Source organism: Phalacrocorax carbo, chromosome 6 (genome assembly GCF_963921805.1).
Source record: "Phalacrocorax carbo chromosome 6, bPhaCar2.1, whole genome shotgun sequence".
NCBI lineage: Eukaryota > Metazoa > Chordata > Aves > Suliformes > Phalacrocoracidae > Phalacrocorax > Phalacrocorax carbo.
The window spans coordinates 49,419,749-49,480,696 of NC_087518.1; the positions used below are offsets into that span (position 1 = coordinate 49,419,749).

Below are 60,948 nucleotides of genomic sequence, written 5' to 3' on the forward strand. Positions count from 1 at the left end.
ATGCGTGAGCTTCTTGAAGCAGCACCTTTGGGGTGCTGGGGGACCTCCAGCTGCTGCAAGGGTGATGCCCCAGCTTATCTAAGAATCCCCTCATGAAACACCAAAAGGCACCCTGCTCTCTGGTGGGGTATTGCTGTTGTTTGTTAATAAGCATTAAAAAAAATATGAAATTGAGAGAACTGGGTGTTTCTTCATAGAAAGTGCTATATGGATCCAGCTCAAAACCCAGAGACCTCAGAAAGGTTATTTTTGACTCTGTGGAGTATCTCCTTTTGCAAGTTACTGAGACCTCAATATCCTGCATCTGTCTATTGCTACACCATGGGAACCACAGAGATTTGGGCCCAGCTTGGGTTTGAGGTGCACTGGGTATTTACCCCTAAACAAGGGAGCCTAGTTCTCAATGAAGGCAAAAGAAAATATAAATATCTCCACAAATTCTCAAGAAAAGTAGATGAAACTCTACAGTGACCACAGGGCTTGGGGCGTGGGAAATGCTGTGGAGCTGATGGAGCATGGTGGAGATCCCTGTTATGGAAGCCTGCTTGAGTTGGCCAAGCCAACTTGGCTCATGGGTGTTGAGGGAGGATGAGTTTCAGCAGCTTGGCTCTGACCTAGGTCTCCCATGCAAGGCAGCCTACGGGGAAGGAGAGGGACGAAGAATCTCCCACCTGGATCCAGCAGAAAAAGGCAGGAAAGCGTGGGAGTGCCTCTGTGCTGAGTTCTCTGGAGAAAACCTCAGGGGATCATACACCTGTGGGAGCACCAAAGGCCATTTGGTCAGTGTTTGTTCTGACACAAGCAGCACCAGCTTTCCCCCAAGTCCTCAAGGTAGGGCATGGATGTGGCCTCTGTTGCTGCAGGGGAGCTGCAGCTGACATCTCCTTCTGCAAAGCCAGCCAGGTAGATGAGAATCCAGGCAGATGATGAGAAGAGGGCACTGATGGCCATGTGGATTTTCCCCTTGGAGATATCCAGATCACCCACTACATCACCCAAGATGCCTGCAGGCATTTTCTCATCCATGGCAGTAATGATTGTTAGACTCTTTCCTGTTCAGAGATGCCCAATCCTGCCTCTCCAGGGAGCCACTGGAGATAGGCAGCTGTGGACCCTCCTTCAGGTTTCTCAGCTATTTTTTTCCTTGAAGCCTCTAAGACATCAGCTTTGAATCACACAGTGCTCGGAGGGCTTGGGACTTCTCATACCACTCTGGGACCTATGTCTACCCAGGGCAGCTGAAAGCATTCTGAGTATCTCTGTGTCACCATGCAAGAAGATAGACTATTCAACACCCTTTCCCAGCACTTCTACATATTCAAAGCCTTTGTGGTGTTTGGTAACTTCAATGAACTTTGCATTTAGAGTGGGACTGTTGAAATAAGAGGGGAAAAAAAACATGGCAGGGAGGCACAGGCTGCCATATTCAAGGGGAGTACATGTCTGGGCTCAGAGATCATCCTCCCTTTCTTGTTATAAAGGTAAAATACCTCAGGGTCTTCCCACACATCCTGATTCCTGTGGATAGCAAATATATTCAGTCCAACCTGGCAGCCTGGAAAAGAAAAGTGAGAAAAAGCTGGTGACATCTCAGAGTAAAGAACCAGAAGAGGTGTTTGTGGGATGCTCTCCCGTCCTGTGTTCTGCAGGGGCTGCTGCAGGAGATCTGGCAGGGACGATATGCAGCCTGTCTAGGCAGGTCACCTCCTGAAGCCCTCAGAGCTGGGCCCCATTTTGGTACCAGTGAATAAACTTTTAGTCTTGGCCAGGATCAATACTCTGCAAGTCCCCTTTGATCTCTGTGAACACCCCAGTGCCCTGGAACATGTCCTTGGACTCTCTCCAGCCACCCTCTGGGAGGGTTGAGATGGTGAGCTGTGGTGGCCCTGTACAGCCCTTTGCGAGAGAAAAGAGGCTAGAAACCCCACCAGCCTGTCCACAGAGCATCTCTTATGAGGATGCCCCACGTGTCACAGACAGCAACATGAAATATCAACAAACTCAACAGACCTGCTGGCAAGCTGCGTCCGTCGGAAAATGTGACAGATTTAGAGAGGTATCGGGACACAGAAGGAACTGGTGGGAACAGGCGCAAGCTCTCTTTGATACACATTGTGGTGTAAGTCATCTTTCCAAGGTCCTCCCTGAAAGCAAACAGGGGGGTCAGGTTGTGTTTGAGTGGCAGCAATGAGGACACCAGCAACGGGGACTGGGTGGGCTGGCCCACTGTGTCTCCCATCTGCTGTTGGGCTTTCTCCTTCTAGTCCTCCCTTTGCTGCCAGTATTGCTATGTGAAAAGCAGAGTGACCCAGTGCATGTGCAGTATAAGGTGGATGAAGTTTCCTTCTCAGGATAAATGAAAAAGTTCAAAGTAAAGGAATAAGAAATCCTAGCTCACCACTCAATGGTATCTCGGTTTCCCAAGATCCCCTGGATCTCCTCCCTGCACCGCTGCTGGTGCTTTGGATATAATGACAGGCAGTACAGGAGCCAGGAGATCCCGCTGGCCGTGGTATCATGACCCGCAAACATGAAGGTGTCCACCTCGGCACGCAGGTCCTCATCAGATAGCCCAACTCCATTTGCATCCTAACGAAGAGGAGAGTATATATTTCTCAAGCGCACATTAATTGGACTTGATCCTTTGGGTATAAAAATAACCCCAGATGATGATGGATTTGGTGTCTCTTGTATCTCCCTGTACATCAGGAAGTAAGCCAGTAGAAAATATATCCAATACATATGAAAACAGTCAGACCCACTGATTGCTGACACTGCAGTCAACAGAGCTACAGAGTTGGGCTTTGGTGGGATACCAGATCCAGCCCTTCAGAAGGACTTTTTGATCCCCTACCAAGGGGCCTTGTTACGTTTTTCAGTAGTTTGGTTTGGACAACTTTTCTTTTAGACTGAGACACAAAAGAAAGCAGTGGCTCTAGAAAAACAGAGTGAGCACAGAGTGTATCTCCTTCCTGAACATGAAGTGGCAGCTTCTGTCCAGAGTATCTGAAGGTGTATGTGAAGTTAAAACTACAGATGGTAAGAAACAAAACCTCTTAAGAGGGTTACAGCCAAGCTGGCCTCCTTGTAACCTTTCCAAAGATCTCATTCTTCTCTGGTTTCTGACAGGTCACTTATTTTAAATTATTAATGAGCTCAGTGAAAATTAACATGGAAGATGAAAGTCTGTCTGAGCTATTTATGTTCAATCACTGCATCTCACACATTTCTGTTTCCTTCCCTTTCAATCTACCTTGCCCCGAGCTAGGAAATTTGGAGTGTGGAAGCTGTTTCCAGCAACTCCAGCAAGGGGTGGTCATCTCCCTTCTGATACATCTCCAGTGCCATGCGGGTATGTTCTTAGGCATTTGATACTGTTATTTCATTCACCTTGGTACAGAGAAGAATGTCCAGAAAATCCAGGTTTCTCTTCTTCTGGATCTTGTCAAGTTCCTTCTCACTGGAAAGCAACATCTTTCTCTCTTTTATTACCTTATCTGCACAGAAGAATGACCAGTTAGATGCATCCTGCCCCTCCAGAAACCTCATGTACTTGTCCACTCAGTAAGCAGCTTGGACTCCATTTAATGTGTAACCTTCTGGCCAGTGCATGCTGCAACCCCCCTCTGAGATACAAGTGTGGGAGAGGTTCAGCTGGGAGACAGGGCTGGGGAGAAAGCAGGAGAAATACCTGTGTGGCTATGGGCCAGCTTGCAGGCATCCCGAAAGTCACAGCCTTTGCGAGTCAAGTTATAGAAGACATCCTTGTAAGAAAAATTTTGGACTCTATTGCTCACAAGGTAGCTCAGGTCATAAACAGCTCTGATATAATAGTCTGAGTTGCTGTAAGGCGACCAAGGTTAAAGTTGGTGTTAGCGACATGAGTGGGGAAACAGGAGCACTTGCTTCCTCAGAATTTGAAAGTTCAGGCACTGACCTCTGAGTCTGACAGTTGGTATTACAGCTGAAGGCGCATTTCATGATGCTGTCTAGTGTCATCAAGCTGACATCTTGAAAGAGCTCCACTGACTTCCTCTCTGTGTTCTTCTTTTCCCATTTATCCTAGTGGTGAAGACAGGGGTAAGGAAGGACAGACTGCCATGTATGATCAGGACATGTTTTCCTGTCTCTCTTCCCAGACCCACGCTACTAATGACTTCCTTCTCTTTTCAATCAGAGGCCTTAGTTCACTATATATTCTGTGAATCTAATCAAACTCTTCTGTCCATTTCTTTTTCCAGGTTTACCATTACTGGGCTAGGAAAGGATATTCTAGCAGTTGTTGATTTTATTGGAAAGCGGATGGAAGAGAGAATAAGTGAAATGGCCAGAGGAAGGTTGGGGGAGCAGTTTCAGAACTTCAGAACTACCCCAATATTTCAATGAAACTCTAGGAACAATCTATGTCCAGTCTTTTTCCCTCAGTCATCCCCAGACCTGATTATTTTTGCTGGTGCACAGCTGAAAGATAAAAGTAGCAGGAGTGGTGATTCTTACCAGCATCACTTTGACTGAGTCTGACATCAGGGCCACGTAAGATTTCAACACGTTGTAATGAAAGGCTGGGGTGAGCAGCTTCCGATGCTGGAACCATTTGGTTCCATCCAAGATCAACAGCCCGTGCCCTGGAGACACAATCAGCAAAGGCGCAATCAGCTGCTCCAGACTCTGATCACGGCTCTGACAGCCTCACTACTGCTTTTGGCCAAGTGCAGACTAACGTGCGTGGTCTGGGGGGAGGAAGGGTAGTTGGTGGAACCTTTTCTCCAGCCTCTCTAAGGCCATTCACAGTGGCGCTCTTCGGATGGAGGAGAAGCATGCCTGCCTTTCCTTCACTGCAACCAGCTGTGCGTGCCTAACCTACCCTGAAACCCAAACCTTGATGGCAGAGGCACAGGAATTGCCCTCTCAGGTGGGTCTTTCTTCCCTAAATGAAATACCTGGGTGCCTTTTGCAGCACACACTGACAGTTGCTAGCAGGACCCTGGAGGGTTACCTCAAAGCTGTGTGCAAGCCATGAACCTCCCTGCCCTTGGTGTGTATCACCCCAGTTATCTGTGGTAGCATTCAGTCCCTGAGGAAACTGAACATTGCTTTGTGGAGGCCAGGGTGTGTAATTCAAGGCAAAGCCACCTGATGTGCTCCACGACTTGGTGGGCACCACTGGTACTAATGCTTACACCTAGACACACCCTCCCATTACAGAAGCTCTGGTTTTAGAATGGAAGAAAGGAAAAATAAAGGAAGACAAGAGAGAAGCCAATGAAATGTGCAACACAGCAGAAAGGGTTAATGGAAGAAAATGACTTACCAATCCAGGGAACTAAGAATTTGTAGGGTACCTTGGGCTTGCGATCTGTAAAACAAAGTAGATACCAGAACAGTATGAATGGCTAATAAATTCAATATAACAAAAGAGAAAATTCAGACTAAATTGGCATTAGAGTTCATCCTCTAAATCACAATGTAGAATTAGTCTTATTTTAGTATGTAAAATACCCTAATAGTAGAGGTAGAGTTTAAAAGTGATCTTCTACAAATATGACCTCAGTGGACTTAGGAAAACCAGAGAAAGGTTTAACGAAAATTGTGTGTGGAAAAGAAATGGCCGTGGCAAACCTCAAAGCTGAGAAAATGGATGGGAGTTACTAGAGATGCCCATGTATGTACCACTCACAGGCACCATGCTCCACGGAAAAGAGCAGAGGAGAAGACTTGAAATGTCTTCTGAGACCCATTGCCATGCCAGCTCACCTATATTATGGGGTTTACTGGGTTTACTGTGGTGGTAGATGCCATAGAAGACAGTAAGATCAATGATAATGTCAACAGTGGACTGGGAGGAACAAGCACGTGGTCACTATTTTGCATGAGAATACAAACTGTTCCATGAAACCTGGGGTGGGCTGGGAGTTCACAAAGGGCAACAAAGGAGGAATTGCAATAGCTGTGAAGCAAGCCGGTAGAGGGGATGACTCCAGGCAAGGTTCCCATGATTTTCTCAGTAGGTAAGTGTCAAGGACGTGATGTCCCAAAACCAGATGTAGAGACTTACCTGTTCGACCAAGTATGCTTTTGGCATATTCAGGATGGTGGATTACAAGAGAAGGCAGGACTGGTCCGAGCCATCTGGGAAAAGCATAAGGGTATTCTTCTCCCCATGACACCATCTGATTTAATATTTTATCTGTAGTTATCTGCAATGACAGTTAAGCAGGGACTGAATTCAGGCAAAAAAAGAGGGGTGTGCCAGGGAGCACAGAGGCTAAACTTGCCCTGTCACAGAAAGCACATGCAAGACATCTTCTCCTGGGAAATGGGGAGATTGTGGGCGGACTTGCCACTGGGGGGACTTTCCATGCTGCAGGTGGAGGAGATGCTGGGACCATGCACAGGTGGTTAAGCTGCCTGAGCCGCCACATCCCTGCAGCACAAGGCAGCTCCATGGAGAGTCCCTAGCTGGGGCCTGGCTGTGGTTGAGCTGCGTTAGGACAGCCTGGGCTCCAAGCAGCTTGGAGTTGCACTTGGGAGCTACAGCTGCCGTGGGCAATGCCAGGACACCTGGTAAACAGGCCAGGTGGACCAAGGCTGTTACACCCCTGTTCTCTAAATTCAGCAGTGCAAGGCGGGCATGCGATGTGAAAGCAAAAATATCTTCACTAAAGAAGGATGAAAATGGCTTCAATAAGATGCCCTGCTTTTGTGGCCATGTCTTCTTAAGTGGCTGTAGCAGGAGAGACTCTTATTGGTAGAAGGTTTAATGCAGAAAAGAGGCATTTTATGGTTGCTCATATTTAAGTAACTTCACAAAAGTCCCAGAAAACACTTACCTCCGTGTTTAAGCACATGATCAAAAAAGACATGGCTCTGTTTATTACCAAAAGATGCCCATCTCATATCCAGGCACCCTTTCTGCCTGCCCTGCAAAAGTTGTGGAATTCCCTGTGCAGAGGTCCTCTCCTGCAGGAAAGGACACAAGCAGGGGACATGCACACAGCACCTGGTGCACCCTCTCATCCTGTCTGATATCTTCAACAGTTGTGGGGACAAACCCACCCTGACTGAGTCCAGCTCCCTCCTTACCAGATGATTGTGGCCATAGAGCCAGTGTTTCGGTGGACCAGGGAATGCCTCCAGAGCTTTGATGAGTTTCTTCCTCTCCCAGTAGAACTGGGCCACCTTCAGCAGCACGAAGATGACACCAAGCACCACAGACAGCTGCAGAAAGACAGCAGAAGGTCTGGCTATGCTGTCCAGCAGAGACACCATGCTGGCCCTGCAACCAGGATGCCTGACACTGCCTTCTCCTGCCTGCTTCTCTTCTCCTCCTCCTGTGCTCGTGCCTGATGGGGTGCTAGATGCAGGTAAACATCCTGTCTCCCCTGCTCTACTGGAGCTGAGCCTGGTGCAGCACTGCTGGCAGCAATTTATAGCAGCAGGAACATCACAGTAAGCAATACATCAGCTTGGCCAGCAGCCTGATTGCCTGCTGCTCCTACTCACCCTTTGACCTGCTTCCAGCAACCTGTGGATGGAGTCAGCTTGTTAACAAACAACCTGTACATATTTGCTACTTTCTTTGAAATCCCATACATCCCAGCAGCAACAGAAAGCACTTACATTCATCCGTGCCCAGGTGGACGAAGCCATAGGAGGGAGCAAGTAAGAGGTACTCAGGCTTGGGCTCCAGCTGAGCTCTGTGTTGTCCTCAGCCAAATTCAGGTCTGGAAGCCATTCATCCACCTGTGTGAAGTGAGGAACAAATGGGCCACCTCTGCCAAACACATGGGCTGGTAAGATCCAGCCACCACCAGCTGTAAAAACAGTGCTCTGAGTGACTGAAATATCATACAGCATTGCTGGACTATAACCAAGAGAACAGACATAACCCAATCAGTACACAAGGGACTGTGGCCCTGTTCTCCAAGAGGTTCTATGAGACAGCCAAGCCAGGAGACAAAACTACTGCCCAGGAGAATTACCATGGTGCATAGGTAAGACAAGGAGAGGGGGAGCAGCAGAGCACTAAAATGAGCTGCAGCAAGATGGAAAGCATGCCTAACCTGATAGGGAGGCATGATGGTGAGGTCATGTTCCTTCTACAGCCCTGGTGAGTCCTTCCCCTGTCTGCATGGCATCTCACCATCCTCCAAAAAAGGCTCTACATCACCACAATTGTCTCCAGCACAGTGCCTGATTGGGCCCCAGGTAGGACCCTGCCTAGCAATCCCTGAGCAGATCCTGCTGGTTTCCTGGGCTCACATCCTATAGGCACAGAAGCCTGGAATGGCCTGGAGGGAACTGCAGGTTTGCTGGAGGGCTTGGGCTGTAAGCCTGCTGTGCGTGGGTGACTTCCAGGCATATTGCAAAGAGGAGGATCCCCAGATGGGCTGAAATAATTTCTCATTTGGGTGTTGGGATATTACGAGGATCAAATGGGTCATTAGCTGCTAAACCTGGTAGTCTGATGTGCTACTACAGAGGGGCTGCTGGTTTTTGTGGGTGTTTCTCTTCAGCTTAACATATCTCTGAGATGAGGGTCTTCTGATATTTGGACACTTTCCTTTAGTTTTTAGTCTAAATTATGCCATGGCCAATTGAAACCCATGTTTTCTGCTAGTAGAGTCATTTTACTGAAAAACTACTGTTTATCTAGTATTCATTGTCCAGATGTATCCTTTTTATAATGACAGAGACATGGAGATCACTGGCTGAAGTGAATCTGCACAGACCCAATGAAAATATTTAAACTTTTTAGACAGAAAGAATGTATGAAAAAATCCTACAAGATCCACTGTTTGGGAAGTACCTGACTCCACAAAAATGTCTGAAAGTTAGTGAAGTGGGTTAACTTTTCCCTCAGCTGGCTTGTGGCCTATTCATTAATTAATGATTGCAAAGGAAAAGCCCTAGGTACAGAGGGTACCATTTGTATTTCAGTCTCAGGGACATTTAAAGTGTCTGGCTGCTACAAACCCGTGCAAAGGATTGTAGATATATTGCTCATCCACTGTGGTATCTTGCTCACTGCAAACAGGCTGAAGGTTATGGCGTGTGCCAGTTTGAATGTAGCATGGGAAGGTGCCCAGCTGTGAAAGAGCATCCTACGCTCTTTGAGATAAAAATCAACAGACTACAGAAATGCTTAGGTGTGGTGCAGGTGCACGGCATTTCTCAACGATAAGTCTTCCTAAAGTAACTCCCTTTTCACTTGAAATCTTTGCATGCAACTTCTCTGAGCTTTCAACCCTCTTGGCAGCTCACAGTAGAAAGCAGCATATTTGAGGGCATCTGGGACTGTTTTACTCTGGATTTGTGCAGATTCTCTTGCCAAAATGCACAACGTAATTCAGCATGGCTTTTTTTTTCCTCTTTATGGGTGGGTACACTAGTGCACAAAGCAGGGAGACTCATCCTGACCCTCTTTCCAACACAGGCACTGCAATATTACCTGTGGGTCCTTTTGAGGGAGAGGATTTGTCCTCCCTGCCACACAGCTAGAGGATGCTGAGTGCTGCACAAAGGCTCGACCTTGCAGCTGAATGGTTCACAGAGGGTTCAGGTGGCTCCATCTTTACGTCTCTTGGTGGGATGTTTGACTGTGCATCCCACTGTTTCTGTCTCCTCATGGAAGTTCAGCTGTCGATTTTCTGGGTGAACATCAATCCCTCTGCTGACGTTAGCTAGTGTGGTACGTAGTCTCTGTCATGTGCATCATCACCTGGTTCTCAGGGATATTTTGCAAATGCTCAGGCATGATGTGTTGGAATTGGCAGTTTCTAATGTTGGTCTCCAGCTCCAGCAATGATGGTGTTTCAGGAGCTCCTGACACGCTTCTGGGTTTGCATCCTGAGGCTGGCAACCTGGACATTTCCACAAAAGATGGGACTAGAATGCTGACATTGAGATACCTGCCATCGAGGGTACCCAGGGCACAAAAGGCACTGGGCATGTCAGCTGGCTAACAGCCAGCTCCTACCATGCATGTTCAGATGTCTGTTAAAGTTTGGGCTGAAGAGGGGGTCTGTGCATTGCAGAGTAGACGACTGCTCTAGAAATAGTGTTATCTCTTGAAAGACATCAACTCTATGATCTACTCTCACACTGTTCCTGCGCTGCAAATACCCATTTGCTCATCTGCCAACATTGTCTATCACACTAAGTTTCTTTGGCATTTCCCCAGAAATAATGATTGCTTAAGTTCCTCAGCTGGGGTAAGGTGTCCACTACAGCTGTCTGCATGGCGCTGGGCTTTCGTTAACATGGCAGGAAGGTGTATTGCAAAAAGACAATGACAACAGTTGAAAATCTCTTACAGCTCCTCAGACTCAGGTGCTTTGGCTGCATAAGCCCTGTCCTAGCACATTTCTTCAGCTCCCCAGCGTGACTGTGCCCTGAAAAGGACCCCTGTAACCTATTTTAAGATGGAGCCTTTGGTTTTTCAGACTGGGAAGAAGGAGTTATGTCCTCTGGCTGGCATTTGTTATCCCGCTTTCTCCCCATCACCATTGTTGACATGCCTCATCCTGTGGGCCAGAGCCTGGTAAGTCATTAGAGCCACATCCATCAACAATTTTAAAATTTAAAGAACACACTGACTGTCCTTGTGTTGCCTTGGGGAACATCCCTGGCAGGCACTGAACGGCATTAACTTTTCACACACTTGGCCATCTTCATAAGACTAAGTGTATCTTGTTATGCCAAGCCAGCTGGATCTGTGCGAAAGTTCAAAGGAGAGTTAAAGGTTGTTCTTTAGGGGGCAGAAGGCTGCAGTTTATCAAGTTAGGCATTTCTTAGGGAAGGCTTTGTAGTCAGAGCAAGAGGCACAAGCTCTGCCATGACAACTTCACACTCCTGAGCAGGAACACCTGACCCCAGAGACCTCACGGCCATGGACAGTGTAGAAGACACATCTGCTTCTCTGCTTCTTCCTGTGATCCTCTGCCTGTCCTGCAGCACCGTGATTAATAGGCTTCCCATCAGGAGAGGAGGCAGTACAGGTTCGTTGGTCGGCTGGCCAGGTGGCTGGGAAGCATGTGGATGGCAGTTGTTTGGGAGGCTCCTGCTGAGGCTTCTTGCCCATCTGAGGAGATGGAGAAGGATGAACATTCAGCACAAAGAGCCACTTTTGGGCTGCCTGAGCCAGATCTATGGCTTTGCAGGCTGCCTTGAAAATGTGGGACTGACCTAAATAGATTGGGCACGCGAAGGGTGTGAGGACATTGATGTTACCATGTTCTTTCTCTTGTTATCAGATGAGGTCACACAGAGGGTTTGGACAGGTCTGCCACGATGCTTGGGATTAATCTTGAAGTTAGGTTCAAGTGGTATATGCTACAAGAGACCCCATGCCCCATCTGCAGTGCGTCACAGGCTCTCCCCCAAAGCTGTTCCTCTAGGCTTTTTTTCCTCTCAACCAGCTCTAAAATGGCCTTTAGGTTCTTTCAGAGACCTCTGTCTAGGAAACAGTCCATGAACAACTAGCCTCTTATCTGATCTTGCCAGTGACTATGGATGGGAGGGAGGAGAAAGGGACCTCCATGGAGCTGAGGACATTGGAAGGTGGGATTGCTAGTGTGGGTCCCTCATGTGAAGACCTGCAGCACACTTATAAATCCAACAATGTTGGGTGCCTTACAAGATTCGTGTAAGGAACACAGGGAGAGCTAAGGGCTGAGCCTTTTAGCACCAGTGGAGCTGTTTTGGGGTGTCCTGTGGCACCTATCCAATTACTGGACCGTCTGATCTGGATCTGGCCAGCACCTTTCAGCAATCACCTACAAAATAACTCAGAAATCCTCCAAGACCCATAGGCGGAGGGGCCAGGCTGGTGAAATTGCTGGCATGGCATCAGATGAAACTTTAATAACAACACAGAAATTCTCACTGGTGGCAAAGTCCCTGGGTTAGACAATGGGTTACTGAGCAGGGTGGATTTTTACCCATCTGTCTCCTTGATAGTTATTTAATAACCAGTAACAAATGTTGAACATGGAGCCAAGAGGATATGGATTGTTTTGAAGGTCAAGTGAGATGTCAAGCGTTCAGCTTATAGGGAGGGGACATAGGGAACAGAGTGGCTAAACCCACATTTATGGGGATTTGGAAGAAGAATCTGAGCTTGGGTGATAGCAAATCTGAGTGCCTAATCCAGCCGCCAGCCTCTGCATTTTCTGTTTCACTGGTGGAGGGGAAAGAAATGCCCTTCTCACATATTGCAGAGATTTCATGGAAAGAGGGGCTATGAACATTTGGTCTGACACTTTTTAGCACAGCCTGAGGATGAAAACTCAGGGTTTTTTGCAGGGGAAGAAACTGTGGAAGCTCAAAAGAGAAAGCAAAGTGGCCACAGAGCCGCAAGCAGAGAAAACTGGAAGGGAGCAGCACTGGTCTGGTCATCATAAGGGACTGGAACAAGGCCAGAAACAGTCTGCCCAGTGCCAGGAGAACCTACAGCCCTGTTTTCCCAGGTGTCCACACTGAAGCAAAGAGCCTCCAAAAGAAGACCTCAGCATGAAGAAGCATCTACAAGTGTTCTGATAGCCAGAGTGGTCTGGGGAGGTTGGCAGGGTGAACAGCGTCTTGGTTTGACCTTCTGGACATCTAAGGCTGGCAAAACTGCAGTTGGGTGTTAAAGGACACTTGGAAGGTCATCAAATATTTGCAAAGAGCCTCTGCATGGTTGCCTCGATGATGTGGATAGCCACGTGATAGCAATGTATGCTGTGACAGGTCATGCCATAAACAAAAAACCGCAAATGTTACACTGAAGAATTCCCACCCCATACCACAACCATGGACACATCAAGGTGAGCTGTGGAAGTTGCTTTCAGCGTCTTGGGAATATCTCTGCTTAATTTAGACACCCAAACAGAAGAAGGAGAGGATCTTCTTCACTGATTTAACTCATACTGTTGACAGTCACTGTGGAACAACTGGTTTACTGAGCAGGTGAAATTTAGGTGGCAAATCAATACCTTGCCCCAGAGAGTGACCTTGCAGCAGCTGCTTTCCCGGGTGTGCCTGTGTTTTCTCAAATAGGAAGAAGAGTCCAGGCCCATCTGTCCCTGTGTGTTCCTGCAGTGCTTAGTGATGACAGATGAAATGTAGCTGTAATGCCAAAAAAAATAATAACGTTTCAGGCTTCCAAACACATGATATATGAGGAAATCACAGCAAAAGCCTAGCAAGTGTTGCAGAGTAATGGGAACTGCCTGGATCCCATCTGACCACACATGTCTCAAGGATGAATTTATATCTGGAAGTATTTAATACAGCTGTCTTACAAATATTTTGCAATTCTCACTTCATTTACAGGCTGCTTCCAGTGTAAAACCCCAGTGGGGTTTAGATGGGAATTGCTGGTACCATCTAATAACAGATTTGCCCAGAGAGCAGTGTGGGTCCTGTGCAGGGATTGCATACCCTGGTGGTCTGAGCAAGCTGCTCTTGCCCCTGGTTCTGCTGCTCCTGTTGTGCTTGGAGGCGTGTGAGAATGTACCGCCACCAGGCTGTGATGGACAGGTGCCCTTTACGTGACCAGGATGTGGCTCTACATCTATTACAACAAACTCTGTAGGGAAAGGAATATCTGCATGAGTAGATGGAGTCTTTGCCCTGCCATTATTGACAGACTAAGCTATAGCAATGAGAAAAATCCAAGATCTTTTTAACAAAAACAAAGACTTACTCTGTTGCACCCCGCATAGCCCCTCTCACAAATTCTGTTAAATTAGTTATCTGAAGGTCTGAATCAGGCAGTCCAAGCTCAGCTTATCATCTTTGCAATTACCCTTTCTGCAGAAAGTAGGGGAGGATTAAAGAATGAGGCAACCTCTCTGCATCTAGTTCTTGACTGCCTTTATTGCTCTGAGTTATACATCCTGTGTCGCTAGGTCTTTTTAGGTCTTTTCATTACTACCATGTCTCTAATATCTTGGAGAGGAAAGGTACCTGGGGGGAGGCGTGCTCAGAAATTATGTCTGGAAAGATCTCACTCACTCTCCCTCTAGGACATAGTTACCCCAGAAGCCGTCTTGCAGCCTCAGCCCAGCTGTCCAGTTCAAAAGCAGAGCAGCCCTGGAAGATGTGGGATGCAGGATGCGGGATGATGCGGGACGTGGGATGCAGGATGCAGGATATGGGCTATAGGATGCGGGATGCAGGATGCGGGATGCAGGATGTGGGATGCAGGATGCGGGACCTGGGCTGGCTGGCTCGGGGAGATTGGGGGCTGGGCTGCCATTTGTGGCATTATTTAGAAGAGTGTGACTCTAGCTCCTGGCCTTGGAGGGTGTTAGTGCCAAGAAAAGCTTTGTGTGCACATCTGATGCTGGGTTTGGGTATGCGACTGCACGGGGAATTGGGCGCCACTCCCCTCCCATGCCAAGAAGCCACAAGCACAACACACAGAGGAGGATGAGACAGTTGTGGAGCACCTTTCCTTTTCCTCTTCACATCGGAAGAGGCAATTTTTTAGTGAATCTTAAAAGACATGGTGGGGGGACAATGACTGAGCAGGGTGAAGGCAGGAGCAGCCTGGCTTTTCTGCCCCATGGCCAGGAACATACACATGTTGGACAATCCAGTTGGGAAAGCAGCAGTGCAGCCTTTCCTCTACCCCCAATTCAGTCCACTCCCAAAAACCAGACCAGAGGTACCCCACTGTAGCCTTACAGCACACTCATTGCCTTCTTTGGGCTTTTGGATTAAGCAGCAAAAATGGTGACCTGCTCTTAAAAGCTCTAAAAATGCAAATTCCCCGGGCAACCTGTGTCAGGGTTCAAGAAACCTTAGGGAGTGCTTTATGCTATGTAATCTGTATCTACCTAAATGAAATTTAGCAGCTGCCATTAATCTACACCAGGACTGTTATGCCAAGTTCCCCAATTTGGTGCCCTTTTACCCACTCCCTTTCAGTGGGTAAACCATGATTTCAGCCTTGTGCTCTTGCTCGTCAGATGTTCTTGCTTTAATCTTTCACATTTGCATGCCAAAGTTCATCCACTCCTTTTAGATGGTATTTTTTTTTCAAATCTTATCTTTAAAAGAAAACTTAATCCAATACAGAGATGCATGTCATTTGCTTCTAGTGACTTCAGCTATTTTGATTAAAAATTTTCTCATTTTACACTTTGGAATATGTAGGCAAGATACATTTTGGAATAAATGCAGTTGCCTTTATACTTAAATCTCCAAACAGGGTTGAAGGACACTGTCTCATTTCATCTAGTGAAAGGAGATGCAAGTGAAAAATTTTTGAGAAATATTTGTATTTATGTATCCAAGTATGATGTTTGCTTTGATTACAACAGCTGGATATTATTGATTTGCATTACCTTTGTGAGTCTCTATATCTACAAAATACCTTTTGGGGAGATTGCTGCCTATCAGTCATTTCCCCTCTTGGTTTCGTGCAACGGCTGTGCCTGCTCTTGTGCTTTGTGCCTGTGCTCACGGACTTGCATCCTATTCACTTGAGCATTTTTTCAATTTATCAAGATAATTTTGAATCCTAATACCACCCTCCAAAGTGCTTGTGACTTCTCATAGTTTTATAACATTTTACATTTTGATAAGAACACTCTGCCTCTCTCCATTGCAGGGATATCTCACATTTCAGCTCAGGAGCTGCATCTCACGTCCAGAGAGGGGACAGGCAGCTGGAGCATGCGGGCGCTCACCCAGGCTGCCCTGGCGCAGCGGCTGCAGCCCCAGTGAGCATCCCCTGCAAAGAGGGTGCTCTCGTTCTGACGTTCCCACTTCTTTGAGAGGAGCTGGCTCAGACCAAAATAAATTGGATTAACTCAGAAGTGAAAATAAGTTAAGCCGGGATTGTTTTCCTGGCGTAGGTGGAAAGCCAACATTGCCAAAGGGCAGGAAATAGACATGAAAAAGCACATGGAAAAGCACATTTACTGAGAAATCTTATTTTAATTTTACTTTCTAGAGTCCTGATCCTTATGTATATAAGTGAGAGCAACTGTGTGCTGACTGAGCTGCCATTTGACAAAGACTGCCTTTACGCACAATGTTGTGGTTTAGCCAAAACCAGCACACGTAAGTCTAAATATATTTTCAAAATATATATTTCTCGTTATAAGTTCAGATTTGTTCTTTTGGTGGAATTCATTACAAAGGAAGGGAGTAGCTCCATCGTTCAGATTATAATGTTATAATGTGGGGTTCAACAATTTTATGATTTTTTCTAAGTCACCTCCAGCGATTATTCCACATAATCCACCCCGTGACTATAGTCACTTCTGGGACCAATCGACGGGCTGAGCCTCTCTTCCCGCCCCACTGGGACACCTTTGGGTAAGATTGGAAACCTCTGTAGAGCCACTTTAAATCCCTAACATCTTAGAGTTGCTTCATATTTGTTTAGCATACTTGTAGCCTAGCAGTGTACTCATATCTTTGCTATTTTGGTATGTCTTGTAACCAGCAATCTTATCACCGGTAATCCAAAGAACCTGTGTATCTGTTGCTTTAATAAATTGTACTATTCATAAATCTAGCCATGACCGTTCTCATTGAATGCCACCAGCTGGGGCATCTGGCAAATTAGTTACTAACAACAAATACTCTGATGAGTGGTTACCTCTACAACCCTTAGAAAATAAACCGTTGACCAAGTCTGAGACTAAGACTGGACTTAGCCACACCTAGACTCCTCCCTGAGGAGCTTAGAAAGCAAGGGAGTCCTGTCTGAACCTCATGACTCAATGGTAGGGTCTCTCCCTAGCCACTCCTCAGACTCCTACTGTTAACGCAACAGAGTGAAAGATGACACAAGTTATTTATATTATCTCTGTTATTTATTATGGGCACCCTTTGTGTATTTAAAATTAAAATTGGATAAAACCTTGTGTTTGATATATCATTCTGTTAATGGGGCTCACCAGTGACTGGGTTGCAGTGTTGATAGCGTAGCACAGTGTATTCCACAAAAAGATCCTCCTGGTTCACTCCTGCTTTCTATCTGCCTTGTCTCTGCAGATGAGAGCTGCATGAAGTCAGCCGCTGCCTTACTGCACAGCAGCCTGCTTACAATGCTGGAACCACAGCTGACATCACCGCAATGCTAATTGCAACACCAGCATTTGGGATTTCCCAGTTTGACACTTTCTACGCCAATGATTCCCGCAGAGGCAGAGAACAGCTCCCTTGTGTCCTCCAGTGTACTCAAGCATACAGTTCTCATAACACTATCAGCTTAGGAAAATTAAAAAAAAAAAAAAAAGAGATGTAAAAAAATCCCCCTTCTAACTATCAGAACTCCCCCTTGCAGCTTTAAATGAATATTGCACATAGGACCCCTGTTGAGATGGTGCCCATGTGAGATGCCATGTTGGCAGTGGCTGGAGACCCGCGAGCAGGGGCCAGGCCAGACGCCCCCCCGAGTTGTCTCTTGCTGCTCGTGGATTTCCTCTCCATCTCCCATTTCTAAAGGGGTTTTACACCCTATTTGTGATGAAGCAGGCAAGCATCAGCAATAAAAACTGACGCAGCTGCTGTTACAGGAATAATTACTGGTTTATTAACACAAAAATTACAGAACATTTTGCAGTTTAGGCAGAATTTCAGAGCCCAAACTGGAATCAGTGCTTTCAACAAAACAGACGCATTGAGCGCGAGAAGAGAGACAGAGGTCTGCCAGGGGCTGTCCCTGCTGCAGGCGAGGTGGGCTGACCTCTAGGCACTGAGGAAGGTGCCAACGATGGAGCAGGGCTGGGAATGGTCACGGATTCGGCCAGGACATGAGGGCAAAGGCAGGATTTGGTAAGGAGGAAGCTGGTGGGACCTGCAGATGTTCTCAGGCCCCTTGCAGTGGGAGGACAACCCTCACGGCAGCTTTGGTTGGGCTCTGCAGTGGGACGAGGGGAAAGCCAGCAAGGAGGCATGGCCACGCCTGGCTGCTCCGAGATCCAGGCTACCTGGGCCCAGGCCAGAAAGGGCTTTCAGCTGGTGGAAGAAGCACATAAATCAGGAATCCTCATCCCCAACCCTGCCCTGCACCTTTTGCCCCAGAGAAACACTGTCCTGTCATCTGCTTGGTCCCCCCACCCCCGGCGAACGCAGGACGTTTTCCAGCATCAGTGGATTTTCTTTAGATACAGGTGAATCCCATTCTTGGAGCGAAGGATGATTTGAGGTATTTTGCAGGGAGGTTTGGCGAGATCAGGCGAGAGCTCGAAGCGGAGCAGGGTCAGGGCCAGCGCCACCTTCATTTCATTCATGGCAAACTGCTGCCCGATGCAGTTCCTGGGGTAAAACCAAGCAGCTCAGACACCTGATCTCAGTGCTGGGCACAGATAAACCCCCACAGCTGGACCCTCCCTTTCACACCAGCACACAACCCTTCCCCTCGGCAGCTCTGGGGGTCCCAGCCAGTGTTTTGGGTGGCAAAAGCAGGGGCATGGGCAGAGCCGAGGAAATCTGGGGCAGCATCAGGGAGAGCAGCTCCTGGATGTTCAATGAGCACAGAGAGGGAGGGGAGATGGAGAAGCCATCAGAGCCGAGGCAGCAGGTCTCCAGGCAGGAGGATCTGCAACATGTTTGCCTTGTTGGGATGAGCAAAAGGCAAAGGGAAGGACTGGGAGGAGGGGACAAGGGGGAATCAAAGGATGAGGGGGTGGGATGGGGCCTCTGCATCAAGGACAGGAGGACAGGAGCTGTCCATGGATACTGCGGGATGCTGCAAGCTCCCTGTGTGACACCAGCAGGATGCTCAGAAGCACTGGGACCCTGTTTGCTGTCCTCAAGAGGGGCCCGGCGATATTTCTTTCCCATTTTGCCTGCTGCTATCAGAACCCCACTGTGGCACAAACGCTTGTTATGTGCTCATGAAATATTTAACGCTGCGAGGCCAGGACTTCAGGCGGCGGCCTCTGAAAGCACTCTGCAAGTGATTCCCCAACAGCAATTACAACAGCAGGACACACTCCTCAGGCTGAGCGGTTTCCAGGGATGCATATTTTCTCTCCCTGCTACTCCTTCAGCGTTCAATACACCTTACCTCATTCCAGCAGAAAAAGGCAGAAAGGCATGAGAGTGTCTGCCAGAGATGTTCTCCAGGGAAAACCGCAAAGGGTCAAACACCTGGAAATGAAGAATAGGCAGCAAGAAAAAACAGTTATTTAAGGAACACGGTACTGACCGGTATCTTCAGAAATCTGACACTCCATAATTTCTGAACAACCCCACTGGAGAGAGAATTCATTTTGAGGTGGACTGCAATTCATATACCAGACTCCCTTGCCTTCCACTGAGCCTTGCAATGGTGCTGCCAAGACAAACCAGACAGAGATATGATGAAAACTGGGGAGCCAGGACCCAATTCTCCACCTGTAGGCTGAGCAAAAAATCACCTTTTTGCCTGTTAATACAACAAGCTCTTCAGAGCACTTTGTCTTACTGTTTGGGCAGCATCCCGCCCTAACACTGCTGTCTCACTGCCCTGTGCTGCAGCTGGCTGAGACTAAGGCAAGGCAGTCACGTCTCAGCGCGGTTCCCATGGCCAAAGAAGCTCAGCAGGAAGGTGGGGCTCTGCTCTCCTCCTAACAGCTGAAGAGGGCATTTGAAGAGGCACAGCATAAAGGGGAAAAATTACTAGAAGGGCAAAAGAAAACTTACCAAAGGGTCTTTCCATACCATGGGGTTTCTGTGAATAAGATAAATGCTTATTGCAGCGACACTGCCTGTAAAGCAATTGAGGAAGAGAAAAAGGCTCAGTGGCAAAGAAACTAAAGAAGTTGCTGTTTAAATCATTATGGTCTTATCTGTCAATTGGAAACCGATGAAGGGTTTGTCATTGGCTTTAGAGAAAACTAAATATTTTCCGTTTGTTTAGTAGTAAGCAGCCACACAGTGGAAATGAGGAAGGCACTGGCACCGTAGGCACATCGTCCCCCCACCAACACTGTCTGCTTGTGTGCTAAAGCAGAGAACGAAAGCAGCAGCACAGGGCAATCCCCACGCCACAAGTCAGGATGGTACTGGTCCCCGTTCCCCTGCGCCTGCAGTTTGCCAAAATGGGTGAACCATGGGCTCACGCTTGGCCAGGAAGAGAAGGGATTTTGGAAACAGGCACGGCTGCCCTATGGTGGTGGTGGCAGGAAGGATGTCATGGGCATGCCGCTGTACAGCCCAGACCTCAGTCTATCAACAGGATGCCAACATCTGCACCGTCCTATCTGAACATCTGTGCTGGCGAGGACCAGGTCACAGAGGCAGGGCTGTCGCCTTAGCTCTGCGGCAGGCAGCAAGATCTCCAAGAGCACAACTTTGTGAAGGCGAATGGGATTTACAGACCTTCTGGCAAGGTGCGACCATCGGGGAAGGTGATGGGTTTGCTGAGCTGCCGGGACACGCCAGGCACTGGTGGGTAAAGGCGAAGGCTCTCCCTGATGCACATGGTGCTGTAAGTCATCTTGCCCAGGTCCTCCCTGCCGGGACAGAGGCAGGCTGAGCCGCACGCTCCCCCCAGCGCCCTGTGCCGGGAGGCCCCTTGCCCTACGGCCATCAGTCCCCAGGGCAGACCCCCCTGCAACAGATGAGGCATACAGAGGGACCCACAACATCCAACCACAGGCTGCTGCAAGCTGGGCATCCCAAGACACCTCTGAACAACCTTAACAACCCCTGAACAAGCACAAGTGCAAAGTGGCAGTGAGAGGTGAAAAGCCATAACTGCAACATCCTGTGGCGAGAAAAGTGGAGAGAGCAAAGGGCAACGCTGGTGGCCCAGGTCTTGGCACGGCATCCAGCGTGTCCTGGTCTGGGACGGTTTTTTTCTCATTTCTGCCCTGGCAATAGGAGCCCTGAAGCCCTGAATGGCAGGGAGGCAGATATACCTGAAGGATGCAGTATCTGCTCCATCCTATGAAGTCCCCGTGCATGCAGTAACCTTACAAATCATTCCTTCAGCACCCCGGCTTTTGAGCCTTGAAGACATTGCTCACTTAGAAATACCGGCAATGGGATAAAAAGTTACCAGCTGAGGAAATGTGCAACCTTACCACTGAAGTGTCTTCCGGTCCCCCAGGATCCCCTGGATCTCCTCCCGGCACCGTGCCTGGTGCTCGGGGTGTGACGCCAGGCAGTACAAGAGCCAGGAGATCCCGCTGGCTGTTGTATCGTGGCCCTCAAACATGAACGTGTCCACTTCGGCACGCAGGTCCTCATCGGACAGTCCAGCTCCATTCTCATCCTAACAGCCCAGAGACACTTTCAGTGGCCCACGTATATATAAAAAATATATTTATTATAGTGGCCCAGATATAAATATAAAATATAATATTCCAGGAGGGGATATTATATTATTTCAGCTATTGCAAAGGGGCATGGAGATACCCCTGGGATATGCATAAACAAAATCAATCTCTGTTTAAACTGAATTCAGGGCCTCTCTTCCTTGGCTTATAAATCCCTTTATCCCCCCCGCTATTAAACCAACAGGACTATGAAATGCCTCTGCCTGTTGTATTCCCCAACAGAAGCTACAAACTTCACTCCTTGCCACTCACTTTGGCACACAGCAGAATGTCCAAGAAGTCCAAATGTCTCTTCTTCTGGATCTTTTCAAATTCCTGTTCATCTTTAAGGGACTCTTTTCGCTCATGGATCACCTTGTCTGGGGATGAAATAGTTAAAGTTTCAGGAGGGACAGGAGATGCTGAGCTGCAAAATTGTCCTGCCAATGCTAAGCTCACCCAAGGGTATGGGCACCACTCAGTTCATCATGCATTTGATACGTGCTTCTGCATCCTAGGCAGTTTGGCTTTTTCAGCAGCAAATGCTGTGCACATTACCATCCTCTTCTGCAAAATTCTTTGCCCACCACAGACTACTCAGCCTATTTTACCCACCCCTCCTGCATTAAAATCATGGCTGGCCTGGGAAGGAAAATCATTCCTTGCTTCGGTGTTGCCTGCAGTGCCCATACCTTGTCTCACCAGTCCCTGGTCATTTAACGAGAGTGTTCCCAGAGGGAAATTCCTCCGTTAGTTCAGTTTAATAACCCAGGAGTTGTGAGACCCCCTTGCTTCATGCCTAGATGAGACCACTGCTGCAAGTTGGTGCTCTGCTTGGATCCCAGTTCCGAGCTGCAGGGCAGGATCATTGCATGGGCAGATGGTAACTCGACTGCCTCTGGTCAGCCATCACCCACCCTGCTCGAAAGCTTTGGGAGAGGATGAAGGCAGGGAATACCTGTGTGGTCGTGAGCAAGCTGGCAGACCTTCCTGAACCGATATCCATGGGGGCTGAGCCAGTAAATGATGTCATTGTGGTAGGGGAAGATGCGGAGGCGCTGGTGCACCATGTGGCATAGCTCATATACAGCCTGGATGTAGGTGTTTTTCCTGGGGAGAGGGGAATGGTGGAAGTTTGTAAATTTGGGACCATAACGATAAACAATTTGCCCACTTCCCTTCAGAGCTGCAAACTTTCTGCCAGGGTTTGCAGCAGCCAGCACTGACCTGTTGGTCTGGCAGTTGCTGTGACAACTGAAGGCACATTTCATGATGCTATCGAGAGTCATCAAGCTGACATGCTCAAAGAGCTCCACTGGTTTCCCATCTGTGATCAGCTGCTCCCATTTATCCTAGGGTGCAAAGGAGACAGAAATGAGAAGGCAACCCTCTGATAAAATGAATGCTCAGCTAGGGATACACCCCAAAGAAATGGAAAAAAGGTGAGGATCTCTTAGTTGCCTTCAAAATCCTGGAAGCCAAGAGTGGGATGGGTAACATGAGATTTGTCTCAGGCAGCTGCTACTCTCAGATCCTGGCAGCAGTGAGCCTGGGTACACCGTACCCTGGGGCAAAGGCACCCCCAAGAAGCCCAGGACAGGCGCATTGCTGGGTGAGGCAGAATGTTACCAGTCTTTCTAAGGGTGCAGTGTGTTTCCTGCACAAGAGCAGCATATGTCAGCACTGGGCTTCACCAAGTCTGTGTTTTCTGTCTCTCTCTTACAAGCACATATGACTTTGGTGTCTAAGATGCAAGCTGCTGTCTCACAACCTCTCTCTCACTGTGTTTTTCCAGCATATAATACAGGAGTTCTTGCTCAACTACTCCATAGGGGATCCCTAAAGAAACTATAAATATTGTATCTCTTGCTTGGCAGACATGAAATTATGTTTAACCCTCCGTTCCTTTGTGGCCTCAGTGGAGCCAGTGGACTCCAAAGCTGAGAAAGGGAGGAGATGGAGGACCACAGTCACATCTGAGCTCCTTCAGCACGAAACCAAGCTGGGGAACAGGGCTTATATATGGACAGACTTATGTCCTTAGCACGTACAAAGATTGCCACCTGGTGGCATGGGCTCTCACAATAGACATTTTGCATTGTCTGCAAGGAATTATAAACTGCCAGGCACTTGTGTGCATTGCAAAAGCCCTCCTGGCTCTCCAGTCCCTGGCTCCTGGCTGCTCCCTGGGCCGGTGGGAGTGCGGACATCCAGGATCCATGCAGAGCTCCCGGGGAGGTTGGATGGAGGGAGGCAAAGGAGGAAGAATAGATCTGGCACCCAGACTCCTGCCAGTCTACTCGCACAAAGCCCAGTGCCCCTCACCTGTAATTCACACTGGTTTCCATTGTGCCCAGCACCAATGGATGGAAGCACAGTACAGTTTCACTGTGTATTAGGCAGGGCAGGGACTGCAGTCCAGTCATGGGTGTGTTGACAGCAAACGATATCCTTTAACCTTAGGTCACAGTGTAGCTCTGCTCCAACCTTTGTATTTTCGGGATTTATTATGAACCTTTATCTGCTTCAATTTTTCATTTACAAAAATGTCTTATAAGAAGTTGCAGTTGTGATTGAGATTATGCAGAGTTTGGGGACAACAGTAATATTAATCCTCAAATCTTAGCCACAGAGCCCAAAGCAGTACCAGAAACCCCGCAGGGAGGCTCAACCTGCTTGTTCCTTCCAGCCTGTGGGCAGGGATTTGTGGTGGCTCAGAAACCTTGACCAGCACAGCCTGTCCTTACACTTACCAGGCTGCAAGTAGGGGCACTGCAAGAAAATAGTGCTCCAGTGTTTACCTCCTAAACAGTCAGGTTCAGGGAAAAGAAAACAGGGCAGAGAGAGGAGCATCAGATATGAGTCCTACCAGCATCACGTTAGTAGACTCTGCCATCAGGGCCACGTACGGTTTCAAGACGTCATAATGAAACCCTGGAGTCAGGAGTTTTCGATGTTGGTGCCATTTTGGCCCATGTAAGATCAGCAACCCGTTCCCTGGGGAAACACAGGCAAGGCATGTTTTGCTGGGCACAAGCAGGCTGCTTTCACCTGCCTGCAGAGACAGCCTCAGCCTGCAAGGAGCATGATTAAATCTGCTCGCTGAGCTGCTAGGAGAGAGTGTTTCCAAATGTTGCTGTCAGCTCCAGGGTTCCCCAGGCTGAGCAGAGCCCTGCTCACTGAAACCACACAGTGCTGCCTTTGAAAAAAAAAACACCAGCACTGCTGGAGCTGAGAAGTTCAGATCAGCAGATGCATTTTTCACTGGTCCTCCACTGAATCTGAGCTTCTCCTGTCACTGCCCTTTGCTAACTGTGGATGTGTAAGTGGTTCTCATTTGTACTATGACTATATCTGTACTTTCTGTCCTTGAAACACAGAAAATAGCACTCTTTAGTACCTTTTTCAATAAACGTAATAATTTCAGGAAGCTTTTACCTATAACTGTATCAAGGAACAAGCACAATGCTGTTTATAGCATGGTCTTGACTAACTTCAGAACTATTCCTGGTAGGCAAAGCCCTGGGAATACATACCGATCCACGGGACAAGGTGTTTATAGCTGATGTTATCCTTGGGATCTGTAAAAAAAATCATCAAGAAAGAGAAAAGAAAATAGTAAATGTTTCACTAGCACCAATCTAATGGTTTGCACCTCAACCATCCCTCTGGGCTCTCACTTTTGGTTGGGTATGAAGCAGAATCAGTGGCATCCCTGCAGAATTCAACAGTATTTCACAACAAAATAGCACTGTTTGACCCAGCTGCGAGAAACACGTATAAAAGCAGATGCCCAGACTGGAATAAACAGAAGTATTGGTAGTCCAAAGTCTGTGCTATGTGATAAACAACCCTCCCAGACAGCACTGTTTAGCACCGTTCTCTCTCAGTGCATGAAAGATATTGGCTCCGCAGTAGGATCCAGGGGACTGAGCTGAGATAAAAGCTTCCAGCTGTCTTCTCCTTGCTGGGATCAGGCACTGAGAAGATAACTTTTCAAGGAGCACTTGAGGAAGTTTGATTTGCCAGATTTGGAGGGGGCCCTGTCACTTACGCAGCCCTCTGCCTGAAGCACTGAGGGCATGACAAAAAGGAGGGGTATCTCTCCATGCCTTTGGATGATTACTGCAAGACAATCTCTCTGCAAAACCCTGCCTTGCTGTGAATTTTTAGGCTGGAATGGGAAATCTGCAGGTTATGGTTGTTGCTCCACAAGCTGAAGGCATCATCTTCTCACCTCCTCTGGCCAACAGAGCCTTGGCATAGTCGGGATTGGTGACAACCAGGAATGCTGAGAAACTCCCGAACCAGAGAGGGTGAGCGTTTGGGTACTTCTGTGCCCAGACCTCTACCTTGTCCAGCACCTCTTCCACCTCGAGAAACTAGTTGTGGAGAAGTAAAACAGAAAGATTAAACAGATTCAGAGAAAAAATACAAATAATCTCCCTATACACTGTCTTAAAAAGCTCAAGGTCTTTCTGCATCACAAAACCAGGCAATGGCAAACATGGTGTTGTCCCTCTGGGTTTGCAGAGCATGAGAATTAGAGATGCTTGCTACTTTTAAACCTCATATAAAATAATTTTTCCTTATCAATTGACCCTATCCATGGAGAACATCCTCAGGGACAGTGGTGGTGCCTATCAGTGCATGTACGTAATCTGTTCTTTTTCCACGGCCACCCCAAAGAAGAGTCAGATTTGCCCCAGCCGGCATCAGCGTTTTGTTGCTCACAAATATGTTCTCATTTGCACATGGCTGAGCAATTAGCACCCTGCAGTCGTGAGAAAATACAGCAGCACTTTTACTGCAGCCAAGAGCATTGCTGCTCTGTGTGCACCAGTGCAATGATGCCTCCTGACCGGGAAACCTGGGCCACAGCTTCCTCCAGCCATTTAGGTGGAGAAGGCCAATGTCCAGGTAAAATTCAACAGAATGAGCTCACAGTCACTGATGGGGCATACAGAGGAGGGGACGCTGGTTAATAATGTCAAATTAAGTTTTCATTGGTTTCCAGGAATTTAATTTAATGGCAATGAAGAGCTGGTGCTCCCAGAAGGGTTCATCTCTGGTCCTTGGAAGGTGCACACTGAGGAATAACATGACCACCAGCATTTGTAACAGCGACACTGGCGGGTTCACTCTTTGAAAGTGATCACCATTTTATTGCTTTTATAGCCAGTGTTATTGCATATTAAACAGGCAATAGCCAAAGAACAAGTGGAAAGACTGGTGGAAAGATCCAAATTCACAGGCAGAGAAAAAAAGATCGGAGAGACAAAACTGCGTAAGAATTCCCTTTCTTTTAACAGAAACTACTCTGCCACAATATGCAGGGGGAAAGATTTTGGAGAGCTAGGGCTGACATAGCTGCTGCTGCTTTGACTTGAAGCTTGAAGTTCAATTGCATCTGCATGCCATTGTAGAAATCAGCCACAAAGTCACCCTATTGACTGAGTCAAGTGAATATTTGCTCAATCGCTTTGGTGCTGAGTTATCTCAGCTCAGCTTTCAGTTTGACTAGTGTTTCTCAACCGGGGAGATGGGTTATATTTAAATAATCAGCCATGTCAGGCCTGTCTCGCAGAGGATGCTCAGGAGCTGCAGGATGTCTGCCAGGGAACTGTGCAGGCTGTGTGGGGGCACGGCCAGGCTCCATACACCTAGGCTGAGCCACCCTCCCCGCGAGCTGGGAGGGTCCCTGCGGCACGTCCTGTGTGCCTCCTGTATTTGGCAGAATGACAAACTACATCCAGTTATCCCTTATGATAGAAAGTTATCATTCAAGTTCTCTTGCTTAAGTTCAAGACTTTGGATTTATTAAAGAGAACCATCAATTTCTTTGGTTGCAGGGATCAAGTTTTGGGGGAAAAGAAGGCAGCAGGACTTGGAACAGTGCCTTTAGCCAAGTGATACTTGAACATGTGGAAGTCCCTTTGATACAGCTGCTTGTGCTTCCTCCTGTCATAAAACCACAGAAAGCACAAATGGAAGTAAGGACTGGCTGGTAGAAGTCCTAATGCTAGAAGACTTTGCATCCAACCTTGTTTTTGCAGTGCCAGCCTCTGTTTGTGCAATCAAGAACCATCCCTGCGCTGGCAGAGAATGGGATGGGTTTATTTGAGAGGACAGATTATCCCCAAGTTGAGTAACCTCCACCTGCTGTGCCGAGCTCTCCCGGGGACAGAGGGTGTAAAGTCCTGTGGGCTGCAGAGGAACAGGAATGGAAAGCTCCTGCTTCTTTACCAGGGCTCCAGCTACCAGGCTCTGGGTGAAAGACCATAATTTCTACTTCTTCCTCCCTTGGGGGCTTGAAAAGAAAAGTATAACCCCCACTCGGGTGTAAGGAAGAAAGTTAAAAGCCTGATGTCACACGGAAATGCAAGTTTTGAAACAAATCCAACATTAAAAGCATCTGGGAAATGGTGCTTAAAGGTGCTTTTAATGACTATGTGCCGATAACAAATGAAACAGAGAACACAGGAGCTGAAATCTGAGCATGAAGCTGCTCTGTGCTCAATCAAAACCAGGCCAGCTCCATCACTGCCCGCACAGGGCAGATGCAGGCAAAGGGCTGCTGAGGGACCAACAGCCCCCCCCGTGCCCGTGGGGCAGCTCTGTGCTCTCCTCTGCTTCCCACCAAGCACGACCTTGGGAAGTTGGTCTGGCCAGCTTGGAGCTGGCACTCTGGGCTTTAACAAAGTCGTGCTGCTGCAGTGAGACTGAACAGCTCTACGCAACCTCTCCTTTTATTTTAATGTAATTTCTACCAAATGATTTGGATAAGCAGAGGCTAATACCTAAGAATGCTTTAAAACAAAGTCGTGTATTCCCAGGAGACCCACCCAAAGCACGACAAATATATTTGAGATACTAAACTGACCTGAATCATAACTGGCAATTAATCACTTTAAATCAACAGAATAGGAAATGTCAGTGCTCTCCCTGAATTCAGCTCTGTGGTCCTCCTCCAAGGTGTCTGTAAACTTGGTATTCAGCATGTGCCCAGAGCATTGCCAGTTTCCTCACTGGCTCAATGAACTGTTGGCCTCTGGGGGATTCAGCAGCATTTAGTCAGCAAATGATTAAATTTGCAAAACAGGAATTCTTCAAAAAATACTGTCCAAGGTGAAAGTTGAGCCATGAACAACCTAGCCACCACGGGAGTGAGTGATTGGCAGAAATGGTTAAATCCCGCTCGAGGATAAATAATCACAACTGACAAACAGGAGATCATTATTTAACTGCAGTTTTAAAGTCTAACTGGCAGCACAACAAAGCCCTAAACTGGCCCATCTTCATGCTTACATTGCCAAAAGACTGACTGTCCCGTCCAGCACAGCAAAACCGGGGCCGCCACGGCACAGAGGCAAGCCCTAGGAGGTCCCCTCCAAATTCCCCAGCTACTTTTCAGGGTGCCAGTTATTTAACGTGCCACAGATTAAGCTAAAGCAGGGCATCAGCAGAGCCCGGGAGAGGCCAGGATGATCTGAAGCAGCCTTTAGCATGTACAGAAAAGCCCTTCGCATCAGGCAGCTCAGTTACTCCTCACATAGCTGCGGATGAGTGGTGCAAGTCTGTTTACCGAAGCAGTCACACTGATCTGTGCAGGAGAGCACATACCTGGGGGAACAGTCACCCACGCCTCGAGCACCCAGAACAGGGCGGCTTTAGTCAACGGCTTTAATGCAACCTTAAAAACATCTGTGGACCCTGTGCCAGATGCTGTACCTGGAATGCTTTTTGTGGATTAAACGTGATTCAAACTGATGAATGCCCTGCCTGGCTCACCTGGCCGTGAGTCGGTGCAAGCTGGGAAGGGAGATGGGGTGCTTCTGGACGCTGGGAGCAGCGGGCAACCGCTCGGCGCCGCAGGGGCTGCTGCAGCGGCCGTGCCGGGCTTTCACCGGGGTGAAAGGGGAGGTGACAGAGGTGACCGCGGAGCCAGGCCCGGGCCAGAGCAGCGCGGCCCTGCTGCCTCCAGCGCCAATCCCGGGTGACACCCCGCCAAGACCTTGCCCACGCCACGTTATATTACCCCTTCCTTCACCTGCGAGCCAGCTAACCCCTCCTGCCGCCGCGCATTTTGCAGCAGCCTGCGTGTGCCGTCCTCTAGGCACCGCGAGCAGAGGATGCGGTTTGTATGGCGGAGAAGGATGCCCGCGCCCCCCTTAGCCCCCCGGCAGAGCGGACCCGGCTCTCGCCCTACCTCGTGGACGTGGCCGAAGAGCCAGTGGGTGGGGTGCCCGGGGAAGTCGGCCAGCGCCCGGAGCAGCTCCCGCCGCCGGTGGTACAGCTGGATGGCCTTCAGCAGCACGCAGGTCAGGCAGAACACGGCGGCCAAGTGCAGCACCCGGGAGACATCCACGCCCAGCCAGGAGAGCTTCATCCCCGCCGGCGAAGGCAGCGACCGGCCGCCCGCCGCTGCCGGCGGCCTCAGGCGGAGGAGGCCGGTGTCACCGCCCGGGCCGCCTTCAGCCAATGCAGGGCGGAGGGGCAGGTTCAGCGCCCGAGCGGCTGCCAAATCACGGCGGAGCTTGTTGGGGAGGGGAGCACCCCGCGGGGCCGCGGGCACGGCGCCGCTCGCCCGCGCAACGGGCTCAAAGCCGCCGCCTTGCTCCGCTCCCCCGCCGCCGGCCCCGGCTCGCACCGCGGGCGCCGGCGGGGACGTGGGCCGGGAGGGCAGGGAAGGAGCCCGGCAGCTTGTGCCGGCGGCGGAGCTGCCGCCTGCGGGGGGAGGCTGGGCCGGCTCCCGCCCCGGAGGGCCGAACTGCCCCGGCACGGCTCGGGGTGTCCCATCACTCCCAACCCCGGCTGCGGGCCTACGCACGGAGAGCTGCAAAGACCGAGCGCGATCGGGGCTTTTAGGGAAAAAAAAGGAAAAAAAAAAAGAGCCTGGTCGGGTGAGGGGGGGTAACATCCCACCAGGCGTGGGAAGGCGACACTTGGGAATACCGCTGCTTTTGCATGCGGCTCTTCAGGCTTTTAGTACACACAAGCCTGAAGGAGCAAATAGGCATAGGCATATCCTGGGCTTCCTCTCCCCAAGGTCTTCGTCACATATTCCTGCCTCCAAAGGTTTCACCCTCCATCCGTACCCGTCCCGGCTGACAGCCCAACCCCCCCCGCTGCGGGCACCCCGAGCGAGACATCATTTTAAGCTGCATCTTAAAAACGGCAGGGACACCATCTCCTCTCCAGCGAGCGGGGTGACTCCCGCGCCGGGCGGGCTTTGCGGTGCTGTGCAAGCCGGGAGGCCGGGTAACGCGGCGGCTTTGCGGCAGGCAGCTGCCGGGCCACATCGCCTCCCCGCCACCGTGACCTCCGGGAGCGAGGGCCCCCGCCGAGCCTGGCGGGCGAGGGGACGGAGGGTAACGGCGGAGGAAGGTACCACCCGGGTCGAGCCCCTCCGCTCGTCCCACCCGCCAGGGGCGGGACTCGAACCTGCGGCTTCTCCGCGTGCTTCCCGGCCCCCACGGAGGGCGCGCGTGAGCCTTCAAGCCCCGAGCGGGGCGGCCCGTCGCCGCCCAATGGGAGCGCGGGTTGCTGGCAGGTAGGGGGGGGCGGGCGGCGGCGGGGCCGGGAGCAGCCATGGCGCGGGCGGGGCGGGCGGCGGCGGTGGTGGGGCCGGGCGCGCCGCCGCGGGGCCGGCGGGGGAGCAGCGGCCGCGGCCCCGCGGAGCGCCTGTAGCCGCGGCCGGGCCGCAGGCTGGCGAGCCGGGGCGCGCTGGCGGCGGCGGCGGTGGCGGCGGAGGAGGACGAGAAGGAGGGAGGCGGGAGTCAGCCGCCGGCCGCGCCGCCGCCGACGCCCCACAAGAGGATGAAGAAGCGGAAGGAGCTGAACGCCCTCATCGGCCTGGCAGCCGACGGCCGCAGGAAGAAACCCGCCAAGAAGGGCTCGGGCCACCGGCTGCTGCGCACCGAGCCGCCCGCCTCCGACTCCGAGTCCAGCTCCGAGGAGGACGAGTTCGCGGCGGCGGGGGTGCGGGGCCGCTGCGGCAAGTGAGTCCCCGGGGCTGTCGCCGCCGCCTCGGCCCCGGCCCGCCCGGGGTGTGTCCCGGGCCCCGGCCCTGCCGGGGCGGGAGCCCCTCACTCACGCCCGTCCCGGGCGGTGCTGGCGGTGGCCGCGTTGCCTGCAGCGGGTCAGCCTCGGGGCTCTGTGGCGTTGGGGGGCGCCGGGGGCTGCCAGGAAAGAGCCGGGGCTGCACGGAGTGCGTCCGGCCCAACAGGTCGCCTGGCGGGGTGCAGGAGTAGGTCTGAACTCTCCTCTGGCTTGTTTCCCTTCTTGATTTTTCTGTTTTGTGCGTGCTGCAGCTGAAGCCCTTAGAGGAGCTCGGGGTCAGCTGCCTGAAATGTTGAGCGCGGTTATCCCCGTGCGTTCAGCGCGGCACAGCCCTGCATCTGCGGCTGGCGCAGCAGCGCTGGTTTTGCCATGGGCAAACTTTTAAGTTAAGTAACAGTGTTATTAGTGGCCCTCTAAGAATAACTAAAAGGAGGCGCATTGCAGAGAAACTTAGGCTTTTGCAGTTTAGGATAATCTAGAAGTACCTGTCATAACATTATGGCAATACCCTTTCTTGAAGCCCGCTTTCTGAGAGCTGAAGCAGATGTTCCTAACATAAGTTTATGTGAGCAGAGCAGGAAATCTTAGTAAGAGAAACCTGACAGCTGCTCTTAAATATGCTAGATGGGCCTTCTGAGGATAAACTGAACAGAACGTAATGGTCCTGATCTCACTGTACAGCCTTATATATTCTTGGAAAAGCTCTTCATTAGCTCTTAGCAGCCAAAACGTGCTGTTCCAGCGCTGTCCCTTACTTTTATTTTAAATGCTGATCTATCAAAATTTTCTAGGTACTGCTGAATATTCAGTCTGTTATTTTTTTGTTTTACTCAGGGGAGACTATCTACGATGCTGCAGAATCTGTTACCCCTTATGTGCGTTTGTCATTCTTGCCGCTTGTGTGGTAGCGTGCGTTGGCTTAGTCTGGATGCAGGTGGCTCTCAAGGAGGATCTGGATGCAATCAAGGAGAAGTTTCGAACTAGTAAGTATGAATGTAACTACGCTATTTCACATTTCCTTTGGGCAGCATGAAGAGCTTTAGCTGCCTACCTGCTTATTCAAAGTTTGAAAGTACTGAGTAGACAAACTGCTCCTGAATTGAGGAGTTCCCTGAGCCAAAAACACTCAGAGGCTGGGCAAATCTAAGGCAAATGGTATAAAATCTTGCCTGCTCTGTATCTTCTGAGGAGCAGGGACACTGAACTAGGTGGGCCTGTACATACATTTCCAAAATTCCTGACTTTGGTCCTGGGATTGCTCTCTTTCAAAGGAAGCCCCTGTTAAAAAAGTTCTGATCAGCCTCGTAAAAGCAGTCTGGGGTATTTTGATGCATCCCTTAAAAAAAAAAATCAATGGAAAACAATGTTCTTGTCTTTAGTTCTTTTACAGACCTCTAATACTTGCTATGGGGTTACTGCAATTTGAATGTTGCTTTGGTATTACGTTTTTCTTAATGTCCTCTGAATGTTTATCTTGCTTGCACTGACCTGTTCTTGTTCAACTTTTACATCATGTGGCATATGGTGTTGAGTTACATCATATTTAATGCTTTGAGGTATGCTGTTAAGGTGAAGCATTCTGCTTGTAGGTCTCAGGTTTTCCTTGTCCATGTGAGATTTCACTGTTACAACTTCTGTAGTGCTGAGGTTTAACAAATGGTGAGATTTGCATGTAATATATGCTCTCAGTTCTCTATACCTCACCTCTGGACACAAGATATGTTTTGGTGCCTTATTTTAGTAGTTTTTAAAAGCCTATATATGAAGAGGCAAGGATAAGCTGAGGAGCTGTATGACTGGAGCAGAAGAGAGTGAAGCTTAAGCTTTCAGGTAGTCTCTAACTGCTTCAGGAAAGCTAGGTAGTTATGTTTTTGCCTGAGGAGCACTGCTGTTGACTGTGGGTTTTGTCCCATAACTTTGGTCTTCATTTTAGAGCCTGGGACATGAAGGTGACCTTAAAAATAAGGCTGGTGAAATCAGTTAAAAAACTAGGAGGCTGCTAGGGCTGGAGGTAAGCAGAGGGCTTGATTTGCTTGTGGTAAAAGAGGTACTGAGGAAATGTGTGTAGCAATTCTTTGCTGTTGTTGTTCAGGGCTTCCTGTTCGGGTGTGTAACTCTGCTGTGAGGTGGGGAGTTGTGTGCCAAGGTGGAACCTGCTGGCTGGCTGGGAGTGAGAGGAAGTGTTGCTGATAGATGTGCTTTTATATTAAGTGATACTGAACTCAGTCAACCGTAACTGGCATCCACCAGTTACGGAGAATGCCTTCAGTTATAGGCACTGCTTTGTGGCTGTGAGTGTACTGAACAGCTCTGCAGTAGCTGTTTGTGTTCTGTGTGCAGCTCTTTGGCCTGCTTTTAAGTATCTACTGGCAGTAACAGTTTTGCACGATGACAGCATTTATTGGCTTTGGTGTAGTTAAGTTTCAATATTCCTGTTCCACACAGACCTCTTTGTTAAAGCAGTTTTTCTCTGAGCTTACTGTCTGGCAGTTACAGATGTGTTTGTTTTCTCCTTAATAGCTCTGATAGAAAAGCTGTACATTTAAGAGTTGGTCTCATGATAAGAGAGTCTCAGATTTCCTTGCCACTGTAATAGCATGCCTAGACGCTAGATGGGAGACTCATAATGAGGCACAGCATTAAAAACAACAACAAAAAAAAACAGACAGCAAGAATAACCTGGTTCCAAAAGGTAATATTGTGCTTTGGTGAGATGGGTGGGTGGATGGAGAAACAAAGGCATGCGATCTGTCTGTCCTATGACGGGTTTGGAAAAAGAATCTTCCACCTCTGAATCTTCATCCAGGCTTTTCCCCCATAAAAGCAGATTCCTGTGGCAGTATTTGTTAATGTTTTGCCATCATTTGGAGAAACCGAGTATTCTATGAGTACTTTTTAAAAATGAGACATCTTTGCATTGAGTGTGTCTGGGGTAAGGGAAAGTTATTGTAGTGTTTCCCATTGGTTGTTAGTAATGATGCTAAGAATGCCTATAGCACTTAAGAGGTTTTTTTGCAGTGCTAGGAAAGTTAAGTGGAGTCTCGCTGTATGCAGTGAGATTGGCAAAATGGAAAATAACTTGTTTACAAGAGCCTCTGAAACATGAGATTCAGTGTGAACTGCTTGTGTCAAACTCGCAATTAGTGCTCAGTCTGTTTTGGCTAAAATACACCTTTCGAGGTCTTAACTGATAGTATTATCTGGATCTTAAGCAATCGATGCAAATTACTCTGTACCTAGAAATTACTTTTAGAACTTGCTTCAAGAAAAGTGAAGTGGGTTTTTGAAGATGCACGACTTTCCCATTGTGTGTGTTTGGGCATCTACTCCACGGACATGAAGTGCTCTGGAAGACCTCACCTTTTGACTCTATGGGTCACACAAGGAAACTTGTTCTGGGAGCTGCCAGCTACGTACCGCATAGGTCCCAGTGCCCTTGGCTGTTTGTGGTCTGAATGATGGCGGTTTGTTGTGGAGCATTCCAGTGCTGTGTTACAGGGTGGAGGCACAGGTTTTTGAGAACTCTGTCATGCCCATCTCAAAATCTTTGCTTATTTGTTTCCCAGATCTAGGGATTTAGGATTGCCTAACAATGCTTGCAGCTGAACAGCTTAGTCACTGCAGACCTGGAAGAGCTGCATTTCTGAGGCTCACTTGAATTGGTTTGAGCTGCGTGCCTCCCTCTTCCTGTAGTATTAATTGCAGTAATAACTGACTTTATTTCCAAGGACCTTGTTTACTGATTTGTTTACCAACAGATGCTAGTGTGTAATCTTATACTTTTTTTGTCATTGTCTTTCTGTCACATGGAGCAACTGTAATCACACTAATCTCTTCAGAATTCATTGTCAGCAGCCCCTTTGCAGGCTCAAAAAGGGCACTGAGGTTCATTTCACGTGCCTCCTTTGCCCTGGTGGTGCTGGCAGTTCTTATTCACAGTCCCATTACTATTTCATGTTCCTTTGTGAAAGTAATGCAAAATAACTGCACTAAATAAAGACCTGCTGAGGCTTGCCAGAACGACAGTGCTATTGTAAAAGTGTTAAATTTAGTATGGTCTCTCTGGGTTCTGTCCGTAGACATTAGTACTCTTAAAACAAAAAAGAGCTGTCATTCTGAACTAACAGTTCTGAACTGGCAATAAACCCATATGTAGAAACAGTTATTGCTGCCTTTCACTGTTGTAGATTTTGCGGCTCGTAATTTATCTTTTGCCTTTCAACGTTGTTTACCTGGGCTTTTGTGGTGTGTTTGGTTTTTTTAAACAAATTTAATTATTTTTTTCATTTTCCTAGTGGAATCTAATCAAAAGACATCATTCCAAGAAATTCCTAAACTGAATGAAGATTTGGTGCAGAAGCAAAAGCAACTAGAACAAATTGAGACTGGAGAACTGGGGCTAAATAAGATTTGGATAAATATCACAGAGATCAATAAACAGGTGAGAGGGATCAGCACTTGGTTTTGAAAATAATAAAATATTCAATTCAAATTTATTTTTACATAAATTAATTTCAAGTGCAGTACTGCGCTTTTCTCTAAGGGCTCCTGTGACTGTATGCTTAAACTTTTATTTTTAAAGTTAAAATGGAATATAAGCCTCACAGTTAAACAAGCAAAAAAAGGTTGAGCATCCAGTTGGATGGGAGACTGATCATAAAGGGGAGAAATTATGCAACTGATGGAAAGACTTCAGGCAGAATTTAAAAGAACCAGAGAACTGTGCAGTTCTTAATTTTCCTGCCAAATAATTGTGATGTTTATGATGAGAGATCTGACATTTCAGATTTCTGAGAGTGTCTGCAAAGACTTCATGAGCATGGAAAGAAGTTACCCAAATCATTGCAACTGCATGTTGCTACAAATGAAGTACTGGCATCTTGTGAATATAAAATCTGCTAACACGCACTTGGAGTCTGAGCTGGTGTAAATCTTAGTTCTGTTTATATGGCTAGAACTAAGCCACTTAACAGAAAGCTGTTTCCTTAGCTGATGTATTAGCTCATGCTTCAAACAAAGCATCCAGCAAGGCTTTTAGTGAAAATCTTGCCTCAGAGGGCAAAAGTTCAGAGCTGTGCACAGCTAGTGGTATCGAGAGGTGCGTGTGGCGAACCCTTCCTGGCACTGGTGCTTTGGGTTTAATTTTCAAGAGTACTGAGGTGTGTGCTCGGATTGGTTTTTCTTCGGTCCCGTGCTGTGGTTAAGTACTTAATGGGACACGTAAATGTATTTGAAAATTTGACTTGCTTTCTTTAGTATCTGACAGTATGCATTATCCACAGATATTTAGGTTCTTCATTAGACTTCTAAAACACTATCAGCCACACCAGGATGTTAAAGATGCTTGTACGTGGTTCTTGCAGGCCCTCAAGTTACTTCAGAGTCTGGTTACAGTCTGAACCAGCTTTTCTGGGGATCAAAACTTACTGTTCCCCGCCCTGCCTGTAAATTGTTAGGATGCACTGCTGGGAATTATTTCAGCCAATATTCACAGCTGTGGAACCAGAGTCTCTCCATGCATGCCAGCTGATCAACACTGGCCTAATGTAAAATTAGGATCTTGTCCATTTCCTCTGCTTGTGAAACAACAATTTTTTTTTTTAACCAGAAGACAGTGGGTTTCATCTGCTCTACTTCTATGTTCTCAGATGTGAGAAGAAATTATTCTTCTTCGTTCTGACTACTGATGGCTACCAGTTGATCTTGAAGTGATAGTGTTAGAAATTAATGACCAGCACAAGGTTGTTCTTAACTTATTTGACAGCCTCTCAGTTGGAATAAATAAATAACCCTGAAGACCCATTGAAAAGCTTGCCTTCTGGGTCAAACAGTTGATAGAAGTTGAGCTAACCCACTGTACCCAGATTGTCACTGTTCCACTTTGTAGCAGAACGTTTGCGTGATCCATGCAACTTCTTTGCCTGTTACTCACTCAGCTAGAGAAGTTTCATGGCTTCCCTGGGTTTTGCCAGGCAGGTTTGATTGCTAAATACAGAAGTAGATGACTGTTTTTTCCACGTAAAGGCTTCTTGCACAATGTTTAAAATCTTTCTTGGGCAACTACCCCTCTCTAAGGGGATTAATATAAAATGGGCAGAGGATAAGTTATTGAAAAGAGGGGGCTTCTATGGCTTTCAGTCAGTTAAAAAAAATTTGCCTCTGTTGCAAGAGGCAGAATATTTTTAATATAGCCGTATAACCTAGAGCCAGGGGTGTTGTGTGTGTGTTTATGTATATATTTTTTGTCTTGCCTTGTGTTTTAATGTTACAGATTAAGTCATTAGTATTGGGGAAGGTCAGAATCAGGATTATGTTGACTAATTCTAAATATTCCTCTTTGGTTTCAGATATCACTATTGACCTCAACAGTAAATCATCTCAAAAACAACATGAAGTCTGCTTCCGATCTGATTTCTCTTCCTCTCACAGTAGAGAAACTTCAGAAGGTAAGTACTGCAAATGTAGCAATTGCTAAATGTGTTCTGTGCTGTTAAGCTGCAGCTGGGCTCTTGGGGACAGCAGTGACAATAGGAGTTACCTGAATTACACGTGGGGAATATTTGCATTTCTATCTTGTGTATATACTTGATATTGTATGGTCCTATGATAACGTATGGCACATATGAAATTTGAAGGCCTTGGCTGTCCCTCTCTGAAGATGCATTTGTTCCTGGTTGTGTTATCTTGCCGCTTCTTTACCTTGGAGCTGATCTTTCTGGTTGCTTTCCTTCAGGTTGTTAATCTTAATATCATTTAAGACAATTGCAAAAGAGTCTGTGCAGTTTTACAACTCTGCTTGAAAATAGGTGGTTTGTTTAGCTTTTTTAATTGGAAAAGAAAATGGATTGCTTTCTGGAAAACTTCCTTACCTTGGGCAGTAAATAGTTCTACATCTAACTCTGCATTTACAGTCTTGAGGCGGGTAGGGGTCTGTCTAACTTGGGAGCAGTGGGCAGGAACATTAGTGTTGGAGCTTTCTTGGTGTTCAGCACATGCATGGCAAAACCTTAGTTCTGCTGGGATGGTTTTCTGACGGTCCCTTGAAAGATGGGCCCTACTGGGTAACACAGGCTTACTTCTAAAGGAACTTCTGTTCATATACAGTGTCTTAGTATGTGCCTGAGCTGAGCGTTCTTTACCAAAGGACTGTCCTGTTTATTTTGGTAAAACGAAGGGCTTGTTGAAACTTCCCTGGCTTTTCCATGGCAATTCTGTTTATTTAGCAGTAAACATCTACATTGGGCTAACACCTAAAGTCAGTCCAGGCTTCCTCATGGCTTTTATGGGTTTCCACTTCTTACTTCCTATCCCTATAAAATTAATGTATAATCAACAAGCTAGTCATAGGCAAAGCAATTAATGGGATTTGGCTGATCAGGCTGCTAGGGTTTCTTTTTCTGGGAGGAGTACGAAACTATTTCCTAAACTTCTAATTTGCTGTTATCAGCATGTTGGATTTTCATTGTGTCATATCAGAAGTAAGGCTTAAGGCAGTACCTTGAGTCTGGAACCTGCACCCACTTTATATAATATAGAAAAATCTTGCAATCTTGCTGCATTCTGTAGCATCAGGACAAAGTGTTAGGGCCAGCAGGTTTCACCTTAGTGATCTGCTGAACCACAAGGCTTTTTATGTTGAAATGAGTCCATCTTTGGTCACATTTCATGAAAATCCAAGACCTTGAACTTTTAAATTCTTTTCAGTCTCTGCTCTTGAGTCTATGTAAGATGTTAGGTGTGGCATCTGTTTCCACTGCTCTCTTCATGCCATCTTGCTTGCATTTATGTTTTTGAAGGCAGATATAATAAAACCAGAGCTGGAATCCTTCCAGAAGATATATTTTGAGGTGCTGAGTGTAGAAAAACGGTAGCAGAGAGATGGCTTACTGAACTTGTGTTCAGACTTGCAAAATGAAGAGCTGGGGGAAGATTTGTGTGGCCATCGTCTGAATATAGTCTGGGTAGCTAGAGGGTCACTTCAGTGCCTGAAGAGCTTATGAGCATAACAGGGTCATAGGAAAAAGAGACTTTTAGATGGGTTCTGCTTGTTTTAATAACTGAAGAAAGTATTAAAAACGGAAAGAGAAGCATGGGGCATGCTCTGTCCCATTACTGTAACTTCCACTAGCATTTGCGGCTGTCCTAGCTGACAATCTGACAGTGATAGGTGGTATGCTGTCAGCTGCTAAAACACCACTGCAGCTTCACAGAATAGTTAACTTTCTAAAGTTAGAGCTGGGGGTAGGGGGAGTTCACACAGGTGAACGCAAGGAAAGGATGGGACCGGAGCAGTCAGAAGCAAAGGTGGCTGTCACAGCACACTGACACTACCGACAGGATTCACTGGGGCTTTCCTGATGCTTCAATGCTATTCTTTAATTTTAAAAAAAGGTAATACTTGCTTGAGAATCTAATTGGTCACCTTTGGCAGGCTAGTTTTGCAGTGTATGACACGTGTGATGGGTAGCCCTGAAAGACAGTTAAGACAGGGTAAACGGATGATGTCCGTATCCCTGTATTCAATACAAGTACTCTGTGTAGAGAGGAGGTAAGATGTCTTCATCTTGGGATTATTTTTTTGTAAATTAATGCCAGATAATTTGTATTGTTTTGAGAATGAGTGTAGCAAACTTGTAATTTTGCATATCTAGCATAAGCTCTCATGGTGTAGCGTGTGTTCCTTTATTGGCCTGGAAATGCGGTGGGTATAATTTGCAGTTTTGTCTGCAGAGGGAGTTCTGAATACTCCAAACTCATGTGTGTATTTTGTGGCAGTCTGTCTGCAGTTTCACTAGCAAAACATCCTGTTTAGCAGATAGACATTTTGGAACAGTACAGTTGAGGAAGGCTGAGATTTTTGTCTACTTCTTTCTTCCAGACTGTAGCAAACATAGGTAGCACTCTTACCAGTGTTTCTCATGATGTTGAAAATATACAGACAGCTATTGAAGAATACAAGAAATCCATAGAAATGCTCCAGAATGATGTGGTAAGAAAATGTACTGATTTTTTTTATCAGTAATTAAAACTGTGTTTTAATGGTTACCTGCCTACTATGCAGCAAGTTTAAGAACTGTGTGGAGTTTTGCCCTAGGCCTTCAAAATACTTTTGAGGTTTTAGTAGGTGCTGGTTGGTACAGGAATACACAGCTAATCTCATAATCCCTGCGTGGCATCTCCTATATCGAATCAAATATGTATTTTTCTGTAGCCAGAATTGTTGGTTGTGTCTATGTTTCCTATCCTGCAGATTTTTGCTTCCTACTCCACAGATGTGGAGCATTGGGAATATCTGCTTTTGTGTGATGCAGGGTATTGCTTATAGTAACTGTCTGCACTGTCTTAGGAATTGGGGATGGTAGAAGCGTTGAGATGCAGTTTGCTCATTGAATTAAGGATGCATATAAGGGTGCAATTACTGACCATCTTTGCCAGAAACTAGTCACTGTATTTATGCTGACCTCTTATTTGGGGTTAATGAACTGAGCCAATGATTACAGTTTTTCAGCAAAACTGCAATACAGCATTACTGTAGTAAGAATACTTTGCAGATAAATTCTAAATTAGACATATTATAAAACTTGATTCAGTCAGAGTGCTGCGAAAACATGGCAGATATGGCAGTGTGTATGGTAGCAGTGAAATGTGTATCATAATACTTCATTAAAGGGAGAAGAGCTAATTAAAGGGTTTAATTAAAGTAAATTTGGACCTTATGTGTCTGAAAGAGAAAATTCTTTATTAGCCTAGTTAAAATACTAAATGCGCAACAGACGAGTGGCAATAATTGTAGGAAAACATCCTTACAGTCTGTCAGCTTACTATATTTTTATGGGCATTTAGTAACATAATTTTCTACTGCTTTCCTTAGAAGGAATTAAAACAGATCCCTTCACTTCCCTCTACCGTGGTGCCAAGGACTGAGAAAAATCAGACAGAAAATTGCAAACAGGTATTCTTCTTCCTTGCATAAGGAATATTGGTACAAGTATCACAGATACTTAACTTTTTTGGTGTGTTTTGCATTACAGTAGTGTACAAAACAGTATGTTTTTTTAAAGCAAGACAGTACAGATAGCATCCTTATAAATGAAATATAATTTTTTTGTAGTTTGTTCCTGTGTATATGCAAACAGGAAAGTATCCTGGTCTGAGAATATATTTTTCTTTGTGTGTTCTGAGTGAAGGATTAAAAAGACTGAATCAAATATCAAACAAATTATAGGTGTACTTTGCTCAGTAAATGGAAAGAAGGTAAAGGCTTTTTATCGGGGGGGGGGGGGGGGGGGGAATGTTTTATGGCGGATACTTGCCAATCTAAGCAAGAGTGGGGGTGGCTTGTCTTGAGTTACCCTCAGTGTAATGAGGTGTGGAAAGCAGGGATACAGCAATAAAAACCAAAAGGTTAATGTGTGAGTGTTTAGGTGAATGGCTTGGAATGGAATGACTGCATTTATTTACATTTAATACAGTTAATATCTTCCTTAAAAATGAATCTTGTGTATAAATATGCCTTGTACGCGCTTTCTTGGGCAAAATAGTTGGTGCGGTTACTAAACTTGCCCTGGAAAATTAGATGAATAGGCTTTGTGTGTTTGCTGGCACAGCTGAAGTGGTTACATTAGCAACAAAGAGGCTAGCCCTGAGGAGAATCAAAGTTTCAAATTTTGAAAGCTGGAATAACTTTCTGGAAGCTTCCAGTTGGATGTTTTCAGTGGTGTCAGTGGAGAGCTGGTCTGAAGTCTGCCCAGTTAAACTGGGTCAGTCACCATGTTGTTAATAGCAAGAGTGCTGCAGAAGTTGAGTAAACTGACCACTGCTGGTTTTATATTTCAGGAAAGCCAGTTGCTGCATGCAGCTTTGGAGGAGCTAAACAATACTGTAGTGGTGTACCAGAAGTTGAATGACATCAAGCTTCTAAATGTGGATTCAACCATTAGTAACCTTAACCAGAGGGTTATGCTGTTAGAAAACACCCCCCTTGCTGCGAATAATCCAGACAAAAGGGGGAATTTGTCTACCAATGTGGTAAGTATTTGATGACTAAGGGTGTCTACTCCAGCCAGTAGTTTCAATACTTTCTATACGCTACAGATACAGCTTTTCAAATCTAACCAAAGAAAATGTCAGAATGAAACTTGAGACACCTAGGATTTAATTTTAAAAGACTGGAATTTGTTCCATGTTTCTGAACAGATAAGCAGTGTTAAGAGTATCTCTGAAGTAGGCCTTTCTTCCCTGCAGAATCTACAAAAAAATGTCCAAAACACTGACATTTAAGACTTGGCTGACTGCTTAATGGGACAGGATTCATGAACTCCTTTAACTATGTTTTAGGAAGGCACTCTGGCATGTAAGGGGGTCTGTTGAGACCCCTGACGAGCTAGGTGGGCTTCTGGATTATTCACCAGTGCTTAAATACTTTAAAAAAAAATAAAATTAATACTAAATATGTTTATATCCTTCCAGTGCTTTCTGTATGCCATGCTGGGGCCAGTCTTTGAGAACATGTTCTGTATGTTTAGCAATAAGGAACATGCTGATGTTGCTGCTGTAAATTATGTAAACCACTGTGTTTATTCTAGCATGTATTTGTCCTGGCTTTTTCCTGTTTTGTGTGTGCCAAATTTAAAGAAAAGAAACTGTTGTAGAAAATAAGTACACGAATAAACTCGGCTCTTCTCCTTTTTTTCCTGTAGGAGAATGATGCAACTACCTCTCTAAAAGTGGAAAATGAAGATCAACTAGATAATGAAACTCATTCAGATAAAGACCTGAAGGTACAGTAAGGAAACGCAAATTACACTGGATTAGTAGAGCATGTCATTATCTTTATAATCATGTTTTCAATGAGACTTTATTGAGGAAAGATCTGTAAGCAGGCTAATCTGATACAGTTTATTTTAAGTCCAGAGTAGAATGGCAGCTCATCCACCCTATTTTGCGGACAGAAAGTCAATTAGGATGGAAGAAAAGTTGTAATAGTTTAAAGTCTTACGATTCTGACAACATATGGGATAACATAGCAGAGCGGCTGTAATATCCTCCCGTGCAGCCAAAAGAATCTTCGGGGGTCAGACCATGGTTCAGTGGAGCAGGGAGGGGACTCTGGCAGGCAGCTCATTTGAGTACCCATTACCATGCTCTCAGCAAAGCTAGCCCAGCTATTGTGGGTTCACGCTGCAAAGGGGGTTACGGCATTTACCCAGGTTTAAAAACTTTCTTGGCTTGACTTAGAGAAACTTTGCACTAGTGGAGTCTAGGAATTGATGGAAGCTGCCTCCCAGTAACGATCTGGTGACTGGCTGTGAGTGAGTCTGACGGACTAACTGAATGGCCGGATTGTGGGCTGGGGGTAAGAGGTGGCGCTGCTGAGGTTAGTTTCCATCTTCTGGGAAGAAGGCAGGTGAGTGAAATGGCTACACAGTCAGTTCTAGGCCTGGATTGATGTGAACTCAACTATCATCTGGAACCTACTCATAAAAAGAGCAAAGGAGCTCCAGATTAAAAAATGTGGTGGTTTCATTTTGCTGGGGATATAGTGATGCCAGCACTATGGTAGTCAGTACTGGAGACACATTTAAAACAATTATGCAATTCAGTTGATATAGAAATGTTCGCTCTGAGTATGTTTGACTGTGTTTTATATTAGATTTTTCAGAGTCTTGGTCATTTATATAAGAAATATGGAAATGAAATGTCAGATTCTTTTGAAATCTGTGTCTGCAAAATAGTTGCCTACTTTTCTGGTTGAGGTACTGATTCTATTGTTTTCTTAGACCATGTGAATTTATTACCTACATCTTTCCATAAATATTTTTTTTTATTTTAAAATCTTGTTTATAATTTTAGACTTGATCAGCCTAGAGACCTCCAAGTCACTCAAAAGTACTTACACGTATTAAATTACTACTCTTCCTGATCATCTCCATCTACTGAAAGGGTGCTTTTTAATAATTTTGTTTCCTACATATACAGGAAACAGAAACTAGAGATTCTCAGGTATCAAAACTAAGAGAGAAGCTTCAGCTGATCAGTGCTCTCACAAGCAAGCCAGAAAATGACAGACCTATTGAGATGTCAAAGAATGGTAAGAATGTCGTATAATAGTAATCCATAAACTTGAAGGTTCCTGTGTAATTCAAAGAATAACTAATGAACGTGGATAACTTAGATTGTTCCTTAACATTTTTGGTGAAGATCATTTCAGCTAAAGTGGTAGGAAACTGATGGCTCTAAAACAGAAATCTATATATGACCATAAAAGGTTGAAGGTGACTTTCCATGTGTATAGCAGGATTTACATGCATCAGTAGCTTATATTTGAAGGCATACAGTGGTTAACATGTAGAAATGTATACCCAATAACATCAAGTTTTGCTTTTTCAAAGTCTGTAACATAGAGGAAAGGTCTGTGTCTCTGACTCATTGCATTTCTGCACTTTTGCTGTATATATTCAGGTAGTGCTAAACATGAGATTTGAAATACTTCGTTACAATAGGACTGTGCTTGTTTTTAATTTGCTAATCAGCAATGTGGAAGCTTAGACCTTGCTATTGGGGAAGACAGATACTTGCATTGGCAAGGTGAAAACAACCCAGATGGGCAGATGTAATTTGCTTAATAAAGTCTGTTCAGCACTTTCAGACTGGGAAGTAGAAAGCCCTTCCAAGTCATTCTTTGTATGGGGTTTACAAATACACATCTAGTACAGCATGAAAGGTTAAAGCTGTCCAAAAAAGTTTCCTTCAGTCTGTTCTTCTAGTTATTGGTAAAAGGGGACAACACTACTGTATTCTGAAACGATTTTGCATCATTCTTATACCATACAGCATCTGTGATACAAAAAAAAATATTTATCAGATTTTTTTTTTTTTGTTTCTGCTAACTGTAATTCTGTGGAATTAGGAAGACTAACAGAAATTGTTTTGTAACAGTTGAAAGTAGTCTGAGTACTACTGCAAAGCCCGCAGACCTTTCAAGGCTGGCTTCAAGGTCAGCTGATGACAACACAGAGGGTAACAGACAGCTGAGACATCTGTCCTTGCCAGGAATTTCCAGCATCAAAGGTATGTCCCCTCTAGGCTGGCCTTTTCTTTTTCAGAATATTTCATGTAAATGTTTAGGAGACAGTAAGTGTAACTGGAATTATGGTAGTGTGTCTGGGCGTTCTGGGAGAAGTGAGGTCAGTTTTAAAAGCTTGAGAACTACAGACTTAAAGTAATTAAAAATACTAAAAGAGAAGACTAGCATGTAAAAGAAAAGAAATGGTTTTGAACAGGAGTGTGCATTATAAGTGAATTTTAATTGTTTTGAGAGCCGAAGTATTATAGAAAGCACCCCAGAGATTAGGAGAGAAGTCAAGGGCAGAATTAGGTGCCAAAAGAAAATGAAGTAGGTATGACTATATGTTTTGGGATTTTTCTTCTTTATTTTTTTAAGAGAACGCGTCCTGGTCAAATGAATGGTTTCTGGATCTTGCTGTTCAATCTCTTCAGCTACTGAAAGGGCAGTGCTTTGCATTAGGAAATGAATAGACACTTTTCCCTTTATATCATCTGTGCTGTTGGTATAGCAACAGTCATTCAGAGCTTGTTTTTCTGGAGGATAACTTAATCTGTATGCAGTTAGTGGTTGTAGAATGGGCTATTAGTTGTGGCCGGAAATAGGTTGGGGCTTTGTTTTTTTTTTTAGATTTAATGTAACTTAATCCAGAAATGCTTATGCTTTCCCTGCCCAACTGTTAATTGACAGCTTGCAACAACAGAGAAGGCAAGCTACATACTTGGGTCTGCTTTATTTAATTACTGAGTAGTAAGACATAGTGCAATAAAACTGGAAGAGCAGCTTATAGGATATTTCTGTGATTTAAAGGAACTACTTTTAAATCAATTTCTCTTTGCAGATCTTCAGAATTTGTTTGAAAAAGCAGCTGAAGATGCTGATGGAAAACTATCATATGAAGATCTTCAAAAGCTGCTTGGCTCTACAGCCCAAGAGTCACAGAGCTTTAAGAAGTTTGACACAGATGGAGATGAGAAGTACTCATTACAAGAACTGAGATTAGCTTTAGGTGTATAGGATATATATTTAGAAATGTGATATTGATGGATGCTACTGTAGCTAAAGGAAACTACGGGACATGAAAAACTACATCTGCACTTTCCAAGTGTTTTACTGATCTTTGGAGCTAAATTACTGTACACATTGCCACCTCTTTTTTTGTTTGCATTTACTGAAAAGAAATTTACAAATTTATATGTCAATAGGACATATTGGGACTGTGTTAAAATTCAGAAAATTCCCAAACTTGGAAACATTTTCCTCTCATTCTTTCCTTTTCAAGGGAGTTCTTGTTTTTAATTCAAAATGTGTACATACTAAAATAAAACTATTGTTTTATATTTCACTAAAACTTGCCTTAAATTAGAGAGCTGCACTTTATGTAGAGCAGAAGGAAATCTGTTGTGTAAAGATGGCTGCTTCTGCTTGTAAATATTTGAGACAGAGTAAATTATGCATATTTAAGGGGAAGTTTCTGTCAGGGGCTGTGTTGGTAGTAAGCTCTCTATGGCGAGAGGCTGAGCCTAAAAGGGGTGGCTAAGAGCTTCACCTAAATTTCTAATTTTGACAAAGTATATCCACAAATGAGTTTGGAATCAGAGGAAAGCAGGAGTGGTAAATCATGCCCATCTATATCAGGATTTATTTTTAGAGGGAAGAGTTGATAGTGTTTTTTATATCATGAGCCTACAGGAGTAATTACGTACCAAGTGCTTGGGTTTTCACTTCAGCATTCTTTTAGCTTTGCTGTATTGCATCCAGATTATTTTGTGAGATGAGCCTATCTATTTAAAAAAAAAAAACAACAAACTATTGAAGAATTTTAACAGATGCTTTAAGAGGTAAAAGCCTACAGTGCAGCCTGGTGAGTAGCACCGGAATATTTCATGCCTGCAGTGTGATCAGTGCTGTGTTGGCGGTCTTGCTGATGAGTCTCTGGAGATCTTTTGAGCAGGGTTGCTGGTGCTGCCAGTTTCTTCCATCAGCGGTTGTTGGGGTCACTTTGAAGTGCTGCGAGTAAAGCTCCTGGTCACTAGGAGTGTGAGCAGGTGGGGAAGGTCCAGAGTAGACTCATGGGCTGTTTCCTGACTAACGTGAACATGGTCACCTCTTGGTACCTTTACCTTTTATGTTCTCATCAACAGGCGGATCTAAAAAGCAGGATAGGAGCGTGCAGTCGCATCGGTGTTCTCTACTGACGCACGCTTTGTAAGTGCGGTTTCCTTGCTATAAAGGAACTTAAGGGTTTGTTTATGCTAGTGGATCTAAACACAGATCTGTGTTTCTTGAACATAAAAAATGACTTCTGCAGAAGGGATTCCCTTGTGGGACAGATCAGGGCCAAGTTGGATGATTTTGCTCACAAATACCACTGATGATGTTGGGAGGTTTTTTGCATGATGAGTGAATTGAAGTTGCCCACCTCGCTGGAACATCAGTTTGTGGAAGTCAGTTCATAATTGTTGACTTATATATTTTTAGACTGGATGTTTCATGAATAATTGTGTCCTGGATTATGAATCACTGAAGGAATGTACAAAATGGAACCCTGTTACCCATTGCCTAGGCTTCTTTCACTGTTGCTCTTCTATCCTGTTTGGGTAATGCAGACGTGACCCAATATGGAGATGCTTTTGATGTGACATTTGAAAATGCAGTATTTAAAAACAAAACAAAACCAATCAACCTTGGCTTTTGAGAGGACAAGAAGCCAACACTTGCTTCTTGCTGCTTCCCACACCCTTTTATACACTACTGTATAAATTCCTTAACCAAAAAAAAAAACCAACACAAAAACCTAGCAATAAAATATAACCATTCTGGTATTTTGTTTGTACATACTGTATCATAGCCATATGCCAGAGTTTGCAAAATATTTTTGGAAGTTTGATTTGTACGGAATTTAACTTACCTTAAAATTTAAGGGATTATTGTATTGCCATATGAATCTATTAGTGTTTTGTTTTTCTTGCAGTCTGCTTTACTTTTAGAAGGCTCTTCCACAGCAATAGTGAAACTGTCAGCTAGAGACAGCGTGTGCCGCTCCAGCCGCCTGTGTCTGCCTGTGGCCAAGGAGCCAGGCTGGTCAGTAATTGGCAGTAGGGCACATCTGTCCAGTGGTGCTGCTTAACTTGCATGTCAAGAGCATAGTGGATTGCTAATTGCTGTAATCACTGCTGTTGTGCGATGGACTGGTGCTATCAATTTAACAAAATCCAGTCATCCCTGAGTACAGTGGTCGCTGTTGTTCGGCCCGTAGTGGCGTGCTGCAGGCTGGGAGCACTGGTCCCCAGCCAGCCGCTGCCGTCGTGCAAGTTTTCTGCTACGCTGCTGGTCTGCCCTGCATGCTATCCAAAGCCCTGATGCTGGGCGTCGGCAGGCTTCCTGCCCCGTGTTCTACACGCTGCAGATGGTGGAGGGCATGAAAGCCACGGGTGTAGTGAATACACTTGTCCGGATCCGCGCTCTGCTGTAGCTCACGCCTACAGACGGTGGGTTTCCAGAGGGGCGGCTCACAGCCAGCCTGGGGAGGGTGCGTGCTTCTGCCGGGGCCAAGTCCTAGAGAAGTGATGTCTGAAATCAGTTAATTGTTTTAATTAATTAAACAGTGCGAGCTGACAGGTCTGCGAGCGGCAGCTGGGGCTGTAGCTGAGACGTGCTGTTACGCTGTGATTCTTGGGTTCATTTTCAGGCCGTGTTTGTGTCTCCTGGCTGCCTCCTGGGCAGGGACCACCGCGTGTCTGTCGGGTCGGTTACTGGCCCGTCCAAGGAGCGGAGCCGCGCCGTGCCGGGCGTGCATGGCGCGGCTCCGCTCCGCTGGGGTTCGAGCTACGGCACTCCGCGCCTTTTCTCGTGTAACGCCACTTTTAATTTATCTCAATAAAAGTTCGTTTCCAGCCTGCGCCTCCGGCCGTTTCATTGCGGGGGCGGCGGGCCCGGGCGGGGCGGGGCGGGGCGGCGGGCGGGGCGCCGCGGCGGCGGCGGCGGCGGCGGGCGGGACGGGCGCCATGTCGGTGCCGCTGCGGCAGGCCTGGGGCCTGGGGGCGGCCCTGCGGAGCCGCGCCGCGCTCCGCCCGCTGGGGCTGCTGGCCCCGCCGTGCCGGGAGCTGGCGGGGCCGGGGGCGGGCGAGCCGGCGCTGGAGGAGAACCCCTTCTACGGGAAGTACCGGCACAAGATCCAGGAGCTGCGCAGGTGCGGGGCGCCGGGCCCGGAGGAGGAGGGCGGGGGGGGGGTGGGGGGGGTTGTGCTTGGGGAGCTGGGTTTTTTGGGGAGGAGGGAGGTCACTTTTAGCTTCGTGCCCTTATGAGAAAATGAATTCGTCTAGGCCAAATGCTGCCTTGAAATCCGCTGGTGGTGTTGCCGCCAAGTCAGAGCCGTCTCCCAACACGGTCAGCCGGATAGATTGTTTTGCTAACGAGAAGTCTAAATTTTAAGTTAACATAAAATGTTTACTGTGGTGGTAAGTCGAAAGGCTGAATGGTGTTAATCACTCAGTACTGTTAATGGTCGCTTTTCCAATCCAGATCTAGTCCAGATGTGTTTGAATCCCGTATGGAAAAAAGAAATGAAGTGAAAAAGCAGCCTGTAGGATATTCCAATCAAGGAGAATTTATCAGATGCATGGAGGAAAAGGCAAGGCCGATTTTCTTTGTAATTTGCATATATTAGAGCAATAAAGTCATTTATATAGGATCAGCATAATGCTACAAACATACAGCATTCCTGTTAGAAGGATCCCCAGAATGTCACATTCCAGTGGCTAAAAATATTGTTCTGTATTCCAGCATGTTATTTTGCTATTTTGTACGTTGTAAATTATGTGCTTGAGGCCTTATTTAAGCGTTTAATCAGCTCCAGATTAGTTTGGCCAGAAGGAGTGACACGGTCTTGCATTTATAATTTTTGTAGTGAGTAAAAGCAAGATCTTCAACAGTATTGGATCCAAAATGTGTAATAGTTTGCCTTAATCCTTTCTGATGTTGGAATTCATAATTCACATTGTTCCTCATCTTATTCTCCTAATCAATATTTTGATAAAATGGACTGCAGCGATCTCTATCTTAAATTTGAGCTCATACTCAGGAAATCTTGTCAGCAGGCACGTTATACGTGGCAGGGAAGGCAAATGGTATTAAAGCATCAGCTATAAAAACTGAATGTTTTCTTCTAGGCAGAAGGCTTGGGCACAAAGACATCAAAAGGAGGTTTCACAAAAGATAAGGTAAGGGAAACGAACCTAAGTGTTAAGAGAGGGCTGGCTGGCAAATCAAGGATGTAGATCATATAAGTGCTTCAGCCAAGAGCTTCTTGAGGTAAAACTAATGTTTCTTATGCTGCACTTGAGTATAAGATAACCTGATCCCAATAGTAAATGATTCAAGTCTTTAAAACTCCCAGCAGTCTGGCATTTTTATTATCCAGTTCTTTCTCTCTTGACATCCTGGAAGTTCCGGCTAGTTCTGGGATCTGTACTGAATGCTGACAGTAATAAATGGAAAGGGTTAAGCTGCCTTTACAGCTTGCAAATGTATTTCCAAAGACCATCCAGCAGAGGGATGAGAGAATGGTTTTATTCTCACACGTTCTTGTATTTTGGCAAACTTTGTGTAAATCTGCCAATCGAGCACGTGTGTGAGAGGACTGAAGAGGAGAAGCTGCAGCTGCTCTTGCAGCTTCAGTAGAGATCTGCAGAACTGGAGCAAAGTGTGTTCTGTGTCCTGACAGAATCTCTTCTATTCTGCCTCAGTGTGTGAATCCACCTCTCAGTGTGTTATTGCTTATAGTTTACTGGTTTCTTCGGCAATTCAGAGGACTAAGTCGCATTGTAAATTGAATTAAGTTCTCCAGTTTGATTTTGGTTTTCGTAATTGCATCCATTCATTCTAGCTTCTCACTTGCATCAGAGAAATGGTCATCATGCCAAATTCATTATGCTTTCTCTTTCAGACGCTTGATTCAATTCTTAATGTTGAGATGGTGAAAGAAAAATCAGCGGAGGAGATAAAACAGGTGATGGATTTAAATGGAATAAAGTTTGCTATGGCACAGACATAACCAAGGCCCCAGATGCTCTGAGATATCTGCTCTGGCATGGGTTTATCCACCGCCACAGATGCTTTGGGGTGTCCTGCTCCCACATGGACTCACCCACAGGTCACAGTCCCTTCAACTCAGGTTCACAGTGGAGTTCCCGCCTGTGTAGTGCAGCAGCACAGAAACAGCAGCGATGCCCCGGCCACCTGCCAGCCCAGGCACATGGCCACTGCTGTTACCAGAATGTTCCCAGGCACAGCAGAGTAAGGTGAGCAGCAGCACAGCACTACAGCGAGCAGTGAAAGTGGAAGAACACAGCCACTAACAAGCATTAGGCTTTAACATACAGTGAAGCAAGCAAGCCCCGTGGCAAGCACAGAAGCCAGCCAATTAATAGCTGAATTTATAGATATTATTGCTGTTTAATCTAGTGCATTCCAATCGAAACTGTCATTATCTCAAACCCTCCAAGCCCCACATTGGGCACCAAAAATTACTGTTGTGGTTTGTTCCAGCCAGCAACTCAGCCCCACACAGCCGCTTGCTCGCTCCTCCCTGGTGGGATGGGGGAGAGAATCAGAAGAGTGTAAGTGAGGAAACTCATGGGTTGAGATAAAGACAGTTTAATAGGTGAAGCAAAAGCTGTGCACGGAAGCAAAGCAAAACGAGGCATTCATTCACTCCTCCCCATGGGCAGGCAGGTGTTCAGCCATCTCCAGGAGAGCAGGGCTCCATCACGTGTAACGGTTACTTGGGAAGACAAACACCATCACCCTGAATGTCCCGCCCCTTCCTTCTTCCCCAGCTTTATATGCTGAGCACAATGTCACACAGTGTGGGATATCCCGTTGGTCAGTTTGGGTCAGCTGTCCTGGCTGTGTCCCCTCCCAGCTCCTTGTGCACCTGGCAGAGCATGGGGAGCTGAAAAAGTCCTTGACTAGTGTGAGCACTGCTTAGCAACAACTAAAACACCTCTGCATTACCAACACCACTTCCAGCACAAATCCAAAACACAGCCCCATACTAGCTAGTATGAAGAAAATTCTATCCCAGCTGAAACCAGGACAGCTCCATGTCTATGCTCAATAGCGATCTATATGCGAGGCTGGAAATTTTGCTTAGATTGAAAAATAAAACATGGCCATGGATGTGTTTTTATAAAAAGCACATTCACATAGGTAGTAGGAAATATTTTCTCCATATAGGTAAGTCCATCTAGGATATACCCAATTTATAAATAATACATCTGGACTTCGATCACTCAAAAACTGTCTTTATTGTGATTTTCATTTTGGCCATTTAATGCGTAGCAGCCGAATTGTCATCAGCAAGCTCCCGTCAGGTCTGAAGCCAGGTAGAAGGAAACGCTAGCACTAGCTTGTGGATTATGTTACCTCTGTTCTGCAGGAATAAAAACAAAGCTTTTGCCATCTTCTATGTTTGCTCAGGTTATCTGTTGCTAGGGAGTGTCTGTACCCATACTAAAGATGGTTAGAGTAAGGAGGAGGTGGGTGGGTCTGTGAAGAAGAGTGCGACTCAAGTTATTCTCCCTAGTATCTGCTTGGCTTTGCACTGTGTTTCCTTTTATCTAGTTACAAGTCACATCTGTTCCACATTTCTGATGTAGCTTGAATTCGATTTGCTATTTTTTTCCTAATCAGACTGTACGCCAAGAAACTTAAGGGGAGCGGCACGTGTGAAGGAGCCTTCCGATGCAACTTGCAGAGCAGAAATCTAGCTGCTGTCCTGATAGCTTGAGAACCTTTTAGAGGTGGTTATGTGCTCTGCAGGGGATGGTGGGCAACCAGTTATAGCAGGGAGTGTATTTTGGTAACATACGAGTTTCCTTCGAGTTCCTCTATTTCCATTTCATTGACGAAACTAATGAGAATTGTCAGTAATAGGACTGGGGAAGAGCAACTGAGAGAGTCCTGGACTCTGGGCTTGTACTTGTCCATTTAGTAAGGACTTCTGAGCTATGTTGGTATTGCTATCATGCTGCAGTGAAGAAAAAGGTTGTGAATAGAGGAGCATTATGCAAAGTCTTATGTTGAAAACATTTTCTATGTTCTTTATTAAAAATAAAACCAAACCACCCAAGAACTCAAACCCTCTAGAAGTCATTAGAATGATCATTGGGAAAAATGTAAGAAGCACTTCGGATAGCTAGCAAATCTTGAGCCACCTCCGAGCCCACTGCTTATTTCTCTTACCTGGCTGAAATCTGTCAGTTGGTACAAGTACTCTGGAACCTCAGGAGAAGTGTATTGCCTTAGCAGGAAAGTCAGTCAGGCTTGACTGAAAAATTACTTCTTAAAGCGCTTACACAGGTTGGTTGGCAAACGGCATTCCTGTTAAAGCATTTAATATTACTGATAGATGCTTGATTTTAACTGTAGCTCATCTCCTTTGTTTCTTACAGATTTGGAATCAGTATTTTTCTGCGAAAGATACAGTTTATGCTGTTATTCCAGTAAGTAGTTCCCCTGTAGTTATGCACTTGAAAGGCCAATGTGCAAAGCTTTCCTTTCTGTCATTCTGTTGCTTTTAAAAGCAATCATTGAAGGAAAATGAGGTTTCAAGAAAAAACTTTCTTTCAGGCTGAGTGGTCTTATTGCCCCAAATTAAAGCTTTTGTTTCTGAAAATATGTATCCCCTTTTTTCTGCTTACATCAGTCTCAATAGAGCTAGTGCTATTTTTTTCACACACCTGGCCTGAATTTCTAGGCATTTTTTATTATATTATATTTTATTATACTATTCACAGAGCCCTAGTATCTCTTAAGGTAGCATTTGTATTTTCACATCATTTTTTTCCCAGAGTCGCTCGTTTCTTTCCCCTCTTCCCTGCAGCACAGACTGCTTTCTCAAGTTTAATATGGCAGTGTTAGAGCACTTGGCTAATAACTTGCACGTGGCTAATCGCTAACGACTTACTTTCATACATTTAAAATTATTGGCAGCACTGTCTTTCATTGAGATTGCATGGTGCTTCCTGCGATAAGATCGTATTTCTTACTCCTGATAACTTTGCCAGATGTTAATTGTTGTTACTCTGCGTTAGGCTGAAGGAGGTTTTTTCACTTTGGGGATTTCTTTTTGTTCTTTGCTTCAGAGTCTCTGTGTGATTGCGATCTCTTAAATCTGTCTTTTCACAGCTGGGCACGAACTGTGTGTTCCTTGAATTCTTGAAACCTCATTTAGATCTGGGCTCTGATTTGCAGTTGCACTTGGCCCTTTGAGCTGCAAGTGGAGTGATGGGAGGCTGTATTCTAAATGTATGAAGTGCTGTATGCGCTGAAAACGGCAACGTGGGATTTGAAGTCAAGCAGCCTCATGTTTCAGTTTTCCTAACATGTGGATGTTGTGAAAATAGTTTGGGTTGCGCATTTACTGTAGCAGAGGGCCAAAGCCAGGGACTCCAGTTAAGATGGTGTAGGTCTTTCATTAGTGGGGCTGGCACAGTTCTTTGGTGCACTGTTTTAGAGGAGCTTTGGAAGTTTTTAAGGCTCTAATGCAAACCAGATCCTAGGCACATTAGGAAGTAGTTCATGGTGTCATCGGGGGAAGAAACCACGTCTTCTGCCAGAAGCTTTTTGTTGGCTGGAAGAAAGGCCTCACATAATTCTTGAGTGCTCAAAAGCACACACGGGAGGAATTTTGTGTTGATGAATGGCATATGTTTTCTTTCATGGACACCTTAGAGTAGGTATTAATATATGGTGCTGGAAAGAGAAGAGCAGGCAAAAGGTTTGGGGGAATGCAGAGGACGCATGAATGAAATTGCCAGGTTTCGTCAGGGATGATCAAATACGTTTGTGGTTTTAATATAAACCTAAGTAATAAGTATGTTATTTAAGTAAATATCTAGGCTGTATTTTAATACTGGAGAACAGATGACTTATGATGTAAAATCTACAGTTTGGGGCCAGGGATATGTTGTCTTGCTCAACTGTCGACAGCACATGATACAGCGGAGCTATTACTGAAAGAGGACATAACGTAAGCCTAAAGTGTGGCCCCCCCCTCCAAAGAATAAAGCTTTGGATCCAAGGAGATGGCTGCTGCATCTTAGAGACAGCATTACTCAAATGGGATACCAATGACATTTAGGTAACTAAGAACTAAGTAGAGTTTCCTACGCTCTCATTGTTAGCTGTTCCCACGGTGAGACCTTCTGTAGTTGGAAGTTGTACCCTTAAAGGTTAATGAGATGATTCTGAATAACTGTGCATCCACGTTTGTGTTAGGAAAATTGAATTTCTCTTTCTTCTTCCCCAAAGGCAGAGAAGTTTGATTTAATATGGAAGAGAGCCCAGAAATGTCCATCGGTACGTATGGCAGAGACTCACAGTGTATGGATGTATAGCTGTAATGCATTTCTCCTCTCTAAAGCCTAATTCATAAACTTCTGACCCTCCTGTATTCAGGCCCATTGTATCAGCTCCTTTAGTAAAACCCAGGTACTCAAATACTTGTCTTGGTGTTCAGATAAAAGCATTCATATGTATTAAACACTTTGATCTAGGTATCAGATACGAGAGATGTAGAGTTTAGTAATGAAAGCACAAAGTCTCCCAGGAAATAGATTTAGCTACATGCCTCCGGTTTCCATTAATTGATGTCTTGTGGTTAAATCTCTTCCACGCAGTGTTGTGAAGAGCCAAGCCTCGTAGGTCAGCTTCATTGATGTTCCTGCATATCTTTGCTTATTGCTTCAAGCATCCTTGCTTTAGCCTGGAGGAACTGTTGTTAGCTATAGCTACGTGTCACCACGGCATTACGCTGCATGTACATGGAGAAAGTGAATTCTCTTGTCTTAGTGGTTGGTGTGAGTTGCTCCTCTTTCTTTTTGTGTTTGTTTACTGGCAGTGAAGATAGGCAGGAGTATCTGAAAGGGAAAAAGGCAAGAAATCAAAATGTTGGGGTTCTGTCCACAGAACAAGCTGAACCTTGTATCTATTAGCTTGCGTTTCCTGATCATAAATGTGCATAGCCACACTTTCTTCACCATACTGGTGATCCGTGATAGGTAACTGGTAAGCAAATACGAGCGTGGGAGCCAAACTGGGCAGGCAGTATGCTGTGTAATTAATACATCTCTGTCTTTATGGGAGTGAGAGTTGTCAAAAAAGACTGTGGTACTGCAAAGTTGAGTAGTCTAAGTTCTGTTGCAGAGCATCATAATTCAACAGCTGTGACAGGGGAAGGAAGGGGGGAATTGGGTGTAGTTGAACCCTTTATTACAGATAGAGAGTAAATACTCTGTGGGTTGTGTCTTAGGTGTACACCAGCATGGCAAAGCATAAAATACGGAGAATGCTTAATACGGTTATTTCAGAAATGAGTGGATTCCCAAGATTCGGGTTTACTGTTTCTCATGTGGGTTGGTGGGTATCTTGTAAACTTCAATTAGAAGATTCTTATGTGAATGAGCAGGTTGTTGCTTTGAAGAAGTTAAACTGCAAAAGAGCAGAACAGCTAACATAATATATTCTGCAGTTTCGTAGCACAGGCTGCTGGATTAGTATTGTCTTCTGTTGAAAGTAGTGTGTTTTTACAATAATTTGTGCACCAAAGCATGGACTTTGTGAAAATTTCACTGTGCTGAGACAGAAGTTAAATGCCTTATTCCTTTATGACAACAAAGTAGCTAGACTTTGCCATGCTGAGTGCTTTTGTAAACCTGAATGGGAGACTTTACTGGATTGATGGATTGGTCATGTGTATTTCACTTGCCAAAAGATGGATCAAAATATCTGACTTCCCGAGCTACTTGGAGCTTGGAAAGTTATTTATAGCTTTAAATGCATTTCTGTACAGTGCATTGGCATTTAGTCAGGTATCCTGCTTGTTTTTCTGCTCCCATCTTGTCCTTTCCCTGAGTGTGGGGAAATGAGGAGGTCCCTAGCCTGTGGAGACCATAAATCTCTAGAGAGAAAATAGTTGCTGTCTGTTCTGGAACAGCTGGTGAAACTACAGGGTTAAAAACTCTGAATGCTTCTTATCTTCATTTGACCATTTCTGCTGTTAATTTTCTAGAAGTGAATAAAAAGGTGAGAGTCTGAATGTTCTCCACAGTCTTTTCCTTTCCTTTGTCTGTCTCATTTAGTACTGGTAAAAATATGTGCCAACGTACTTGCTACTAAAATAATACCAATAAGGTAATGCTAGTTTATTGTGTGCTTTGAAGTCCGGTTCCTGCTGTCCTGTCAATCCTGGTGGGGCAAAGAAACCCTTTTTTCCGTTGTGGTTCTTTCGCTAAAGCATTTACGCTGGAGGCCAGTGCGACACAGGCATCGTTTTGTTCAGTGAAAGGGAGATTTTATTTTTTTTATCATTTCTCTGCAGTTTCTGTATGCTTTGCCAAGAAAAGAAGGCTACGAGTTCTTTGTGGGGCAGTGGTCAGGAACAGAACTGCACTTCACTTCCCTAATAAATGTTCAGGTGAGTGGCTGAAGTAAAAAGTCCAAAAATGGCTTAGGATCCAGAAATATATAATATCAGCATATTAAAATATATAATATTTGCTAAATAGTTTAACGAGCAGGTTGTCTGTCTTAACTGGAGAAGAATTATCAGGGAAAAACTGCCATTATGGGTAAATTAGTAAATTATTTACGGGTAAGTCAGTAAATTTATGGGTATTAAGTGTCTCTTTAATCTAAAGGAGAATGAGGTAGAAGTCAAATAGTCTCAAAATAAAAGCAAGATCCAAACTTTTTAGAACTGTTTGTGTAAACTACTTAATCTCGTAGCATCTACTGGTATTTTAAATGTCTTTCTGGAAATCGGGGGTTATTACAAATGCAAAATGGTCTTTAGTCAAGAAAAACCCCAACCTAAGTCTGCAAATCCCTTGTTTTCTCTAAATACCAGGAATAATGAACTTCTAATTAGAACTGACCCTTAAACCTTGAAAAATTACTGTCTCCATAGCAGTTAATACTCAAATGTTTTGTAATCAAGCCTCATTCCGCAATAGAGCTGAAGTTCTTTCTGCGATACTGACAGGTTTCTTTATCTCCTCCAGACCCAAGGTGAAACTGCTCCTAGCCAGCTGGTCTTGTACCATTACCCTGAGCTGCAGAAGGAGAAAGGGATAGTACTAATGACAGCAGAAATGGACTCAAAGTTCTTGGTAAGAGAAACCAGAGAAATATGTTCATTGGCTTCACTAATTTTCATTCATTTTATGCTGCAACTCCTGCTATAGCTTTGAATAAAATCAATTTAAGATCAAGTCTTTAAAAAAACCTTTCTCAAAGAGTGGTCTTACTACATATCTTTAACCTAATCTACATACTACTAGGGAAAGCTAGAAGGAAATCATGGGTGTTTGGCTGTCTGCTGGTGATTTCAGCTCACACATTCTTTTTTTTTTTTTTTTCCCCCCTACTCTGGGTATTATAGTTTATTTTTGTTAAAAAAAAAAAAAAAGCTTCTGTTTTTCTTACTCATGTAAACAAATCTAAATGAAAGCTGTTGCTACCTGCCAACAAGTTAAAACAGTGAAGCTTAATACTGCTCGTCAAATCAGGAGACCTCCAGAGCTTTATGTTAGGTTTCTGCATGCTTTTGCTCTTTTCCCTATGTGTGGGTGTGCTGTTATTTGCATATCTGTAACAGTACGGTGCTAGGACTAACAGCACTAGGGATGAGACTGGTGGAACAAGATAGCTAATGCTTCCCACCTCTAACTGACCTACTTATACTGGTTCTGAAACTGTGCGCAGAGGAGTCATTTGTAATGCATTTGCACTGTTGTAGCTCAGAGTAGACAATCAATTTTTGCAAATAGGTCGACTGTAAGAAGGGAAAGACGAGACTTGGGTGTGTCTCCAGTGCCATAGAGCGGGCAGGGATCATGAAAGACATCTTTGACCTCTGAGGTGTATGCTTGGCGGGAGAGTAGTTTGTAGGCACAGTGCTACAGTATGTAAGTAGGTCAGGAACAAGAGGGGAGGTGGTTTGTTAGGAGATTTGCAAAACTGAGGTGACTTGGAATTGAGTCATTCCAGGAGTAGGACTGCAGCCTTTCAGCTGCAATGGGATACTCAAATACAACAAAACCAGATGGTAACAAATTCTTTGTTTTAATTTGCAGGTGGTCCGTGAAGCACAGTGCTTGGCAAATCAGGTGCAGCTTTTCTATGCGACGGATCGTTCCGAGACGTATGAATTAGTGGAGACCTTCAACCACAGATCTAGTGAATTTAAATATATGTCAGTTATAGCAGAGCTTGAGCAAAGCGGACTTGGACGAGAACTGAGACCTGCGCAGGTTTCTGACAAGTCGTAGATCCTGACCTGCGGGTGAAGCAAGCCAGCAGCAGGCAGGGTGTTTCCTAGATGGGGTGGTCCTGTCTTTTCTGTTTTTTGATTTTGATTTGGCTAATGAAAGGATCTGGAGACATCCTAGGAGTGTGATAGTCAAGCCTGTCTGGCACTGATGCAAGATGAGGACTTAGGCCATTTGAATGACAATAACTAATTGGCAAAGTGGAGCCCTGTGCTTCAGCTCAGCGTAACTTTGTCAGAACGAGCTGTTTTCCCATACTGTAACTTACTGCTGCATGCTGTATTTTTGCAATCTGAAATAAAATGACAGAACGGGAGCTATGTAATGGACTGTATTGGCATCAGGAGACAAATAGCGATCAATGTTTCGTCTCAGTAAATGCATTTTAAATGCCCTCCACCATTATAATTGCATGGGCCAGTGGTTTTTAATCTGTGTGGAATTTATACAAGCTTGTCCATCAAGAAAAGAGAATAGGACCGATGGTCTAAAACAGACTTTTCTTTGTTACTTTCGTATGTGAGGCTCTTTAAACAGACTGTGCCATTGGTTTTTCTCAGGATTAAAAAAAATAGAGCTACTAGATTTGTTCTGGGAGTTTTGTGATTCTTAATTGATGTATTAATTTTATCCTGTTGGTGTTTTCTTGAGGAGTAGGATACTATCAACACAGGTTTATTTTTATTTATTTTTGAATAGTGTAGAATTAATTTTTCTCAGCCTGGCAACTAGTCAGGTAACTCTACAAATGGTATTTGGAGGGACAAAAAATAGCTCTTGTTTCCATTTCAGGAAAGCTGCTATCTTCAATAAAAGCAAGATGGAATTGCTGATTTCTCAGTCGCTAAGTGACAACACGTGAAAAAATGCATTGGTGTGCATATGCACAGCAGCTTTAACACAGCAGTGTTGGTAAGAATCTGGCTTTTAAGGCCTTCGGCTGTTTTTGTTTTTTAAACCTGCCTCCAACAAAAGAATCCCAAAGCATTCACGCTTTGAGCTGCTCTTGTTTTCATTCCCAGCAGAGGCAGCCAGTGCATCTGCGGACTTGGGCATACTGCAGCAGGGCCATGTGCAGGCTGTGCACGGATTATCAGCGTACCACCGCTGCACAGGTAGAGAGGTAAACAGGAGACAGCCAGGAGCTTCCCAGGAGCAATGCTGAAATACTTCCCATATGCACATCAAATCCTTGGCACTAACTTGCCCTTAGCACTAATCATCTGTT

General features: G+C 45.7%; 4 protein-coding genes across 7 annotated transcripts in view; 2 read left to right on the forward strand and 2 right to left on the reverse strand.

The window, feature by feature from the left end:
* The window catches only part of LOC104044697 (cytochrome P450 4B1), an 8,442-nt gene extending 1,004 nt beyond the window's left edge, over window positions 1–7,438 (reverse strand). Inside the window, exons 1-11 of the mRNA XM_009504564.2 lie at window positions 7,084–7,438; window positions 6,056–6,197; window positions 5,312–5,356; window positions 4,498–4,625; window positions 3,938–4,062; window positions 3,692–3,843; window positions 3,391–3,497; window positions 2,399–2,589; window positions 2,011–2,144; window positions 1,491–1,555; window positions 672–754 (exon numbers count right to left, since the gene is read on the reverse strand). Coding sequence (XP_009502859.2) covers window positions 672–754; window positions 1,491–1,555; window positions 2,011–2,144; window positions 2,399–2,589; window positions 3,391–3,497; window positions 3,692–3,843; window positions 3,938–4,062; window positions 4,498–4,625; window positions 5,312–5,356; window positions 6,056–6,197; window positions 7,084–7,269 — 1,358 coding nt within the window. The 5' untranslated portion in view covers window positions 7,270–7,438. The remainder of the gene's footprint in view (window positions 1–671; window positions 755–1,490; window positions 1,556–2,010; window positions 2,145–2,398; window positions 2,590–3,390; window positions 3,498–3,691; window positions 3,844–3,937; window positions 4,063–4,497; window positions 4,626–5,311; window positions 5,357–6,055; window positions 6,198–7,083) is intronic.
* A 10,081-nt stretch (window positions 7,439–17,519) lies between these two features.
* On the reverse strand, window positions 17,520–29,731 carry LOC104044698 (cytochrome P450 4B1). Its single transcript, XM_064455146.1, has 12 exons — window positions 29,467–29,731; window positions 25,495–25,639; window positions 24,794–24,838; window positions 24,127–24,254; window positions 22,485–22,609; window positions 22,216–22,367; window positions 21,531–21,637; window positions 21,024–21,214; window positions 20,317–20,450; window positions 19,639–19,703; window positions 19,022–19,104; window positions 17,520–18,267 (listed from the first exon to the last, which is right to left on the reverse strand). The coding sequence occupies exons 1-12, from the start codon at window positions 29,644–29,646 to the stop codon at window positions 18,099–18,101; spliced, it is 1,524 nt and encodes a 507-aa protein (XP_064311216.1). The 5' UTR covers window positions 29,647–29,731; the 3' UTR covers window positions 17,520–18,098.
* Window positions 29,732–30,862: 1,131 nt separating this feature from the next.
* Window positions 30,863–49,281, forward strand: EFCAB14 (EF-hand calcium binding domain 14). 2 transcript variants are annotated; one of them, XM_064455148.1, is made up of 11 exons: window positions 30,863–31,258; window positions 32,154–32,302; window positions 35,615–35,760; window positions 37,667–37,765; window positions 40,198–40,308; window positions 41,194–41,271; window positions 42,156–42,347; window positions 43,019–43,099; window positions 44,298–44,409; window positions 45,258–45,389; window positions 46,226–49,281. In XM_064455148.1, exons 1-11 carry the CDS (start codon window positions 31,077–31,079, stop codon window positions 46,399–46,401), a joined length of 1,458 nt encoding a protein of 485 aa, XP_064311218.1. In that variant the 5' UTR covers window positions 30,863–31,076; the 3' UTR covers window positions 46,402–49,281. The 2 variants fall into 2 exon arrangements, with proteins under 2 accessions (XP_064311218.1, XP_064311217.1); XM_064455147.1 differs by having other exon boundaries at window positions 30,864–31,258; window positions 41,191–41,271.
* Window positions 49,282–49,350: 69 nt separating this feature from the next.
* On the forward strand, window positions 49,351–60,305 carry ATPAF1 (ATP synthase mitochondrial F1 complex assembly factor 1). Of its 3 annotated transcripts, none has more exons than XM_064455149.1 (9): window positions 49,352–49,576; window positions 49,909–50,017; window positions 50,556–50,606; window positions 51,332–51,394; window positions 53,841–53,891; window positions 55,702–55,749; window positions 57,770–57,865; window positions 58,452–58,559; window positions 59,526–60,305. In XM_064455149.1, the coding sequence occupies exons 1-9, from the start codon at window positions 49,392–49,394 to the stop codon at window positions 59,718–59,720; spliced, it is 906 nt and encodes a 301-aa protein (XP_064311219.1). In that variant the 5' UTR covers window positions 49,352–49,391; the 3' UTR covers window positions 59,721–60,305. The 3 variants fall into 3 exon arrangements, with proteins under 3 accessions (XP_064311220.1, XP_064311219.1, XP_064311221.1); XM_064455151.1 differs by having other exon boundaries at window positions 49,437–49,576; window positions 50,560–50,606; XM_064455150.1 differs by lacking the exon at window positions 51,332–51,394 and having other exon boundaries at window positions 49,351–49,576.
* The last annotated feature ends 643 nt before the right edge of the window (window positions 60,306–60,948 follow it).

What these genes read in the sequence shown, in the direction of transcription:
- ATPAF1 (XM_064455149.1), top strand. Translation starts at nt 49,392, where the DNA reads ATGTCGGTGCCGCTGCGGCAGGCCTGGGGCCTGGGGGCGGCCCTGCGG. An exon ending in AAGATCCAGGAGCTGCGCAG is followed by an intron (nt 49,577 to 49,908) that starts GTGCGGGGCGCC and finishes TTTCCAATCCAG; the next exon opens with ATCTAGTCCAGATGTGTTTG. An exon ending in CAGCGGAGGAGATAAAACAG is followed by an intron (nt 51,395 to 53,840) that starts GTGATGGATTTA and finishes TGTTTCTTACAG; the next exon opens with ATTTGGAATCAGTATTTTTC.
- LOC104044698 (XM_064455146.1), bottom strand. Translation starts at nt 29,646, where the DNA reads ATGAAGCTCTCCTGGCTGGGCGTGGATGTCTCCCGGGTGCTGCACTTG. An exon ending in ACATTCTGCTGTGTGCCAAA is followed by an intron (nt 21,215 to 21,530) that starts GTGAGTGGCAAG and finishes CTGGGCTGTTAG; the next exon opens with GATGAGAATGGAGCTGGACT. An exon ending in GACCGGAAGACACTTCAGTG is followed by an intron (nt 20,451 to 21,023) that starts GTAAGGTTGCAC and finishes CTGTCCCGGCAG; the next exon opens with GGAGGACCTGGGCAAGATGA.
- EFCAB14 (XM_064455147.1), top strand. Translation starts at nt 31,077, where the DNA reads ATGAAGAAGCGGAAGGAGCTGAACGCCCTCATCGGCCTGGCAGCCGAC. An exon ending in TCACAGAGATCAATAAACAG is followed by an intron (nt 35,761 to 37,666) that starts GTGAGAGGGATC and finishes CTTTGGTTTCAG; the next exon opens with ATATCACTATTGACCTCAAC. An exon ending in TATTGAGATGTCAAAGAATG is followed by an intron (nt 44,410 to 45,257) that starts GTAAGAATGTCG and finishes GTTTTGTAACAG; the next exon opens with TTGAAAGTAGTCTGAGTACT.